Below are 72,089 nucleotides of genomic sequence, written 5' to 3'. Positions count from 1 at the left end.
CACGCTCGACCTTTTGGTCTCAGTGTTCCGAGGCCATATCTATTATATGCTAGGCTCGTCAAGTTTAACCTGAGTATTCCGCGTGTGCAACTGTTTTGCACCCGTTGTATTTGAACGTAGAGCCTATCACACCCGATCATCACGTGGTGTCTCAGCACGAAGAACTTTCGCAACGGTGCATACTCAGGGAGAATACTTATACCTTGATAATTTAGTGAGAGATCATCTTATAATGCTACCGTCAAACTACGCAAAATAAGATGTATAAAAGATAAACATCACATGCAATCAAAATATGTGACATGATATGGCCTTCATCATCTTGTGCCTTTGATCTCCATCTCCAAAGCATCATCATGATTTCCATCATCACCGGCATGACACCATGATCTCCATCATCTTGATCTATATCAATGTGTCGTCACATGGTCGTCTCGCCAATTATTGCTTTTGCAACTATTGCTATCGCATAGCGATAAAGTAAAGCAATTATTTGGCGCTTGCATCTTATGCAATAAAGACACAACCATAAAGCTTTTGCCAGTTGCCGATAACTTCAACAAAACATGATCATCTCATACAACAACTTATATCTCATCACGTCTTGACCATATCACATCACAACATGCCCTGCAAAAACAAGTTAGACGTCCTCTACTTTGTTGTTGCAAGTTTTACGTGGCTGCTACGGGCTGAGCAAGAACCGTTCTTACTTACGCATCAAAACCACAACGATAGTTCGTCAAGTTAGTGCTGTTCTAACCTTCTCAAGGACCGGGCGTAGCCACACTCGGTTCAACTAAAGTTGGAGAAACTGACACCCGCTAGTCACCTGTGTGCAAAGCATGGCGGTAAAACCAGTCTCGCGTAAGCGTACGCGTAATGTCGGTCCGGGCCGCTTCATCCAGCAATACCGCCGAACCAAAGTGTGACATGCTGGTAAGCAGTATGACTTGTATCGCCCACAACTCACTTGTGTTCTACTCGTGCATATGACATCTACGCATAAAACCAGGCTCGGATGCCACTGTTGGGGAAAGTAGTAATTTCAAAAAAATTCCTACGCACAAGCAAGATCATGGTGATGCATAGCAACGAGAGGGAGAGTGTTGTCCACGTACCCTCGTAGACCGAAAGCGGAAGCGTTAGCACAACACGGTTGATGTAGTCGTACGTCTTCACGATCCGACCGATCAAGTACCAAACGCACGGCACCTCCGAGTTCAGCACAAGTTGAGCCCGATGACGTCCCTCGAACTCCGATCCAGCCGAGTATTGAGGGAGAGTTTCGTCAGCACGACGGCATGGTGACGATGATGATGTTCTACCGACGCAGGGCTTCGCCTAAGCACCGCTACAGTATTATCGAGGTGGACTATGGTGGAGGGGGGCACCGCACACGGCTAAAAGATCAAACGATCAATTGTTGTGCCTCCAAGGGGTGCCCCCCTCCCCGTATATAAAGGAGTGGAGGAGGGGGAGGGCTGGCCCTCTCTATGGCGCGCCCTAGGAGGAGTCCTACTCCCACCGGGAGTAGGATTCCCCCCCTTCCAAGTAGTAGGAGTAGGAGTCAAGGAAAGGGAAGAGGGAAGAGAAGGAAGGAGGGGGCGCCGCCCCTCCCCCTAGTCCAATTCGGACTAGTCAATGGGGGGGGGTGCGACCTACCTCTCCCTCTCCCCTAAAGCCCAATAAGGCCCATATACTTCTTCCCCCGTATTCCCGTAACTCCCCGGTACTCCGAAAAATACCCGAACCACTCGGAACCTTTTCGATGTCCGAATATAGTCATCCAATATATCGATCTTTACGTCTCGACCATTTCGAGACTCCTCGTCATGTCCCCGATCTCATCCGGGACTCCAAACTACCTTCGGTACATCAAAACATATAAACTCATAATATAACTGTCATCGAAACGTTAAGCGTGCGGACCCTACGGGTTCGAGAACTATGTAGACATGACCGAGACACGTCTCCGGTCAATAACCAATAGCGGAACCTGGATGCTCATATTGGCTCCCACATATTCTATGAAGATCTTTATCGGTCAGACCGCATAACAACATACGTTGTTCCCTTTGTCATCGGTGTGTTACTTGCCCGAGATTCGATCGTGGGTATCTCAATACCTAGTTCAATCTCGTTACCGGCAAGTCTCTTTACTCGTTCCGTAATACATCATCCCTCAACTAACTCATTAGTTGCAATGCTTGCAAGGCTTAAGTGATGTGCATTACCGAGTGGGCCCAGAGATACCTCTCCGACAATCGGAGTGACAAATCCTAATCTCGAAATACGCCAACCCAACAAGTATCTTCGGAGACACCTGTAGAGCACCTTTATAATCACCCAGTTACGTTGTGACGTTTGGTAGCACACAAAGTGTTCCTCCGGTAAACGGGAGTTGCATAATCTCATAGTCATAGGAACATGTATAAGTCATGAAGAAAGCAATAGCAGAATACTAAACGATCAAGTGCTAAGCTAACGGAATGGGTCAAGTCAATCACATCATTCTCCTAATGACGTGATCCTGTTAATCAAATGACAACTCATGTCTATGGCTAGGAAACATAACCATCTTTGATCAACGAGCTAGTCAAGTAGAGGCATACTAGTGACACTCTTTTTGTCTATGTATTCACACAAGTATTATGTTTCCGGTTAATACAATTCTAGCATGAATAATAAACATTTATCATGAAATAAGGAAATAAATAATAACTTTATTATTGCCTCTAGGGCATATTTCCTTCAGTGACGCCGTCTTGGGCTCCACGGTGTCCTCCGTCTTGCCGTCCTGCTGGTCTTGGTCTCGTTGCACCGATAGGGAAACCTTTGCTTGATGTCTCGGTACTCCTCGCCTGCGCTTGCCCCCTTAGCACCAAAGGGGAAACAAGGACACTGTGCGCGCTGGCGCCCGCGTGGCGCCCGCCTGGTCTCGTTCTTCATGGCTCACGTCATGAGAACCTCGCAAGGTTTGCCTTGCCTTGATCTCTCCGCCCCTCGCGAGCCAGCCTGGTGAGGCCGCTCCCGAGGAGGTCTTGTGTCGTCCGCCTCGCGAGGCTTGGCCCCTCGCGAGGGTCTTGAAAGCTTGTTGGTGAAGATGGGCCGTATGGGCCCGCTCGCAGAGCCACGCCGTGGGCCGCAGGCAGGCAATCTGGGGACCCTCGTTCCCAGAACGCCGACAGTAGCCCCCGGACCCAAGGCGCGCTTGGGTTTGGCTTCGAGGCGAAGCTAAAGGGCAAGTGCGGAGCGCCGCGGGCCACAATAGCCTGCTGCCTTGGTCGACGCGTCGCGGTTGATTGGACGTGGGCGTCTCCGCTTCCCCACGCTGCCTCGGCAACTGCCCGACTTGACAAGTCCCTGCGACATGCAAGGAAAAACCATTATTACTTGTGATTGTGGGGGCGCTAATTAGCCTTCTCCTGCTATAAATGGGGAGGGGGGCAGAGCCCCCGTCGCCCATCTCCTCCATTCCGCTCGCTTCTCCCCCCCTTGCTCCAATGCTAGCAGCGACACCAATGGCGCCGTCGAAGAGGTTCTCCGCCGCGGAGAAGGGGAAGGCCCCTCGCGAAGGGCCCGGCTCTCCGATGCCCGAGCGTGGGCATGGCCGTCCCTGTAAGCACACCGCGACCCCCGTCGCGGCCCTCCGCGGCCGCGGCGGTGCTGCTTCGTGTGGCAGGGGTCGCTCCAGTCGCGGCAGCCCTGTTGATGAAGGGAGACGCACCGTGGTCGAACGCCTCCCCGGCCGCGCTTCCACTAGGCGGAGGTACTGACGGAGTTCGTTGTCTGGTCGGAGGACCCGGCCGGCAACTGGCTTCAGCTCCCACGCTTCTTCGTCGATGAGTTGCCGGCCTCTGGTCCAGGCGGGCTCTGGCTGCAGGCGGGCTCTGGCTGCAGGCGGACGGCTGCTGCAGCAGAGCTTCCTGGGTTGCGGTTGAGGTCTCCGTCGCAGGCAACATAGCCCTGGCTCGCGGCTGGCAGACGTTTTCCCGCGCGCACAACCTCGGTAGGTGGTGCACCCTTCACTTCAAGTACGACGGCGATGCGACCCTCTACGTGAGGGTGTTTGGGGAAGATGGTCACCGCTCCGGATGTTGCCCCGAGGTCAACAACGACGATGAGGTTCTCGGCCTTGGCGATGGTCGTGACGAGGATGCGGGCAAACCCGCCCTTGGCGTCGACCGCGTCTCGTCCAGCTACGATGGCTCTTCCCCTGGCGACAGCTCCAGCAGCGGTGGTTACGAGCAGCCGCCGCGCCCGCTTTGAAGGTGGCAGCGGGTCGTCTCGTCGTCGCGCCCCTGTGAAGCACGAGGAGGGCTCTGGCTGAGCTCGGGTCAGCACCAAGAGCTCGCCTTCGCGATCCACCATAGGGGCACGCGCCCCTTTTATCTTGTTCTTCCTTTCCTTCCTATATTAAGAAAGAAACCAGTATGGGGCCCCGGAGGGGCGTGCAACAAACTATGATTTCCCAGTTATTATGCTATGTTCATCGTCCCTATGTTGTGTCGCAACATCACAGTCTCCCCTCCACGAGGTGGTTGCTTCCTGGTGCCTGTCGAGGCCCCCTTGGCCTGGTAGGCGCTTAGAAACTGCTGAAAAAACTCGTTAGGAGGCTTAACGTTTTCCCGAGCCTTGGTCGCAGGCGCCGCTGGCCTTGACCCTGCGCTTTGTATCGCGGTACCCGTGGGGCATGGATTAAAAGAAATGCACCAGCTTGCGGGCTCGAACGAGGGTGGCTCGCGAAAGGCAGACAAAAGGCAGAACAAGAAAAACGCTCACGAGGGAAGGAAAAACGTTCACGAGGGCACCTGTCCAGCCCCCTCGCGAGGAATGCGAGAGAGAGTACAGGACAAGCCGAAAACGGAAACAGAGGCAGAAGGCAACGAAACCAAATCAGCCGAGAACACCAGAAGCAAACTTCAATTAAAGAGGGGCGAGCCAACTACGGAAAGCAAATGAAAAGCCGCGTCCGGCACCTAGTCTAGTCTTCAAGTCTTCTCACCAGCGCGGAGCTAAGTGATGCCACTAAGACGTGGGAGGGAGCCCCCGAGGCCCGAGGGCAGCACCCCTGAGACTCCGGGGCATGTACAGCCCCACTCATTATTATGTGAGAGTGTCATGAGCGGAGACCTTCACAGGCACTGGGCCTTCTTCACAGGCACTGGGCCTTTCTTCATGCGTAGAACTTTCAGAGGTGTTGGATGTTCTAGGCGTTCTGGATGGGTACCCCGTCCAGCGTCTCCAGGCGCGCGGCGCTAGGCCTGGAGACATGGACGACTTTGAACGGGCCCTCCCACATGCGTGAGAGCTTATGCAGCCCTTCCCTGGAGAGGACCCGCCTCAGGACGAGGTCACCCACCTCGAGTGTCCTGGGGAGGATGTTGCGGCAGTGGTACCACCGCAGCGCCTGCTGATACCTTGCCGCCCGTAGTGCAGCTTCGCGGCGGCGTTCCTCCCCCAGCATGAGGTCCATCCCCCGCATGGCATCCTGCTGCGTTTCATCAAACGCCAGGACCTGTGCGGAGCGATGCTTGACCTCATGAGGGAGGACCGCTTCTGCTCTGTAGACGAGGAAGAACAGGGTCTCGCGTGTTGACTTGGTGGCGGTGGTGCGCATGGACCACAACATGGACTGGAGCTCGTCATACCAGCCCCTGCCCCAGGCCTCGAGCTTCTTCTTGAAGGTCCTGGTCTTGAGGCCCCTCAGGACCTCTGCGTTGGCGCGTTTGGCCTGTCCATTGCTTCGGGGTGCGCCACCGAAGCGTAGCAGATCTGCGTTCCAAGGTTAGCACAATATGTCCTGAAGAGATTACTAGTGATCTGCGAACCGTTATCAGTGATGATGCGGTTGGGGACCCCAAAACGGCCCACGAGACCCTTGATGAACTTGACCACGGAGCCAGCTGGGATGGTGCGGACGACTTCTACCTCTTCCCACTTGGTGAACTTGTCGATGGCGACGTAGAGGTAGCGGTAGCCCCCGGGCGCTCGAGGGAACGGGCCCAAGATATCCAGCCCCAGACCACGACCGACCACGTGAGTGGGATGGTCTGGAGGCCCTGAGCCTGCTGATGAATCTGCTTGGTGTGGAACTGGCAGGCCTCGCAGGACTTCACCAGTTCAGTCGCGTCGTTGAGTGCTGTGGGCCAGTAGAATCCACTGCGAAACGCCTTGCCGACGAGGGTTCGCGACGATGAGTGGTGCCCGCAGTCCCCGCCGTGTATGTCGGCCAGCAGCTCTCTTCCTTGCTCCCTGGAGAAGCAACGTAGGGAAACGTCATTTGGTCGCTTCCTGTATAACTCACCGTCCTGGATGCAGTATGCCGTGGCTTGTCGGGCCACACGCTCCATGTCTTCCTCCTCTTCCGGCAGCGTCCCTTGCATCAGGTATTCCTTGAATTCCTTGATCCAGCATCCCTCCTGAGGTTTGATCGCCAAGAGCAAGCGCGCTCCCGAGGTCGGGCCGCAGGCCGGGGCTCCTGAGGCAGGTGGTTGAGGGAGCTCCTCGCGAGGCAGCGCTGTTCTTGAGAGCGGTGGCGTTGCTGATGGCTTGAAGAGCCGCTCCTCAAAGACGCCAGGCTCTTGGGGTAGCCGCTTGGATGCTCTTCTGGCGATGTCGTCAGCTTCCTTGTTGGTGCCACGGGGCACATGCTGTAACTCCACCCGAGAACTGCTTCTTCATCTTGCGCACCTCCGCGAGGTATGCCTCCATGTGCTCGTCCTTTGTCTCATAAACCTTGTTGGAGAAGTTGACGAGGAGCTGCGAGTCGCCCTTGATGGTGAGACGCCTCACCCCCAGGGCCACCGCAGCCCTGAGGCCAGCTATGAGGCCTTCGTACTCTGCTATATTGTTGGAGACCTTCTCGCCCTGCTGGAAGCAGAGCTGCACGGCGTAGTAGAGCTTGTCCTGGGTGGGCGAGATGAGCACCGCTCCAGCCCCCGCGCCCTGGCGTGAGAATGCACCGTCGAAGTACATGACCCAGCCGTCCGGCGCCTCACTTCCTGGAGATAGGGATTGGTCCTCACCGGCTTCGAGTTCTGGGGCGTCGGTCCATTCAGCCACAAAGTCTGCTAGTGCGGCCCCCTTGATGACCCTGGTTGTGCTGAACTCCAAGTCGAACGCTTGCAGCTCGATGTTCCATTCAGCGACTTGCCCGACAGCATTGGGGCTCCTGAGCACTCTTTCCAGCGGGTAAGCCGAGACGACCTTGATGGGGTGACCCTGGAAGTAGTGGCGCAACTTGCGCGAGGCCACCAAGAGCGTGAGTAGGATCTTCTGAGGCATGGGGTACCGTGCCCTCGCACCCCGCAGCACTGTGCTGACAAAGTACACCGGGTGCTCGATGAGGGCGGGAGAGCTGACGAGGTCTTCGGCTTCTGGGAGCTGAGGTGTCTCTACGAGGGCTTTGGCTTCAAGGGCTTGGTGGTCCGCTGAAGCAGCTGCTGCTTCAGGAGCTTCGCCTCGGTGTCGCGCCGCTTCGTCCGTCCTGGTGGTTCCCCTTGGCGGGTCCTTGATCTGGCGCTCTTCTCTGAGGGCCACCAGCGCTGCGTTGGCGGAGTGGGGTGTGGCGGACAGGTAGAGCACCAAGGGCTCGAGGGGCCGAGGTGCCATCATCACTGGCGGGCTGGTCAGATATCTCTTGAGGTCTTGAAGCGCTTGATTGGCTTTCGGAGTACACTCGAATGGGCCCTTTTTCTTCATCAGCTTGAAGAACGGCAGGGCGCACTTTCCCAGCTTAGAGAGAAAGCGGCCCAACGCAGTCACACGACCAGTAAGCTTCTGCATCTCCTTGAGGGTCTGCGGCGGGCTCATGTCTTCGATTGCCTTGACCTTCTCTGGGTTCGCCTCAATCCTTCTGTGGGATACGAGGAAACCCAACAGCTTGCCAGAAGGGACACCGAACACGCACTTCTCCGGGTTGAGCCGTAAGTTCACCTGGCGTAGGCTTGTGAAAGTCTCCTCCAGATCTTGGATCAAGGTTCTCGCCTCCCGAGACTTCACCACGATGTCGTCGATGTAGGCCTCCACGTTTCTCCCGAGCTGCCACCCCATGGCGATGTGCATCAGCCGCTGAAAGGTCGCGCCCACGTTGCGCGGTCTGAAAGGCATGCAGGTATAGTAGTACACCCCACACGGGGTCAGGAAGGCGGTCTTCTCCACATCTTCTACCGCCATCTTGATCTGGTGGTAGCCCGAGAACGCATCTAGGAAGCACAGCAAATCGCACTCTGCGGTGGAGTCGACGATTTGGTCGATGCGTGGAAGCGGGAACGGATCTTGGGGGCAGGCTTTGTTGAGGTTGGTGAAGTCGACACACATGCGCTCCTTCCCGCCTTTCTTCGGCACAACAACGGGGTTTGCCAGCCACTCGGGGTTCCGAACTTCGTGAATGGCGCCTGCCGCCTCCAGCTTGCGGGTTTCTTGGACGATGAAGGCCTGCTTCTCCGTGGACTGTCGCCTCGCCCGCTGCTTCACAGGGCGTACGTTGGGGCACACCCTTAAGTGATGCTGAATCACCTCTCTCGGGACCCCCACCAGCTGCTTCGGTTCCCATGCGAATATCTCCTTGTTTGCGCGCAAGAACTTCACCAACGCTTCCTCTTGGTCAGGGTCGAGGTCAGCACCTATGGTGAAGGTGGCTCCTGAGGACCCGTCCTCATCGACGGGCACCTTCTTGGTTTCCGCCTTGTCTTGGGTGAACAGCTGCTTCTTCTTGGTTGGTGCGGCTCCCTTGGCCTCGGGGGCGCCTGCGCCGCCGCGGTGGTCTTGAAAGCAAGCTTGAGCGCCAGCAGAGCCTCCTTGGTGTCCCCCTCAATGGTGAGGACGCCCTTGCTCCCAGGCATCTTCATGAGGTTGTAAGCCGGATGGGTTGCTGCCATAAACTGGGCCAGTGCTGGGTACCCGAGGATGGCGTTGTACGGGAGGCTGATGCGGGCGATGTCGAAGTCGACCAGCACGGTGCGGTAATTGTCACGCGTGCCGAAGGTGACAGCAAGGCGGATCTGCCCCAGGGAGCGGGCGGTGTCGCCGCCAACTCCCGAGAAGGGCTTGCTGAGGCGGAGCCGCTCGAGTGGTACGTGAAGGAGGCTGAAGGCTTCCACGGAGAGCATGTTGAGGCTGGCGCCGCCGTCGATGAGGGTCTTGGTGACAGCCACGTTGCAGATGGTGGGAGTGCAAAGCATTGGGAGCATACCTGAGCTGCTGTGGAAACGAGATGATTCCCTGAGTCGAAGGTGAGGTCGGCCTGAGGCGCGGCCCAGCCCGGCAGAGCCCCCGGGAGCTTGGAAGCGGCGCCGATCTGGCGTAAGAACGGCTTGAGGGTGGTCCGAGGGCGGTGCTTGCGAGCCGCCAAGGAGGGCCGCGACCGCGTGGGGTGCCGGTGCCGCGAAGCGCGCGACGAAGAGATCACGCAGCTCCTCCCAAGATGCCACTGTGGAACCGGGGAGGTTGAGCAGCCAGGCGCGCGGCACACCGGTCAGGGCCATGGGGAGCCAGTTGGCCATGACCTTGTCGTCGCCTCCGGCCTTAAGGATGGCTTCTTTGTAGGCTAGCAGGAAGGCCACCGGATCTGCCACGCCGTCATAGCGTGGCGGCATCTCCGGCTTGAACTTGGGCAGCCATTGCACCAGCCGCAAGGCGGGAACGAGGGCTCGGAGCCCCCTGACCCTATCGTCAGCATCGGTCGCCGGGGGAGGAAGCGCTGCGCTCGCCATGGGGGCGGAGCACGGCGTCGGCGTGGAGCAGATCGACGGAAGTAAAACTCCGGCGCACCCCTACCTGGCGCGCCAAATGTCGGATTTCGGGTTCCGGCAAAACCCTGAAGGTTCGAACTCTGGGGTGCGCGCGAAGATCTCTCCCTCATTGATCACGCCCTCACACGCTTCGCGATCTCTAGGCTAGCTCGACGAACTCACAACACAAGGGACACAAGATTTATACTGGTTCAGGCCACCGTTGTGGTGTAATACCCTACTCCAGTGTGTGGTGGTGGATTGCCTCTTGGGCTGAGGATGAATAGTACAAGGGGAAGAACAGCTTCCTGAGGAGAGGTGTTCTTGTGCTTGGTGAACTTGAGGGTGTGTGAGGATCGCTCTCGATGGGATCCCCCCTCCCTACTGTGGTGGCTAGTCCTATTTATAGAGGCCCTGGTCCTCTTCCCAAATATCGAGTGGGAAGGGATGCCACAACGGCCAATTTGAAAGGGGACAGCTAGTACAGCTTATCCTGACAAAAGTAGTCTTCGCCTGCCAAAGGCTCCGGTGGTGACGCCGTCTTGGGCTCCATGGTGACCTCCGCCTTGCCGTCCTACTGGTCTTGGTCTCGTTGCACCGATAGGGAAACCTTTTCTTGATGCCTCGGTACTCCTCGCCTGCGCTTGCCCCCTTAGCACCAAAGGGGAAACAAGGACACTGTGCGCGCTGGCGGCCGCTTGGCGCCCGCCGTCATGGCTCACGTCATGAGAACCTTGCGAGGTTTGCCTTTCCTTGATCTCTCCGCCCCTTGTGAGCCAGCCTGGTGAGGCCGCTCCTGAGGAGGTCTTGTGTCATCCGCCTCGCGAGGCTTGGCCCCTCGCGAGGGTCTTGAAAGCTTGTTGGTGAAGATGGGCCGTACGGGCCCGCTCGCAGAGCCACGCCGTGGGCCGCAGGCAGGCAAGTCTGGGGACCCCCGTTCCCAGAACACCGACACTTTCCTCTCCCTCCATCGAGTTTGCACTTTAGCATATGCAACCTAACGGTGTATGACACACAACAGTGCCGGCCGGTGTTTAGCAAAGTGTTTCAGTTTCAGTTGTGCAAGTTGTAGCCTCTAATTCTGAAATTTCCTGAACCCAGGGGTTGGTCATCAAGTAACAGATATGCAGCTACATCACAGTTCCAAGGTTCTCATGCGCCCTGGTCTCCAGAACGACCATGAACAACAGTTACATAGTTCATCCATCAGTCGCAACTAGCTATCTGAATTGTGCTACCTACAGCTATTTGAAGCTTCCATGGCTCCTAGCTTGGGTAAGCACCCCCATCCCCATGGCCATCTGCTTGGCAGAAAATAGCATGCACTGTTATTTAAGTCATTGATGTAGTGGCTTGCATGCATCATCCTTTTTAGGAGACTCGCTGAGATTCAACTTTAGGACACTGCCATTCTTTGAAGATGATACAAGTAATTGTTTCTATTTGGGTGTACCTATATATGTGTGTGTAACTGTGTACATTGCCACCTACACTTTTACAAGTGTCTGCACTCTGCCTATTTTCCATGCATATTTTGCAGTCAAATTTGATTACATAATTAGTAAGTTGTGTTTGTGAAGAGAGTTTAGGAAGAAACATTACCTTCATCAAACAATGGCCCTTCTGTTGATAATACAAGGTAATATGAATTTCTTTACAAAACTTCAGTCTTTTTTTAGTGCTTTCAGAAATGAACTTGCTACTTTGTTGTCTTGTAGTACCAATGGATCACTGGCAGCACAATACTTCACCACTAGCAATCCTAAACATTCGGATCCTTTCTCTACCAAAGAGAAGTTTATTCATGCCAAGGTGCTTGCGAGTTGTTCTTTTGCAATTGCTTCTCTGCACTTCTCCCATTATTAGCAAATAAGTGTTGAGGACAAAGTTGTCTCCAGATATCCTGATGGGAAACTGATTGGGTAAATGATTCATGGTAGTTTATAACTCGAACATTTCTTAGGCTAAATACAGTTGTTGCCCGTCACGATTAGTTGCCAGATGGTACTTGTGCGATCCACTGATCATTTTAAGCCCTTGCAAATATTTTTGTTGTTTATAGTTGCAACCTCAGAGTTCCAGAAAAATTGTCTGTAGGTTGTATCCACATTGACAAAGTTGCTTCAAGTGCTTTTATTTAGTTTCCGTGGTCTACAAACTACATCAGGATTGACTTGTTATCGCACAGACGATCGTCCAGATGATCGCGACGCCGAAGGTCGCCGAGGTGGAGGACCTCGACGCTACCTTCCGGGGGGGGGGGAGGAAGGATTCAGATCCACCGGCGTGTGAACTCCGAGCCTTGGTAGATAGATCTAGAGAAGTTGTTTGTTTAGGTTGGTGGTGAACACTAGGGAAGGTACCCAAGTTTCGATGATGGTCGTGTGCGTCTGATGTTAAATGGATTCTTGTGATCTCTTTCAGTTGAGATGGTTCTGTGACCTTAGTTTATTTTGCACAAGATGTGTCTCTAATTTCCATCCATTGAGTACTGCATCTATTTTTTATTTTTTTATTCCTAATTAGCTTGTAGTAGAGTGGGGGAAAAGGAGCACGCTACTAGTCCTAATTAGCTAGTAGTAGTGTGGGGGAAAAGTGCATGCTACTAGTACATAGGATAGTAGTAGCCTGGGTTACTAAAAAGCGCTATTGCTATCTTTAGTTACCAGTAGCGCTGGAACAAACAAGCGCTACTGCTAAAAAATAGCTGTAGCGCTGTAGCAGTAGCGCGTTTGCCAGCGCTACCGGTAGCAAAAAAACCAACGCTACTAGTAAGCATTTTCCTAGTAGTGGCTTCATCCCACAATACCGCTGAATCCAAATAAGACAAAGAAAGTAAGCAATTTGAACGTCAACACCCACAACTTCTTTGTGTTCACTCGTCCATATATATCTACGCATAGACCTAGCTCATGATGCCACTGATGGGGAACGAAACATGAAAATCAAAAAAATTTCCTATGAACATCCATGATCTAATCAACGAGATGCAAAGCAGAGAGAGGGGAGTGTGTATACATACCATTGTATACCGAAAGCGTTAGCGTTGTAACTTGGTTGATGTAGTCATACTCTTCACGATCCAATCGCGATTCCAATTTGATCTAGTGCCGAATGGACGACACCTCCGAGATTAGCACATGTTCAGCTCGATGGCATCCTCTCCTTCTTGATCTAGAAAGCGAGGGAGAGGAGGTACATGAGATCGGAACCAACATGGCGGTATGATGGTGGCAGTGGCGGCGGAATTCCGGCAGGGCTTCGCCAAGCGCGTACCGCAGAAACGTGGGAGGAGTTGGGAGAGGCAATGGGCAAGGGTGAAGGGGTGGCTGCCCCCATGCGCCCCCATTCTATATATAGGCTAGGGGCAGGGGAGGGCATCCAAAACCCTCCTAGGGACGGCCACATGGGAGAAATCCATTTATTGGAGATAACATCTTATCTCTAGATTCAACCCTTCAAATTTAGAGATAAGACCTTATCTCTAGATTTAAACGACATGTGCCATGGGGAATGATGCGGCCAACCCACGTGGGTTGTAGCCCCACCCCTTGGTCCATTTGGACCTTTCTCAGGTCATTGGGCCCCACGGTGGAACCCCCGGAACCTTCTAGAACCTTCCCGATACTCTACCGAAAATTCCTGAACTTTTCTGGAACCCTGAATATGACTTCCCATATATAAATCTTTGCCTCTAGACCATTCCAGAGCTCCTCGTGATATCCTGGATCCCATCCGGTACTGCGAACAACCTTTGGAGTTTCCGCTATTAATATCTCAATACTACCCTAGCACTATCAAACGTTAAGCATGTGACCCTACGGGTTCGGAACATGCAGACATGACCGAGACTCCTCTCCGGTCAGTAACCAATAGCGGGACTTGGATGCCCATATATATTCCTACATATTCAATGAAGATATTTATCGGTTGAACCACAATGTCAATAAAATCAATTAATCCCGTATGCAATTCCCTTTGTCTGGCGATATGTTACTTGCCCGAGATTTGATTGTCGGTATTCCATACCTAGTTCAATCTCGTTACTGGCAAGTCTCTTTACTCATTCCATAATGCATGATCTCGTGACTATACTCATTAGACACATGAAGCTTCTTATGATGTTGTATTACCGAGAGGGCCCAGAGATATCTCTCCGTTACACGGAGTGACAAATCCCAGTCTCGATCCATGCAACCCAATGGACACCTTTGGAGATACCTGTAGAGCACCTTTATGATTGCCCAGTTATGAAGTAACGTTTGATAGCACACAAGGCATTCCTCTGGTATCTGAGAGTGGCACGATCTCATGGTCTAAGGAACTGATACTTGACATGAAGAAAGCTATAGCAAATAACTAAACGATCTGATGCTAAGCTTATGGTTGGGTCTGTCCATCACATCATTCTCCTAATGATGTTATCCCGTTATAAAATGAAAACTCATGCCTATGGTTAGGAAACCTTAACCATCTTTGATCAACAAGCTAGTCTAGTAGAGGCTTACTAGGGACACGGTGTAGTTTATGTATTCACACATGTATTTAAGCTTTCGATCAATAAAATTCTAGCATGAATAATAAATATTTATCATGAAAGGGAAATATGATAATAACCATTTTATTATTGCCTCTAGGGCATATTTCCAACAATGTTGTGGAGGCTTGCACATGATTGTTTGCCATCGGGTGTCCAACTCCAACGCCGCCATATTCCGACGTCGGACCTGTGTTGTTTTTGTGGCAGGACTAAGCGAGCACACCCTTTTGTTATGTCAGTTTGCTCGGGAGGTCTGGGTGTAGGTGAAGCAATCCTTTGGTATTAAGATATGTCATTCGAAGTTTACTTCACCAAGGGAATGGCTATTCGACTTCCTCTCGCAGGCCAATGAACTGATGGCCACGGTGATGACTGTGACTATCTGGCACATCTAGGAGGCGCACAATTCATCTACGAATGATGAGGAGGAGCATCATGCACGTCATACAACCTTCAAGATGACGACTTATGTAGACCTGATTGTGTAACACCTCTTAAAACAGTTTCCTGGGCATAGACGTGAGACCCTTGCTTCAAGCACTTCATGGTCTCCGCCATCATTAGGTACCTTATATTTTGTGTCTGATGCTGCCATTTTTCCTAATCTAGGCAAGCTGGGTGCAGGTGTTGTCGCACTGAATCAAGACGGTCAGTGTGTTGTGGCATGCTGTGAATCTTTCTCTGGGACACCTGCTACAGAAATGGCTGAAGCCCTGGCCCTTCGTCGCACGGTGTATCTTGCACGGGATAAAGGTTGCAGCTCGATAATCTTCGCCTCAGACTGCTTCTCATTGGTGCAACGAATAAATTCTTTTATTCGTGCTCACTCTGTGGTTTGATCCATGGTGGCGGACATCAAGCATGCAACTTTGGACTTTTATTCTTCGATATTTAAGCATATTTTGATGGATTATGGGTGGGCTTAGGCCCATATAAGACAATAATCCCTGGTTAATCTCTAAGAACCATTAATGTGCACGGCAAGTGGTGGGAAGTGTGGGAAGTTTAGTAACATACTGCTACAGTAAGAAGAGTGAGACCTCTTTATAAGGGTTGCTCTACCACTTGCTATTGGGAGCTTGGGAATAGGAGTTGTACACGCGTGCTCCTCCTCCTCCACTGCCCGCCTCACCTCGCCTCATCACGACGCGCGCGCCGTGGGTTGCGGGAATGAGCCGAGCCGAAGCTTATTTTTTCTGGTTAGGAATGGTTAATTAATCTTGGATTAATTAATGAGTCGCTTACGCAAGTGCCACTGTCCGAGACGTTGGACCATGGGCTGTTCGCGGACTCGGTCATGGGCCTGAGCCCATGCCCATATACCCGACGACCTATATAAGAAGGTGCTGACTAGTGGAGTGAACTCTAACTCAGTTCACTCACTCCCTCTTGCACAATCCTAGCCGTCATCTACTGTTCCTCTCTCTGTGTTGTTTCCGGCGATCCCATCCCGACGACCGCGTGCACGGTTGGTCGGGAGAGCAGGTGCCTCCAGAACCGTGTCATCCGAGGTCCTTCCTGGGAGAATGGCAATAATATTTTTGGGAAGCGTCTCAACGCGACTGCTCCCGGTCCATCCCCTTCTCCGTTCGCCTCTGATTCCACTACTTCCCCTGCATCGACACCATGGTCGAAGACGCCGCCGCCAAGAAGAAGGCCACAGACGTCGAGGCTGCAGCCGCCGCCGCGTTGGCCTGGCCAACCGGAGTGTATGATCTATTCATTGCTCGTTTACTCGTACATGTGCTAGCCGTATATATGTTGTTCATAAATGTTTCAGTTCTATGTACTGTACGTGGTCACATGCTTAGGTACCAGTATGAGATGCATACCGTATTTGCCATGTTTACTGCCTACTTGTGGATTAGATTAGTCGGAAACGTGCTAATATTTCCAACAATCCAAAAACCTTATTTTAGGCATTTTTTGACTCATGGCTTCGCCGCTACATTGAAACCGGAAAAGTTTACCGGGACGCATTTTAAGCGTTGGCAGAAGAGTACTACCTTGTGGCTCACAGCAATGAACGTCTTCTGGGTTGGTGGTGTGTCTCCCACGATAACAATTGCTCTTGAACAGGAGAACACATTTAGGGAGGAAACCACCATCTTTGTGGGAACTGTTTTTACTGTGATCGGAGACAAGTTGGTTGACGCGTATCTCCATATGCGCGTTGCCAAGAATTTGTGGGATGCGCTGGAAAAAAGTTTGGCGCAACCGGTGGTAGAAGCGAGTTGTATGCTATGGAGTAGTTCCATGATTAAAAAATGGTTGATAACCGTTCTCTATTGGACCAGGCCCATGAGATACAATGCATCACTAAGGAGCTGGAGCTCCTGAAGTGTGAGTTACGGGACAAGTTTGTCGCAGGTTGCATTATTGCAAAACTCCCTCCTAGATGGAGTAACTTTGCTACTTCTCTCAAGCACTATAGACGTGAATTATCTATTGAGGATGTCATCGATCATCTAAGTGTTGAGCAGAAATCGAGAGCAAAGGACTCACACGTGGAAGGGGCAAAGGGTTCTTATAGCGCCAATGTGGTGTAGAATAATTCCTACAAGTTCAAGGGAAAGAACTCTGTCCAGCAGAATATTACCTTTAAGATGAAGGGTAAGAAGAAAGACAAAAAGAGAGATGGCGGCTTTACTTGTGGTTCAAAGGAACACTGGGCAAACAAGTGCCCAAACAAGTACAAGAAGCCAGGACAGGATTCCAAGTCTATCAATGTCACTCTGAGCAACAATGATGGGGCATCTAGGTATGGTAATCTGTTTACCGTACTTTCAGTTTGTCAGTCCACTGATTGGTGGGTTGACACCGGGGCCAATATTCATGTGTGTGCTGATGTGTCTTTATTTCCTTCTTACCAGGTCGCACGAGATTGTTCCGTCCTGATGGGGAACGGCTCGCATGCTTCTGTTCATGGTGTTGGCACGGTAGATCTGAAGTTTACTTGGGGAAAGATTGTGCAACTTAAGAATGTGCAGCATGTCCCCTCCATCAAGAAGAATCTCATTAGTGGATCCCTTCTATGTAAAGAAGGGTTTAAGTTAGTATTTGAGTCCATGAAAGTAGTCGTATCTCGGTATGGACTATTTGTTGGAAAAGGATATGATTGTGGTGGTTTGTTCCGCCTTTCCCTAGAGGATTTCTTTAATAAATCATGAATGAAATTCATTCTAATGTGAACGAATCTGAGGTTTGACATTCATTTCTTTGTCACATAAATTTTGGTTGTATGACACGGCTGGCTAAGATGGATTTAATTCCGAGTTTCACTTTAGCCAAAGGCTCTAAGTGCCATGCGTGTGTGCAAGCAAAGCAACCTCGTAAGCCTCACAAGCCTGCGAAGGAGAGACACCTGGCACCACTAGAGCTCATACATTCAAATCTCTATGAGATGAGTGGTGTGTTGACTAAAGGTGGAAAGAAATACTTCATGACTTTGATTGATGATTCCACTAGATTCTGCTATGTGTATTTGTGAAATACAAAGGATGAGGCTCTACACTACTTTAAAATCTATAATGCTGAAGTTGAGAACCAACTTGAGAAGAAAATAAAACGAGTCCGGTCTGATCGCGGTGGAGAGTACTTTTCAAGTGAGTTCGATTTATTCTGTGCAGAACATCGTATTATTCATCAGAGGACGCCTCCCTATTCACCCCAGTCAAACGGGGTTGCCGAACGGAAAAACCGTACTCTAGCAGATTTGGTTAACGACATGTTAGATACATCGGGTTTATCCAAGGCATGGTGCGGGAGGCTGTATTGACATCATGTCATGTCCTGAATAAAGCTTCCGCAAAGGATAATGAGGCTACTCCCTATGAGCAATGGAAAAAGAAATGAACTACACTCTCTTGCGCACTTGGGGTTGTTTGGCGAAAGTCAATGTGCCGAGCCCCAAAAAGCATAAGCTTGGTCCGAAGACCATGGACTGCATTAAATTGGGCTACGCTAAGAACAACGTTGGCTATTGATTTCTAGTAGTGAAATCTGAGGTACCTGACCAGAAGGTCGGTACAATTATAGAGTCTAAGGATGCTACATTCTTTGAGGATATTTTCCCCATGAGAGATATGCAAAGCACTTCTAGACTGGAATAAAATGAGACTCCTAAACCTTCCATTCCGATGGAATACTATGAACACAAAAGTGATGAAAGTTCCACGGAGGATTGATGCGGCTTGAACTACGTCGGTATTTCCCCAAAGAGGAAGGGATGATGTAGCACAGCTATGGTAGGTATTTCCCTCAGTGATGAGACCAAGGTTATCGAACCAGTAGGAGAACCACACAACACTACATGAACGGTATGTGCACACAAAGAACAAATAATTGCAACCCGACGTAAAAGAGGGGTTGTCAATCCCTCTCTGGTAAAAGATAGGTAAAAATTGTAGTAGATTGGATAAATAGATCTTGTGGGAACGCGCGATAAAATAAATAACAATAAATTGGAGCAAGGTACTTTTGGGTTTTTGGATTAATAGATCTGAAAATAAACGCGAACAAAAATAGATCTCAAAGGCAAATATGATAAAGAAGAGATCTGGGGGCCGTAGATTTCACTAGTGGCTTCTCTCAAGAAGAATAGCATATGGCGGGTAAACAAATTACTGTTGGGCAATTGATAGAATTTCAAATATTCATGACGATATCCAGGCAATGATCATTATATAGGCATCACGTCCAATATTAGTAGACCGACTCCTGCCTGCATCTACTACTATTACTCCACATATCGACCGCTATCCAGCATGCATCTAGTGTATTAAGTTCATGGAGAAACGGAGTAATGCAATAAGAACGATGACATGATGTAGACAAGATCAATTTATGTAGAAATAGACCCCATCTTCTTATCCTTAATAGAATTGATACATACGTGTCAGTTCCCCTTCTGTCACTCGGATCAAGCACCGTAAGATCGAACCCATCACAAAGCACCTCTTCGCATGGCAAGAAAAATTGATCTAGTTGGCCTAACTAAACCAAAGATTCGAAGAAGAAATATGAGGCTATAAGTAATCATGCATATAAGTGATCAAAAGACTCAAATAACTTCCACGGATAAAAACATAGATCTGATCATAAATTCAAAGTTCATCAGATCCCAACAAACACACCACAAAAAAGAGTTACATCAAATAGATCTCCAAGAGACCATTGTATTGAGAATCAAAAGAGAGAGAGGAAGCCATCTAGATACTAATTATGGACCCGTAGGTCTACAATGAACTATTCAGGCATCACCGGAGAGGCACCAATGAGCATGATGAACCCCTCCGTCATGGTGTCTAGATTGGATCTGGTGGTTCTAGAACTTGTGGCGGCTGGAATTGATTTTCATTGACTCCCTTAGGGTTTCTGGAATATTGGGGTATTTATAGAGCAAAGAGGCGGTGCGGGAGGCCACCGAGGTGAGCACAACCCACCAGGGCGCGCCTGGGCCCCTAGGCGCTCCTAGGTGGGTTGTGCTCCCTCGGGGCACCCCTCTGGTACTTCTTTGGCCCATCTGTGTCTTCTGGCCCAGAAAAATTCACCAAAAAGTTTTGCTGTGTTTGGACTCCGTTTGGTATTGATTTTCTGCGAAGTAAAAAACAAGCAAAAAACAGCAACTGGCACTAGGCACTATTTCAATAGGTTAGTCCCAAAAAATGATATAAGATTGCTATACAATGATTGTAAAACATCCAAGAATGATAATATAACAGTATGGAACAATAAAAAATTATAGATACATTAGAGACGTATCAGCATCCCCAAGCTTAATTCCTGCTCGTCCTCGAGTAGGTAAATGATAAAAATGGAATTTTTGATGTGGAATCTGCCTATCATGTTCATCAGATATTCTTTTCTTTGTAGCATGGACATTTGAACTTTTATATGATTCAAAGCAATAGTCTTGTTTTGACATGAAGATTTCAATACTCAAGCATATCAACAAGCAACCATGTCTTTCAAAATATCAACACTAAAGCAAGTTATCCCTAGCCCACTATGCTCAATCATTGATCCATTCACGAAACACACTCGCATATTAGCTACACCTAATGTTCAAGTACGATCATAGTGCCCCTTCGTTGGTGCTTTATAAGAGAAGATGCAGACTCAAAATAAAATGGCATAAAGTAAATAGAAAGGCCCTTCGCAGAGGGAAGTAGGGATTTGTGTAGAGGTGCCAGAGCATAAAGCGAAAAAGATAGAGATAAAAACATTTTGGGTGGCATGCTTTTCCTGTCAACGAAAACGATCGAGTAGTTCCCAATACTTTCCAAGCTAGATATATCATAGGCGGTTCCCAAACAGAAAATAAAGTTAATTCCTTTTTCCACCATACTTTCACATTCCACGGCTAACCGAATCCACGGGTGCCGTCCATACCAACACTTTCCAAGGAATTTATTATTTGACAATATAAAGTAGATTCATTTTTCATTTCAGGACTGGGCATCCCTAATACCTTTGCCGTACTCTCGTGCAATAACAAGTGAATAAACACTCATCTTGAGAATAACACATCTAGCATGGAAATATATCAGCCACCCCCTACCATTTCATGAGCGGTACGAGCACACAAAAAAGAAGTTTATTTTGAAAATTAGAGATGGCACATACAAATTTGCTTAGAACAGCAAAAGAATACCTCATATAGGTAGGTATAGTGGACTCGTATATCATAACTGGTTTAAGGATTTTGGATGCACAAGTAGTGATCATACTTAGTGCAAATGAAGGCTAGCAAAAAGATTGAGAAGCATCCAACCAAGAAACAAAAAATCTCATAAGCGAGCATTAAGAATAACTAGCACCGAATAATGCACCACAAGTAGGATGTAATTTCATTGCATACCTATTGACTTTCATGCTTGCATAGGAAATCACAAACCTTAACACCAATATTCTTACTAAAGCATAATTACTCATCAACATGACTCACATATTATATCATCATATCGCAAAACTATTACAAGTAATAAAGTTTATTTTGTCCAATGATCTTCATGAAAGTTTTTATTATACCCCTCTTGAATATCTATCACTTTGGGACTAGTTTCATATGTTGCTTTTGATAGCTCAAACAAATCTAAGTGAAGAACATGAGCATAAAAATTTCTTCTCTCAAAATAATTTAAGTGAAGCATGAGAGAATTTCTTAAAAAATTTACTAACTCTCGAATAAATCTAAGTGAAGCATGAGAGCATTTCTTCAAAAATACTAAAGCACACCATGCTCAAAAATATATAAGTGAAGCACTAGAGCAATTCCATAGCTCATAAAGATTTAAGTGAAGCATAGAGAGCAATTCTAGCAAGTCATAGCATAATTTTGGCCCTCTCAAATAGGTGTGTCCAACAAGGATTCAAGACTAGAAATAAAAAGCAAAACAAGCAAAGACTCATATCATACAAGACTCTCCAAGCAAAACTCATGATATGTGACGAATAAAAATATAACTCCAAGTAAAATACCGATGGTCGTTAGAAGAAAGAGGGGATGCCACTCGGGCATCCCCAAGCTTAGTGGCTTGCTTCTCTTTGGATAATAACTTGGGGTGCCATGGGCATCCCCAAGCTTAGGTTCTTCTTACTCCTTATTCCTTCATCCATCATGATCTCACCCAAAACTTGAAAACTTCAATCACACAAAACTCAGCAAAACCTTCATGAGATCCGTTAGTATCACCAAGCAAATAACTACTCTAAGTACAGTTGCAAACCCATTCATATTTTATTTTTGCATTATATCTACTGTATTCCAACTTTGCTATGGCTCAAACCCCCCGAAAGAGTCCATAGATTCATCAAAATAAGCACACAATGCAAAGAAAACAGAATCTGTCAAAAACAGAACAGTCGGTAGCAATCTGAAAACTTCGTATACTTCTATAACTCCAAAAATTATGAAACATTAGGACGATGTAGGAAATTTGTATATCAATCTTGTGTAAAAAATTCAGAAGCTTTCGTCGCTTCTGTGATTTTTGAAAATTATTTTACTGGACGCAAAAGTTTTTGTTTTCAAACAAGATCAAATGAACTATCACCCAACATGATCCCAAAGGCTTTGCTTGGCTCAAACACTAATTAAAACATAGAAAACTCAATCATAACAGTAGAATAACTGTGTAAACACTCAAGAACAGAAAGAAAAAGACAAAAATTAATTTTATTAATTGGGTTGCCTCCCAACAAGCGCTATCGTTTTACGCCCCTAGCTAGGCATAAAGCAATGGTGCTCACTGATACGTCTCCATCGTATCTACTTTTCCAAAATCTTTTGCCCTTGTTTTGGACTCTAACTTGCATGATTTGAATAGAACTAACTCGGACTGACGTTGTTTTCAGCAGAATTGCCATGGTGTTATTTTTGTGCAGAAATAAAAGTTCTCGGAATGACCTGAAACTTCACAGAGATAATTTTTGGAATTAATAAAAAATATTGGTGAAAGAATCAACCGAAGGGGGCCCACACCCAGGCCACAAGGGTGGGGGGCGCGCACTCTGTTGTTGTGGGCCCCCTGGACCTCCACCGACCTCAACTCCTACTCAATATATTCACGTTCGGGGAGAAAAAAATCAGAGAGAAGGATTCATCGCGTTTTATGATACGGAGCCGCCACCAAGCCCTGTTCTTCCTCGGGAGGACAGATCTGGAGTCCTTTTTGGGCTCCGGAGAGGGGAGTCCATCGCAATCGTCATCATCAACCATCCTCCATCACCAATTTCATGATGCTCACCACCGTGCGTGAGTAATTCCATCGTAGGCTTGCTGGACGGCGATGGGTTGGATGAGATTTATTATGTAATCGAGTTAGTTTTATTAGGGTTTGATCCCTAGTATCCACTATGTTCTAAGATTGATGTTGCTATGACTTTGCTATGCCTAATGCTTGTCATTAGGGCCCGAGTGCCATGATTTCAGATCTGAAGCGATTATATTTTCATGAATATATTTGTGTTCTTGATCCTATCTTCGAAGTTATAGTCACCTACTACATGTTATGATTCGGCAACCCCAGAGTGACAATAGTCGGGACACTTCCCGATGATGACCGTAGTTTGAGGAGTTCATGTATTCACTAAGTGCTAATGCTTTGGTTCAGTACTCTATTAAAAGGAGGTCTTAATATCCCTTAGTTTCCAATAGGACCCCGCTGCCATGGGAGGGTAGGACAAAAGATGTCATGCAAGTTCTTTTCCATAAGCATGTATGACTATATTTGGAATACATGCCTACATTATATTGATGAATTGGAGCTAGTTCTATGTTACCCTATGTTATAACCATTGCATGATGAATGCTGTCCGACATAATTATCCATCATTGAACCATTGCCTACGAGTTCGTTTCATACTGATCTTTGCTCCGTTACTTTTCCGTTGCCACTGTTACACTACAAAGCTGCTACTGTTACTCTTGCCATTGTTACCGTTACTTCCATACTACTTTGCTACTAAATATTTTGCTGTAGATATTAAGTCTTTCAGGTGTGGTTATTGACAACTCAGCTGCTAATACTTGAGAATATTCTTTGGCTCCCCTTGTGTCGAATCAATAAATTTGGGTTGAATACTGTACCCTCGAAAACTGTTGCGATCCCCTATACTTGTGGGTTATCAAGACCTTTTTCTGGCACCGTTGTCGGGGAGCATAGCTCTATTCTCTGAGTCACTTGAGATTTATATCTGTTGATCACTATGAGGAATTTGAAAGATCAAACAACCAAGATTTTTCCCTCAACTACGAGGGGAGGTAAGGAACTGCCATCTAGCTCTGCACTTGATTCTCCTTCTGTTTTGAGTAAACTTGCGACACCCGCACCTGCTATTGATTCTGATATGTTGCATGTTATTGATGATGCCAGTTCTACTACGCACGATGCTTATGATGAAACTACTTCTCTGCTTGATAATACTGTGCCACTAGGTGAATTTCTTGATGAACAACTTGCTAGGGTTAGAGAGAATGAAATTACTGAAACCGATGATATTATTGAAACTGAAGATTATGATTCTCCCCCTAGATATGGATTGCCTGTTGTACCCGAGGGTTATATTATGGATGAGGAAACTGCTAGAGACTTTCTTGCTTCTAATGATAGAGATGATCTTAAGAAACTGCTAGCTAAGATGAAAGAAAAATCCTTGAATGCTAGAATGAAGTATGATCCCAATTTTGCTACTTCCACTACAAAAAAATAGACTTCCGTGATGATACGTGTTTGTCACAGTAGGTCGCGTTTTCTGTCATGCATGTACATCCATGACGATTTTATGACAGAATCAAGATAGTCATACCTGTGCTGTCGTAGAAGTGTTCCCTGACATTACCAAAATTATCATCACGGAAGTGTCCACTTCCATGACGATAAATCGCGCATCACAGAAGTGCTTTCGTCAAGGGTGACCGACACGTGGCATCCACCGTAACGGAACGCTGTTAAGCTATCGGGTCGGGTTTTGGATCCGATAACCCGTTAATAGCCCCGACCAATGGGGATTTTCCACATGTAAAATCATCATTGGCTGGAGGAAATACGTGTCGGCTCATCGCTGGGACAGATGTCATCCACTCATTGGACAGAAGGTGCCTATTATACGTCGACACGTGGCACGGCCCAATAGAGGCCCATTCCTGTGAAAAGGCCGGCCCGTTTGACTTGGTCAAAAGGTGGCGGGCCGGCCCATGGAAAGCCTGTTAACGGCCTGTTCGCATATAGCCCATTTACAGCCCGCTAACCCAAGGCCCGTTACGCCCTATTTGAATTAGGCCCAGTAGCGTCATCTGGGCCATCCAATATGATTCCAGCCCGTTTTCACTTCTGGCCCATGTATGGCCCATGACGTCTTTCGGCCCATATGAGGCCCTATGTAACTCTTGGCCTATTAACGGCCCGTGGTGAAACTGGCCCGTAATGAACAGTGTATCACTTTACACCCATTAACGGCCCGTGGTGAAACTGGCCCGTAAAGAACACTGTATCACTTTATGCCCATTAACGGCCCGTTATTCCGTTGGGCCGTTTCCAGCCCATGTTATCTTTCGGCCTTCTCAGAGCCCATTTATTCTTGGGCTATTTTCCAGCATTCGTTTACTTACGGCCCGTTACTGTCATTTTCTGCTTGTGGGCCAAATTCAGCCCGTGGTTACAGTCGGCCCGTTTGTGGTTCGTTAATACGTTGGGCCGTTTTCATAGCGTCATCAAATACGGCCTACTAACAATGGCCCGTTATGGTCGGCCCATGAACGGACGATTCCAACTCTAGCCCGTATAAGGCCCATTGATGATACGGCCCGTAGAAGGCCCATTGTTTCTACGGCCCGTAGAAGGCCCATTGTTTCTACGGCCCGTAGAAGGCCCACTGTTTCTACGGCCCGTAGAAGGCCCACTATTTATACGGCCCGTAGAAGGCCCACTGTTTCTACGGCCCGGAAGAGGCCCAGTGTCACTACAGTAAATATTAGCCCATGGTTATTGTGGCCTAGTTTTAAAAAATAGGTTATTGCAGCCACTAGCAAACTGCAGAAAAAGAACTGCACTGACTACAAGCAAACAAATAAACAAGACAACAAGGAAATAAATAAGCAAGCAACTTACACTAGGCTATCACGGCTATTACACATATTACATCATCCGGGCATCAAAGTTCGCCACCAGTGCAAATATAGGGAACTCAGCAGCATATAAACGCTGCAACAAAACAAGTGCATAACTGAAACCGCTTCAGAAGAGCTCAAGAAACAATATCCTGGGTGCCCATAATGCTGGCAAGATGCTTAGCAAGCTTATTAAATTTCTCTTGTTTGGCGCTTAAGTCCTCCAGCGCTTGCTGTTGCACCAGAAATTATGCATCTGAATTCTGCAGGGACTTCCTCAGTCCTTTGGCTTCCAGTCGCATAACATCTGATAGATGTCTTTCAACTTGAAGTTGAGACTCAAGAAGCCGAACTGATTTAGGCAACGAGTTCGAAGAGCTGGTGCCAGCAGTGGTAGCCAGTAACTCGAACACTACATCAAGACAGGACTTTGGGGTTGTCTCAGTGTCTTCAATATAGTTTTTATCAGCTTTCTTGGAGACCAACATGGATGTCTCACTATCTTGAACCTTATCTGCATTACTTCCTTTACCATTACATAACAGGGTACTCTTCTCCAATATTTTATCCGCGTTCTAAAAGAGAAACAAACAAACACATCTCAGGTTTACAATGTAGTATATGAAACTCATTTTGGTAAACCAGTTCAGTAGTAAGGTGGACAGGATAACAGCATGAAACAAACATATATCTATGTAGTATGGTCACTGTATGGTCTATATCATTCTAGTTTATGTTGCCAAATCAAGATAGATACAGTTCGAATCATATCTATTTAAGACAAAGCAGCATAGACAAAATATAAGTGTGGGAAACTACACAGCAATAACAACACTTGTAATGTGCATGGCATGAGAACATAACTGTTTATTCAATTGAAACTGAAATCAACATAGAGCAAGTTACAACAACAAACAGCCAAACACGTAGAAGAAACAGGTTTAAAACATACCTGTTGCGCCATTGGAGTTTCAATTGCATCCTTCAAATTTGAAATTAGTTGGTATCAGTAAATACAGTGATGCAAGAGCAAAGTAGTATGAACCATAGCTACGGAACCTGACCTGAGAACAATTCTTCTTCTGCTTTAAGCATTGACTTCGGGTTCGGAGTGGTGGTCCTCGTGATTTGGGCACTGCAGTTGCCTTACTAACTACTCGTGTTTGGGTGCTCTGTGGTGGAGACGGTGCTGTGTCAACGGGAACTGGGTGTCTATCTGCTGGGGTTGGGGTTAGAAGGGGTGTAGTTGGTTCTCTGTCCAACTGGGTAGGGGTACAATCTGCACGAGTGTGGGTTATGTGTGGTGGGGCTGGTTCTTGGGCAAGTACAACCGTGGTTCTATCGGCATCGACAGGTAGCACGATCTTTTCTGAAGACCGTGTTTTTACTCCCACAGATACTGCCATCACTCCCTCCAATTGAAATGGCTGATAAACAAGAAAAGTAATTGAATGTACAGACATTGTAAGACAGACAGGTGCAATGGATAGTAGGGAAGAAAACAGGGCATGAAATAATTCACATTTATGTTGTCTAAGCAAACAGAATAGCAGGACATAATTTCACATATATGAAGGCTAATTAAACAGGATAGCATGACACAATTTCACATGTATGATGGCTAACTAAACAGGATAGAATGACATACTTCAAAATATGATGACTATGTAAACAGGATGACATGATATAACTATACAATGTGTCTATTAAAGTGGTTGGCATGCCATAAATCACAAACATGCCGTCGATGGAAACATGATGGCATCATATAATTCACGAATAGAATGACATAATTTAAAATATGATGACTATGTAAACAGGATGAGATGATATAACTATATTATGTCTTTAGAAAATGGGTTGGCATGCCATAATTCAGATACATGTTGTCTATGTAAACATCATGGCATGACATAATTCAAATATATGATTTATATACTAAGGAAGTGAGCAGAGGGCAATCGCATATATGATGTGTCAACTAAGGAGATGGCATTCAATATTGTGTATATGATGTAAAAACTAAGCATTGCAATACAACATATGCATTATATGAGTAATATAACCCTGCCAAGTTTGAGCATACACCTCAGGGGGATAATAGGACTAGTCATCTGCCTCTGAATCCTCCTCTGAAGAGCTATCTGTAACCAGCAAGATATCTGCTTCAGCAGGTAGCATTGTCTGCTCTGAAGACCTTGTTTTCACTCCAGATTTCTCCATCACCAATTCAAATGGCTGATGCACAGGAAGAGCAGTTGAATATACAAACATTGTCGACAAAAGCAATGAGAAATACAAAAAAGGACGGCATGATATAATTCACATATATGACGCTTGCCTAAACAGCATGGCATTGCATAATTCACATACATAATGCCTTGCAACAAGATAACATTGCATAATTCACATATATAATGTCTTGCAACAAGATGGCATTGCATAATTCACATATATGGTAATTAGACACTAAACATGTGGCATTCACACAAAGCATGTCTAAACTAAGCAAATGACATAGCAATGCAAGATACCATACGCATGATATGAGCAACATAACCCTGCCAAGTTAGGGCATGCACCTCGGGGGGGGGGGGAATATGATTGGTCATCTGTCTCTGAATCCTCCTCTGAGGAGCTATCGGTAACCAACAAGACATGCGCTTCGTCAGATAGCATTGTCTGCTCTGAAGACCTTGTTTCCACTCCAGATTTTTCCATGACCGTGCCGAATGGCTGATGCACAGGAAGAGTAATTGAATGTACTAAAATTGTTGACAAATTTAACACTTAAAAAAATGATGGCATGCTATAATTCACCTATAAGATGACTGGCTAACCAGGGTGGCATTGCAAAATTCACATATATGATGCCTGGCTAGACAAGATGGCATTGCATGATTCACATATACGATAAAGAAACTAAACAGATGGCATTGACACAAAGCATGTCTAAACTAAGCAGATGACATCTTTAATGTATACAGGAAGCAATGCAAGGCACCATATGCATGATATTACCAACATCAGCATGCCAAGTTAGAGCGAAGACCTCATGGGGTAAATAGGAGTGGTCTTCTCCTTCTGAATCCCCCTCAGAACAGTTATCTTCCTCTTGATTACGATCCGAAATGAGTGGAGGGGGGCTGCCTTTGCGCCCACCATGGAACGACGTCTGCATGAAATTTTGTTGCCACGCAAGGCTCGTCTCTTTTGCTCTACATGATCAGTTCCATTGTGTACAGTAACTAGCATGCATAGGAATAAAACATAGTGAGATTATGTAAGGAGTGCATGCACAAATCCAGAGTGATGGTAGAGAACTGTGGATAGACCCAAAACCAATGATAGCAGGCAGATAATAGCTTTAGTTAAAAAATACAGATAATGGCTCCTTTAATGTTTGTTTGCACCCAACATGAAACTCATAGTAGACACCGGAGATTAACCAGATAGTACTGATTGCTGCCCCAATACGTACCCCACAACCATTTAAAAACTCAAGTTTCAGCATTAGTTTGGACCTGACTCGGAGTCTAATAGGTGAACACGACGATAATGTAGCATGTCATCATATTAAGCGACGCATAACGTAAGCAGACACGGAAGAGTGCGACCTCTCTTGCGGACCCGTGTAGTCCTCAAGGTCATCTGCTCAGTTGATGATGGTAATGCAGTTGCCGTGGCTTCCGGCGGCGGGGAAGAAGATCTGAGGTGGTGAAAGACAGTCTGGAGAGCGGATCCCTGCTGTGGTGAACCCTTCCATCGTTGGAGCAGCTGAGCTGGGGTGGAACACAGCGCCGCAGGAGCAGGACAAACCACACAAGGTTTTGTTTGACAGATATCTGTAACAGAAGTAATTGAGTAAGGGCTTGTTTGAATTTGAGGATTCTAACAATGCAGGGATAGGAAATAGACAGGAATAGGATAGGAATGCACGTGCAAAACGGAGAATTTAAAAACACAGGATTTCTGCCAATCTGGGTGTTTGATTCACAACAATTGGAAGATCACAGGATGCAAAAAAGCATGGTGAGATTAAGTCAAACCACAAGAAAATGTACGGTTATAATACTATTATGCTACTATCTCTTAGTCTTGTGCTTGATGAATAGGAATATGAAAAGGAGAAGTGGAAATTAGAATTCCTACGGTTTTTCTTTCAAGGAGACACTAAAGGAACAAATCCTACAGTTTTCCTTTGCTCCATTCCTTTGCACCAAATTCATGAAAAGTAGTACCATAGGAAACTTTCCAATTCCGATGTTTTTCATTCACTTTTCCTTTCAGGCACTGGCGATTCTAGTAGGCAGGCTTGAGCAAGGAAAATCCTACACTAAAAAAATGTTTTTGTGCTACTTCTATTACTTTGGACCCAGGCCACTGCCATACTAGCTCAACTCCCAGGCCCATCGACAAATGCACAGCTCAAACGCGTAGAGATAAATAATGATGGCGTTCAAGAGAGTCCATCACGGATAGTTAAGTTGCCTGGTACCTCACTGCTTGTCATATAGTAGGATAAAATAATCGTATTTCCCGTTACTACGAGTGCTCAGTGGACAATATATATAACATGTAGAGTAAAAAAGAGATGCAACAAGTGTACAACCTCTTTGGCGAAGCCATGTCGATCTCAGCGTGATTGGGTTGGCCGGTGAGGATGCTCCGGCTGACTTGGCTGTCGGAGGAGGGGAAGAAGATCTTAGGCGTCTGGAGATGGAGCCCGAGGTACTGCTCCGCTGTGATGGAGGGTTTCGTGGTTGGAGCAGCTCCGGTGAGTTGTACGACGCCGCGGCTGAAGCAGGACAAGAGAGACAACGAACAATGTTAACCTGAGTGGAATTCTAATAGCATCTCCAATACATGATGTAAAATACATAACCACAAAGTGCTAGATGTAAAATACATCAGCCGCTCATCTCTGAACTTAACTGTCAAAACTGAATTTAACAGTCAAAACTGAACTTAACTGTCGAAACTGAACTTAATTGTCGAAACTGAATTTTGCTGTCGAAACTGAATTTTGCTGTCGAAACTGAACGCACTAGCAAGGTGAGGCTACACGTCGGTCGACTGACTTTTTCATCTCTGGTCAGTCAATTTTGCAGCCGTTGGATACAAAATCAAGGGCCCGCGGTTCATCTTCAACGTCCACCCCCCTGAGCCGCCAGCCACCACCGGCCAAACAGCAGCCCCCCGCCGCCCCGCCCGCCCCGAAAACACTCCCCACTGCCGGTCCGCCGCCGCCCCGGCCATCCCTCTAGGCCCCCCCCGTGCTGAGCTTTTTCTCCGGCGATCCCCACGCCACCGCCCCGCCAACGCCCTGCCACCGCCGGCGACCACCGCGCCCATCCTGAACCCTAAGATAGATAGTGGGGTACCTCTCCGGCGAGCCCCCCTCCCTGCTGCGGCTGGTTCTTCCTTCACCCCGGCGAGCCCCCCCACCCCCTGAAAATCGACTGACCCAAAAGTCGATTCAGTCGACTGAAGTGTAGCTAAATCAGAGCAGCATCGCAAGCAAGAGCAAGAGCGAGAGCAGCAGCGCGAGCAAGAGCAATAGCAAGAGCAGACCAGGCAAGGGACCGAGAGCAAGAGCAGAGCAGCAGCGCGAGCAAGAGCTAAAGCAGCTGCAACTCCTACTGATGTGGACGTCGCCGCCGAGGGAGCGACACCGTGGAGGAAGTGGCCGGCGATGCCGCCATGGATGGAGCCGCGCCGTGTCGGCTCGGGACCGAGCGCCGGCAGCACCGTGAGATCGAATCAAGAAGAAAATGCGGCGATTAGTGTACAACCTCTTTGGTGGCGCCGATTAGGCCGCAGCTTCATCCGAGGAAATGGTGATGATGATGCTCTTCCGGTGGTGCAGGTGAAGACGGCGGTGTGGGAATGGATGTGGCGCGAAAGACGAGGGGAACGTCGGGGCAGCTCCTTGGAGGTGGAGGACGGGGTGGCTGAACTGGCGGGACGATGAGATCGACGACGGATCCTCATCCGGTACAGTGGATGAGGGACGTCGAGGTGTTGCTGTGGACAACGTCGTCGGGGAAGAGGCTCCGGCTGGGTGGCGGACGGAGCAGGGTGCGGGGTTTCGTCTTGGGTTTTCGCGGCCTCGGTGTACGAATGGGTGGGCGAAACATGGCTTAGAGACGCGCTTGTCCGAAATGTGGGGTAAGTTACAAAAGTACCCCCACCAATTTGAGGCAATTCTTCCGGTTCAGGGGTACCACGGGCATTTCGCGTGTCGGGATTTCACAGGAGGTGGGAGTTTTCGCGCGCGTTGTAATTTCGGAATAGCAAGGCGCGGGTTGAGATGGAGGGAGTTGTCGGAGCACAAAGAGACAAAGATATATCTTAAATATTTCGGGCTAACAAGGCGCGGGCTGAAGAGGCGGGAGTTTCGCAGCACGATAGACAGAGACGCTAGCTTGAATTTTCGGCATAACAAGGCGCGGCTTGAAATTTCGGAAGAACAAGCTTAACGTGTACCCAAAAAAGACAATTTGCACCTCAACACGCACAACACACACACAAACACCATTTAGACTAGAGTAAGGTACACGTGCATTGCACGCATGAGATTTGGCAACCAAATTATGAATAAATACCACATTATAGCATGCAAGGTTTGAGTCATATATGCATGAGTAGATGTTCGTTTAATTCTTATAGTTCATTTCATTCAAAATCATCTAGTTTTTATAAGAAAGCTAATCTATTTTAAGATTCATGGAATTGTGCGTCATAAGACATAAAGTAAAAACAAATAATGGCAAATCATGTAGAAAAACATTTGGGCAATTCTGATACGGAAGATTCTAGAACAAATAAGAAGTGCTTGTGTTTTGATGTTTGTGCATTATGCTTAAGTTCAACCATGGAGTCTTCTAGATTATACATGTGGCAAAATCTGGTGGAATCTAGATGATATCCAACGGCCAGTAGTGCTCAAATTTGTCATCTTTGGACCATCGGATTCGCCTCATCCAACGACCATCTTTCAAAGTTAAAGTTACCCGCACACAATATAAAAAATATAAAATATAATATATATAGGGGTATAGATATAGATATGTGATGCGAAAGTCGCCCATCATCTCCAATTAGAATAGTGTGTCCATGCACGGATGCGACGTGGCCAAATGATGTCTACCATCGGTATCTCAAATTCAAATCAGTCTGACCTTGTTCAATGTGTATACATTACAACATGCTCGTTTCCAAACCACACCGCGTAGATCTCCGTTATATTCATGCATGCATGGGTTTCAAACATCAGGATCTCTTATTCAAATATTTGAATTCAACTTTACATTGATTATGACCTCACCTATTCTTTTACACCCACACAGTAGTCTTCTCTTTATAATTGTACCACTAACTTTCTCTCGTGCATGCATGCACACACACTACCAGTCGGCATTATCCGTCGCACGCATGCAATCTTTTTCTTCAGGTCGGTCTCCCATGAAGGCACACACCCACACACATCGCCCTCTCCATCATATCGGGCATTCTTTATATCTCACGCGTGCATGCGCAACGATCGATGTTCCTCTATGTATGTGTGTATATAGCTAGGTCTTTCATAGTTTTCCACACAAACCGATCAATCGATATATCCAGTGAGGTCTCACCCTCTTTCCCACGTCCACATCGATCAATCTATACCTCTCTATATAGGATTAACATATATAGCTAATACACCCACATTAATTATATATCCAACGTCCCCCTCTCATCATCCATGCCTTCTGCTTCATCTCTCAGACGCGTGCACAATGGCGAAGACATGGGGCAGTAAGGGCCCTGCCCCCCTCCCCCCTAACATCACTATTTATCGAGGCTAATATGAATGTGATCATTAGACAATTGCTGCTAAAAATGGTTTAAGTTCATGAATTGACCCTCCTCGTAAAGGATTAGCAATGCTTGGCCCCGTAGCTCATTTATTTTTCATGGCTCCGCCACTGCGCGCAACAGCGCACGTGTTCGCCCCCTCTCCCTAAATATCGTTCTCGCACTTGTGCATTCCTTCATAGTCTCCCTCCACTCGGCCCCTCGCACCATCTTCTAGCCCCCACCGGATTTTGCCACATGTACAATCTAGCAGACTCCATGGTTGAACTTAAGCATAATGCACAAACCTCAAAACAACAGTGGTTCTCTTTTGTTCTAGAATCTTCCGTATCATAACTGCCCAAACTTTTTTTCTAGTTGAATTGCCATTATTTGTTTTTACTTTATGCTTTACAACGCACAATTCCATGAATCATAAAATAGATTAAGGGCTTCTTTGATTCAAAGGATTCTCAAAGGAATTTTGGAGGATTCTAATCATTAGGAATTTTTCCTATCTTGGTTGTTTGATTCGTAGGATTGTAAACCATAGGAAATTTTTCATATGATTCATTTGCACTAGATTTCATAGGAAACATCCCATCTACTGAAACCTCTTTGAAAGAATTTTGCGTTTTTTCGCACAATCACACACTCGTACAATCCTGTAGGATTCAAGACGACATTCCACCATAATCCCATGTTTTTCCTATTCCCGCGTTCTTAGCTTTTTTATAAAAACTAATTGATTTTGAATGAGATGAACTATAAGAATTAAACGAAGGGCTACATCAGGCATATATGACTCAGAGCTTACATGCTATAGTGTGGTATTTATTCATAATTTGGTTGCAAAATCTGATGCGTGCAATGCACGTGTACCTTACTAGTACTTCGAGTATGTGCAAAACACGTAAATTAGAATACCAATGGCATGCTACACAGTGTCTCTCTTACAATTCATGAAGCCACGTGGCACATGTGGAGGCGTTGTCACGACCTCCTTGCGTGGATTGATCACAGTGATGTGCTGCTAGTTCCAGAAGAATGTACTCGTCCTCCCTGAGCCATACTGGCGGTACATGCACGAAGCGAAGATGTGCACGCACGCCACGCACGCACTCATTCCCTCGCACGCACACGCGGGTACACGGGCGGACGCAATTTTGTACCAAGATCTACCCCATGTGATAATTTGACGCGTGTAAAGTCGTTCACTTCATTGATGGTCAATTAATACAGCGCATGCAAATTGAGTGGACGTGAGGGCGGAAGAAAGACATTATTACTCCACTGCGCGCATGCGAGTAGTTAAATCGTGGGTTGCTAGTAGTACTTCCATTGGTCTCCTTCGTATTTTGTGCCAATTTTTGATAGTAACATAATATTTACACATTTGAGCAGTGTAGTACTTGAAATTTATGTTCCGCTAAACTCATCGGGAGCCATTTCGGGCCTCGAAACTAAAACCGTCAATTAATCTTTACCTTGTTCCCATCACATTCGAAAGCCTGCTCACACCTACTAGTACGTACCAAACCTGAACGTGTTCCCACTATGCAGGTATTAGAACTAGTGCTAGTACTTGGGTTATAAAAAGGGGAACTACCTAACCGAAAATTACTCTACCTTTCCTCCTCATAAGTGCTTCTTCTTCGTCCGTCGTTGCCATGACCGGTGAGTAGAGCTCTAGGTCGAGAACTACTTGTAACAAGGGAGCAGCAACCAAGGCTGCGGAAAAAAAAGAGGGCTCGCCGCCACGCAGAGACCTCGAAAGATCTCTCACGGGCAGGCGATGGCTCCCAGGAGCGCCCTAACCGCGGAGGCGAACATGCTGAGCCGGCGGAGCTGGAGTCGTTATCCCTCGACAGCATGCCCGATCAGCTCAATAAGCAGAAGGAGTTCATCCAAGGCTTGATGGAGTTGCTGAAGGAGAGCCTCGATGACATGCCCGCTGAGCTCAATTAGCAGGGGGAGTTGACCCCCGGCTTGGTGATGCTGCTGAAGAAGAGCATTGCCTCGGAGAAGAAGGCGACCGGCGAAATCCTGCGACTTCAGGAGGACAAGGCGAAGCTCTGCCACGAGATCGACCTGTTGAAGGAGAAGAACGCCGGCTAGAAGAAGCTGCATGAGAATAGTAGTTCCTCGATGAAGATGCTGCAGGCCCTCGTCATGGAATAGAAGGAGGAGTTGGCGAAGCTCTGCATCGAGCACCCGGCTGCTGTCAAGGTACGTAATGCGGCCGTGGAACAGATGATGAAGGCTCGCGTCGAGAAATCCCACGTCATGGACAGAATGAAGAAGATGGCGGAGGAGACGCGCAAGGAGATGGAGGTCGTGGAGGCGATGAAGAAGCAGTTACGACTCCACGGCGAATTAGATCATTTGGGGTGATAATCTTCCTTCTTCTTTTGCTCCTGTGTTTCATCTTTTGCTTTGGGTGTTTCGCCGCACGTGTCACGTTCTCTGCGAGGCATGAATAGAACAATGGTTTTTTTAGGGAATGAATAGAACAATGCTAACAATGAGATGACTAGCAAATTAGATCATTTTTTATCACCATATGGCACTGGGCTGCCGTGTTTCGTGCTCCTCCGTCGCAGTACTACTCCAGTGGAAAACTTGAGTATACCGCACGGTTCTTTGCTCCTCGTCGATCAGGTCGTTCGCGCATTTATACGAGCAGTCAAATCACAAGGCCCCGCCTTCCAGCAGTAATGAGCCGTCAAATCACAAAGGCCCTCGCCTCTCGTGAAACCGACCAAGCTAGACTGCCCCGCCCTCTAGCCTTTTAAAAAATGTATACTTTTGTACAGCAGTAGTATCGATGGATTGCGCCATGGAGCAAAACTTGAAATTAAAAAAAAGGTGGTACATATAGAGAGCGCTCGTCGCCAAATTATGCATATAGTACTATTAAAAAGGCTAGTCACAATAATGGTGTCCAGCACAACCCACCCCTCAAATAAAACTAAGAGGGTGCTTGGATACGTTTTAGTCCCATGACTAAAAGTAGTGGGACTAAAATATGCTAGCCTCACCCATGCTTGGATCCAAATACTAAAAAGGCTAAAATCAAGTTAATGAGCATTTATTATCCTCCAAACCCTCCAATCCAGAACTCGTCTGTGTTAAAGGAGAGGAGTTAAATGAGTAGAGAGAGGACTAATCCACATTTTAGTAGGGGTACCCCTGACTAAAAAAATTTAGTCTCAAGACTAGTTTTAGCCCCTCTTTAGTCAGGGGTGCTTGGAACTTTAGCCTCTTAAAGAGACAATTTTTAGTCAGACTAAAATAAGTCCCTTGGATCCAAGCACCCTCTAAGCATCCTGGAATTCTTTGACAAAACTAAGCACCCTGAAATTCTTTGACAACTAAACTGCTGGCTATATGATGTTGGCCATATATATTGTACGTATATAATGTGAAGAAACGAGTGGTAGTACTATACCAACTAAAAGATGAAATGTAAGAAATACTAGTATGTACGTACTGAAGAGTTAAAGTAACGAGAAGAAACATAACATAGTTCTGCTGGGGCCTCAGCACAACACACCCCTCAAATTAAATTAAGCACACCTGAAATTAAAATTTGCAACTATTCCGGTAGACACTGCATTAGAACCACCATGAGCAACGACACTGCCACCTTACTCGGAGTCCTTGTCCACGTCCTCGACTTCGTCCTTGTCCCTCTTCCTCTTGGCCGATACTTCTTTGCTTGAACCGCACACTTGGCTGTTGCTCTTCATCCAACCCTTGTAGATATTGAAGCAAAGGTAGCCATCCATTGCAGCGTAGTGGATGTGGTCTATATCTAGTACATTCCGCTGCCATGCATGACGATGAAACGTGTATGGAGGTTTCTCCAGTTTACCGTACGAAGGATGAACCATGGCTCCTGCCAGGGTCAGCATTGAAGGCTGACGAGAGGACACCAGCCGATTCTTCTGGAGGTCGAAGGTGTTGCCTACAACGAGGCCTATCCGACGCAGGACTTCTTTGTCGTTACCAAAGTCTACAGTAACGAATTTGACTTGGTTGCTCTCGAGGAAGTCCTTAAAATCCTGGCACTCAACGTCGACATGGCATATGTGGTAGACCAAGCATAAGTCATGCACGCAAACCTGGATCACGGCGGGCTTCTTCCTCTCTTTGTCCTTTAGATCCTTCTCTCGTCCCAGGACTGTGGTGTACTCAACATCTAGCCCAGCGATCCACTCATCATCTGAGTCTGCGAACATGCTTCTGAAGCGAGAAAGGCATCCTTTCACCGTCGCGGAAGAACGGGTGTAGATGACGTCGAACTCATCGCCGGTGATGGTTCTAACCTTGTACTCACCGCCGATCGGGGAGATTTGGGACGCCATGGATTTGGGAGGAGGGTTAGGATTAGTGGAACTGCCGTAATGTGAATGGACGGGACGACTAGGAGCGAACCGCCATAGTATTGAAGGATGTGCGGGGACGAGTAGGAGCGAACTGCCAGCGTGCGAACGGCAGGGTAGTGGCTTTCCATTCTCCCATGATACGGGCTTCCGAGAGCCCATGGATCTGAGATCGAACGGTTGCATGGCGTGATTCTAGACCTATGGGTGAATATCCTATCCTGGAGGGTTATTCTGCAAATTTTCAGCAACTTAGCATGCGACCGTTTGATCTCAGATCCAAGGGCTGCCAGCAGCCCGTATCGTGGTCGCGCCTACCACAACCGTCACGTCGCTCGTGCGGTCGCGCCCTTGGAGATTTAACACGGTGCGTTAGGCTATCTGATGTTGGCATGTCATACATAGTCATCACGTAGTCACTCATACTACAACAAGGTTTTGGCTATAAGGTTGGCTATAAGTGTATTTTTTACTTCTCTCTATCTCTTTCTTCGTACTCCCTCCGTCCCATAATATAAGAACGTTTTTGACACTAGTGTAGTGCCAAAAATGTTCTTATATTATGGGACACAGGGAGTACTAGTATTTATTGCATTTGCAAAGGAGTGACCTCTTCCAATGAAATGGTGTTGCTAAGTTTGCTTCATTTAATTAGCTATAGACTCAAAATTGTCTTTTCACCTAGGTACACGCGCTTAGCACCGTTTCTTCCTTGGGTCACCAAACTAGTCTCTCTCTCTTCTTGATTAACTTGCCACATCAGACTTTATGCCTATGTGGCAAGCTTAAGCACCTGTAGGAGCAAGTAAAAGTATGTACAATAGTGCGCTTTACATGGCATTTTTGCATATGTGGAGGAAAGAGAGGCAAGGAAAAAGTGGAGAAGTGGGCTCTCATGCAAGAGCCAGCCTCTACTACATGGTGGAGCATTGGGAGAGGCACCTGTATGGAGGTGGTCAGGAATCGGGAGAGTCACGCCGGTCGTAGCGCCGCAGTTAAAATGATAATGGCAAGTCAAATCACGGGGCCCCACCTGTCCAGCAGTAACTCGCTGTCAAATCACACAGCCCTACATTTGCAGCAGCCTACTCCCTCGTCTTCTCGCGTCTCTGTGGAACCGACTAGGCGGAACTGCCCCGTCGCCTACCGCGCAGGAAAAGCCCCGCCCTCAACTTTTAAATAGTATACAATATACTAATTTTGTATCCATGGATTGCGCCCGCGCCATGGAGCAAAGCGTCTACACATGTACGGAGTATACAGCACGCCCGTCGCGTTCGCGTCGCACCCCAGACGGTCGGTCGGTCTGGCACGCTGCTCTCCGAATGGAACGCGCGTCATATTGCGTTTGCACACACATGTGGGACGGCAATTGAGAACCGACCATAGGCACACTCCCCAGCCCCGCAAGTCAGGTGACTTAATAGAAGAGGGAGACGAGCGATAGTACTAGAGAAGTGTTGTACTATGTTGGTGCCTGGAAGATCCCTGCAAGACACGGAAGATCAGTTCGTCCATGCATGTGACCAGACTCCAGCAGACACGCCTGGATTGGCTATCGTCTACATATCGTGCGGGCTGTCTTGTACATGGCTATAGTTGTGGTGAGAAATCTAAAAAAAGGTTTCTTGTCATCTCGCAAAATTAGGTGTCATGTGCTTCGGATCACTGCGAGGGTTAAACAGCGACAACTGAGTTGGGCTAGTCATTGGAGGCACATGCATGAACAGTGACTACTCGGCTGCCATCTAGGTCAAGCCGGCTATGTTAATTAGGACATCTATCGACGGACCCCTTTTCTACAAGTTTATCTTTAATTTGAGCTTTGTTCCTCATCTAGTTTGTCCGTCGGGATTCATGTTGTCTCCTTTGGGTAGTGAGGTTATGATTTCTTGTCATGTGGCATTTTTTCATGTTATATGTTATAATCCGGCGCTTCAGATTAAAATGACGATAACTGCGCCTCCGGGCCACATGTGTGAAGACTTCTCGACAGTCATTGACGAGGTCAAGCCGGCTCCGGTAGACAAAAGAAAACTAGTACTACTCCACTATATAGGCAGGAGCCTCCGCGCTTGCTTGCTAGTGTTGCTCTCTTCACACTGTGTCGGCCTCTCCAGATCTAAACACGACAGCGGTGGCCACACACTCTCTCTCTCTCTGCTCACCGCTGGTCACAGATCCAGCCGGATCCTCTCCGCCGGGGAAGGTGAGAAGGTGCAACGTGTTGGGAATATGCCCTAGAGGCAATAATAAAATGGTTATTATTGTATTTCCTTGTTCATGATAATTGTCTGTTGTTCATGCTATAATTGTATTAACTGCAAACCGTAATACATGTGTGAATACATAGACCACAACATGTCCCTAGTAAGCCTCTAGTTGACTAGCTCATTGATCAATAGATGGTTACGGATTCCTGACCATGGACATTGGATGTCATTGATAACGGGATCACATCATTAGGAGAATGATGTGATGGACAGGACCCAATCCTAAGCATAGCACAAGATCGTGTAGTTCATTTGCTAGAGCTTTTCTAATGTCAAGTATCATTTCCTTAGACCATGAGATTGTGCAACTCCCGGATACCGTAGGAATGCTTTGGGTGTACCAAACGTCACAACGTAACTGGGTGGCTATAAAGGTGCACTACAGGTATCTCCGAAAGTGTCTGTTGGGTTGGCACGAATCGAGACTGGGATTTGTCACTCCGTATGACGGAGAGGTATCTCTGGGCCCACTCGGTAATGCATCATCATAATGAGCTCAATGTGACCAAGTGTTTGGTCACGGGATCATGCATTACGGTACGAGTAAAGTGACTTGCCGGTAACGAGATTGAACAAGGTATTGGGATACCGACGATCGAATCTCGGGCAAGTAACGTACCGATTGACAAAGGGAATTGTATACGGGATTGATTGAATCCTCGACATCGTGGTTCATCCGATGAGATCATCGTGGAACATGTGGGAGCCAACATGGGTATCCAGATCCCGCTGTTGGTTATTGACCGGAGAGTCGTCTCGGTCATGTCTGCATGTCTCCCGAACTCGTAGGGTCTACACACTTAAGGTTCGGTGACGCTAGGGTTGTAGAGATATTAGTATGCGGAAATCCGAAAGTCGTTCGGAGTCCCGGATGAGATCCTGGACGTCACAAGGAGTTCCGGAATGGTCCGGAGGTAAAGATCTATATATGGGAAGTCCTATTTTGGCCACCGGAAAATGTTCGAGATTTTTCTGTATTGTACCGGGAAGGTTCTAGAAGGTTCCGAAGTGGGGCCCACCTGCATGGGGGGACCCACATGAACGTGGGTAGTGGGGGCAAGGCCCCACACCCCTGGTCAAGGCACACCAAGATCCCACCTTAGAAGGAATAAGATCATATCCCGAAGGGATAAGATCAAGATCCCTAAAAAAGGGGGATAACAATTTGTGGGGAAGGGAAATGATGGGATTTCTTTCCCCCACCTTTGCCAACGCCCCAATGGACTTGGAGGGCAAGAAACCAGCCCCCTCCACCCTATATATAGTGGGGAGGCGCATGGGAGCAGCACCCCAAGCCCTGGCGCCTCCCTCCCTCCCGTGACACCTCTTCCTCCCCGCTTGCGCTTGGCAAAGCCCTGCCGGGATCCTGCTACTTCCACCACCACGCCGTCGTGCTGCTGGATCTCCATCAACTTCTCCTCCCCCCTTGCTGTATCAAGAAGGAGGAGACGTCCCTGCTCCGTACATGTGTTGAACGCGGAGGTGCCGTCCGTTCGGCGCTAGGATCATCGGTGATTTGGATCACGACGAGTACGACTCCATCAACCCTGTTCTCTTGAACGCTTCCGCTCGCGATCTACAAGGGTATGTAGATGCACTCCTCCCCTCTCGTTGCTAGCATCTCCTAAATTGATCTTGGTGACACGTAGGAAAATTTTGAATTTCTGCTACGTTCCACAACACAACGTTCACGCGGTCGTCCTCGGCGACGGCTCTTACCCACTGCTGGGCGCGTGCCGATCAGCCTACCTTTCCGTTCTCTCCCAAGCACCGCTGGCGAGAGAGGGCCTCCGACCCCTTCTTCCTCTCTGCCATAGTGTGGGCAGATCCGGCCTCCCGCCGCCCACCTAGTGACATCCCGGCGACCATCAGGTATAACTTCCTTCGAAACCGGCCTTGCTCTACTTCCCGAGCTCCTGACGTTGCTGCATTTGTATCTTTTACTATTTCTCAAGCCCCCTCGTAGATAGGATCGATCGGCTGTTCAAAAACCACCTATTTTTTACGTTTAAGAGGTAAAACTAGTTCATGCACTCGAATCTAGTACTACTTGGTTCAAACAAGGAAGAAAGGGGGTGGGGGTGGGGGAGGATTTGTTACCTGAATCTAGGACTTGGTCGAAAGAGGAAATAATGGGGGCGAAAAGTAGCAGAGACTGGCTATCCAACTGGTCTCTAGGTCTAATAAGGAAATAAAGGGAAACGCAGTACAAACTCAATATAAACCCGATCTATTGGTTGAAAAAGGAAAGAAAGTGGGGACTAGGGGACAAGTCAACAGAGTAAGTCCAGCACTAGATTTGCTAGCCTCACACAGTATAAGGTGGCTGTCGGGTGGTAGGTGCGACATATGCCAACGGGTGGCTTATCATTGTGGGAGCCAGTAAGACATCGTCGGTGCCTGGAAACGGGATGAGGCGAAGACATGCACGCCGGCGAATCTTACCCAGGTTCGGGGCTCTCTGTGGAGATAACACCCCTTGTCCTGCTCTGCGGGGTCTCCGCATGATCACTAAATCAACACGAGTGGCTACAAATGCTTCTTGAGCTGTTTGGCTAGAGGAAGAAGAAGGGCAAGCCTAGCTCTCCTTTTCTCTCTATGTGGTGTGTGAAACTATGTGAGATCAACCCTTTGCATGGTTGTCCCGGGGGGTTTATATAGGCCTACCCCCCAGGGGTACAATGGTAATCCGGCTGGGCGCGGATCCCAGCCGTCAGTGTCTGTGCTCGCCGGCTTCTCCGCCGGTCGTTGGGGCCCGCCGACTGGTGGGTCCCGCCGGCTGCCGGCCTCTTGGCCGACAGGCCGGCCCCACCACTTGGGGGCCTTGTCGGCGGCCGGTTACTGTTGCCTCGCCTCCGATGACGAGGGCTTTGTCGAGGTAAGCGTGGCTACAGTGCCGCCGCCTTGCGGGCTCTCACTGTAGCCTCACCTCGTCTTGTCTCCTTAATGATGCACATGTTTCGAGGGAGGGAGGTAGCCGGCTATTGGGAGCCGGCTACGCCCCAGGCCGACTAGGGGAGGCCGTGCCGCCTTCGAGCGTCTCTCTGGCTAAAGGGGCCCGCCGCCCGCGGGCCGTACTGGCGCCCGTCGTGGGTGACGTGGAGGTCAACATGGCTACAGTGCCGCGCCGGATGGGGGATGGCTGACCCGTACAGCGCCCTGCGGCCATGCCTGTTCCGGGATTCGGGGTTAGTGGGCTGTACTACGGCCACGCCCCGTCTTATCACCGTTATGTGGATGCAGTCTTGGTGGGTGCAGTCTTGGCCGGCTTCTGGGAGTCGGCTCTCTTCATGGCCGGCTTCTGGGAGTCGGTCCTCTTGGGGCCGGCTTCCTGGAGTCGGCCATCTCGTAGCTTTCTTCCGGAAGGTTTTTGAGGCCAGGTCGCCTTCTGGTAGTCGGCCCTGGGGATAGCCGGTCGGAGGAAGGCGGCCCCATGCTTTGGATACTTGAAGGCTCGAATGGCCTGATAATTTTTCGAAGAGCCAGGGGGAGTCGGTTAGGCTACCCGTGGCCATTTACTCTGACAGTAGTCCCCGAAGTTGGTTGGGCTTCGTGGCTGAGAGGAGGTCGAGAAGCTCGGTCAGCTTCTTATCTTGACGAGCCAGCTGCTGGGAGCCGGCTTCGGTTGGGCGCGCCGTCTTGGCGGAATTTCTAAAGTCGGAAGGCGGGAGTCAGTCGGCGCGCGCGCCGGGCTGCGGGCTAGCCACCCGCCGCCCGCGAACCACGTGGCATCCTCCGGTTGAAAAAAGCCTGCCAACCCACGCACACGACAGTACGTCGCCACAAGCCGGGGGCCCACCACTCCTACGCCTAGGCCCAGGCGCGGATTCTCTGTGGCCCAAAGCTGCCCGCACGCCTTCCGGCGGCGGTTTCCGCACGCCGTTAGGGCGCAATAATCGCGGGACGTGGGGGAGTGGGCGCAGTTAATCCCACGTCCCCCCACGCCTCGCCTCCTCGGCTTCGCCTCACGAGGCTATAAGTAGGGGGAGGAGGGGAAGTGGCAGACCTCGCACGCTCCTCTCCTCTCCGCCATCTTCTTCCTCCTCCTTTCCATCATAGCAGCGCCTCGCCGCCGCGCTGTCCCACCATCCTTCACTCTGCCCCGCAGCTTTGCCGCCGCAGGGCTGTGCTTTCTCCGTCGCCGCACCCTCTCTCGCCAGCTTCTCGCCGTCATGCAGTACGGCGGGGACTGGGACGGCTCCAACGTCCATATGGACCACATCGACTTCCTCCGCAAGATGCGGCGGTTGCCCGGCAGGGACCAGGTGCGGGTCCGTCTCGCGCCGGAGAAGGAGATCACGCCGGCGCCGGAGGAAGGCGAGCGGGTAATCTTTCGCTCGCACTTCCTGCGCGGCCTCGGTCTGCCCGCGAGCGCTTTCTTCCGCTCCTTTCTCGAGTTCTATCAACTCCAGCTGTACCACCTTACTCCGAACACAGTGTTGCTGTTGTCCGCCTTCGTCACTCTGTGCGAAGTTTTGCTTGGCGTTCTCCTCACCCTCGAGCTTTGGGGGGAATTCTTCCAAACCAAGCTCGGCACTCGCATGCAGGGCGTGCCGGCTCAGAGCAGCGCCTTCATCGCGATGCGGAGGCCGGCAGCCGACAACCCCTTCCCCGTCATCACGCTGATCCAGTCGGTGAAGCGCTGGCAGAAGTCGTACTTCTACGTGAAGAACGTCGCCCCGCAAGGCGACTACGTCAACTTGCCGGCTTACGTAGCCGGCCCGCCGGCTGGGAGGCAGCCCCAGTGGTCCTATCGGGCCGTGACGCTGTCGCCGGCTGGAGCCACGGCCGTCGCCCGACTCCGGGTAATGATCCAGTCGGAGGGCCTGACTGGGTCCGACTTGCTGGCCGCCTTCGTCGCGCGCCGGGTGCTTCCGCTTCAGATGAGCGGCCAACTCGATCCGAGTCGGATGTGCACCAAAGATATGCCGCACGACGAGGTGGCTCATATGGTGAATTATCTTGCAAACTGCAAGCTCTCCGCAGAGTGGCGGTTTGGCAAGGAGCCGTACTCCCGTGCTCATCCCCCGCCTACGGTATGTTCTCTTTATCCTTTCTTCTCTTAGTTTTGTCGCCGAGTTTTTCTTGGCCGACTCTGACCAGTCGACACGTCTTGGCAGAGCCCTCTCCTTCGACCTGCGGCCGGGTCGGGGGCGGATCGCCGATTTCTCCCCAACCGGGCGGAGCATGACTTGGAGGACCACGACTTGGGGGCGGCCGCCATGGATGACAACACCGAGGCGGGAGGCGGCGAAGCAGGCGGCTCCGGGCTTGGAGCTAGCTTCCACGACTGGCCGGATGACGACGAGGCGGAAATCGTCCCACGCCGCCAGCCGGCGTCCGGCCATGGCGCGGGTTCCTCCGCCGCGCCGCCTGCTCGAGGCGGCGGGCAGAAGCGTCGGGCCGCGTCGGGCTTGTTCGGCAGGTGGCCGAAGAAGCCCAAGGGCGGGGCGGCGGCAACCAGGCGGGATGAGGCGGCCGTGAAGGCGGCCCGCTTCCGCAAGGTGGTGAAGCAGCCGCAGACGGTGTCAGCGTAAGTGTATATTCTTTTGCATACTCTTTCTTCTTTTCTTGTCAATTTTTGAATCCTTGTCTTTTCTCAAAAATCAGGGCTCCGCTTTCTCTTGAGCGGGTTGCTGCCGCCTCCATGGTTGGATCGCTGGGAGGATCCGGGAGCACCCGCCGTGTGGACCCCCGCGCCGAGCTTCAGGCGGCGACGGAGCGAAATGCGCGGCAGGAGCGGGAGGCGGAGGAGCTGAGGGCGGCTGCCGCCAAGGCGGCACAGGAGGAGGAGGAGTCGGCAAAGGCGCGTGCCGACGCTGCGGCCAAGGCCCAGGCGGAGGCTGTGGCCGCGGCAACAGCGGAGGGGGCCTTGCTTGTCACCCCTCCATGTGTCGCGGCGCCCGAGGTCCCGGAGCCCCCGCCGGAGGAAGCCGGCGGCGACCTGCCGGGGTTGGAGAGGGAGGACGACGTCGTCGTCCTAGAGAGGGAGGCGGCACCGTCCTCGCCAACTGGGGCGGCCCAAGGCAGCCGGCCTAATGTGCCGCCTGCGCAATCGGCTGGGGGCGAGCCGGCTGCGAGGACGAACCTGGTGGTCCAGTCACCGTCGCGCCAGCGCGCGGGGAGGGCCACTTCAGCTCCGGACCCGCAGAAGGCCGCGGGCTCCAGCTCATCGGCCCAGGACGTGGAGGCGGCCAGCGCCAGCTCGGGGTGGACGCCGGGTGGAGGAACGGCCGTGGTGAATGTGGCGGTGCAAGAAGTCCGGAACCGGCTTCAGTCCCAGGCCGTAGTGCTGAGGCAATACAATGACGAGTTCCTCGCGACGCGGGCGGCCATTCGGGTAAGTCTTCCCGTTTTTGCGTTTTGACCTTGGTTTCTTCCGTGGGGGCGCGTCAGCGCACCCACTGGGTGTAGTCCCCGAGTTCCGAGTCGGCTGCTGAGCAGGCGGCTTGGAACTTCTTAGCGGGCTTTGTTTGCTATCTTGTTCTCATTTGCTTTTCCGTCTGTCTTGCAGGACTACCACAACCTCCGCGCGGCTGCCTTCAACTCCTAGGCTCGGGAGCTGACCCAGAAGAATGCTAATCTATCTGAGAGCCGGGGTAAGTTCTTCATCTTTTATCTCATGTGGGGGCGCGTCAGCGCACCCACTGGGTGTAGTCCCCGAGATTCGGGCCGACTGCTGAGCAGTCGGGTCGGATCTTTCTTGACGACTTCTTTCTTATTGCTTCTTTCTTCTCTGCCATGTCTGCAGCGGCCAACGCCAGACTGAGGGAGCAGCTGGGTGGGACTCAGGCCACCCTTCGTGCTAAGGAAGCCGAGTTTGACGCCTTGGCCCAGGAGCGTGACCGCCTAGCCAAGAAGCTAGCCGACCAGGAGGAGAGCCACAAGGCGGCCCTGAAGGCGGTGCAGGATAGCGAGGCCGCCCTCCAAGCCGAATATGAGACGGAGGCGGCGAGCTGGGCCGAGGCGAGGTAGTCGTTGATCAATGGCTACGGCTAGATCGAAGACTTGTTTGACGGTAGGCCGTCCTCTCCTTCGTCCCTTGCTTGCCGCTTGCCGTTTGGTTCACTTTCTGACTTGGTATTTTTCTCTTCCTTCTCTTTCTTTCTTGTGCAGAGTACTTCCCTGGCTACTCTACTGCCGCCAACCAGGTCGTCGAGGCCCACCGCGAGGCGCAAAGGCAGGCTGGCGCCAAGATCACGCCGAACGCTCGCGGTCGCTTGAGGAACAACTCCTGGCGATTCAAGCCCGCCTCCAGCTGGCCCACCGCATGCTCCGCCGGCTTCAGCGTGTTGGGGCACAGGTGCTGGCCGCTCTCTGGCCCGGCGAGGTGATTCCCCGCACCACCCGTCGGACTGCCGACTGGCTGGAGGTGGCGGCCGGCCGCTTCGATGCCTGGAAGGCTTCTGCGGCTCGGTCAGGCGCCAGGCGGGCGCTGAAGTTCGTCAAGGCCTGTTATCCTGAGCTGAGCTTGGACCAGCTGGCCACCTGGCGGCAGGAGGCCGACACGGAGTTGGAGCCGGTGCGGCCGGCTATCATCCAGCGAGCCTCGGCGATCGCCGACTACACCGACACCAGCGCCTTTGCTCCTAAGGTGGATGACAACGGCGTTGCCCAGCCGGAGGAGTGGTTCGGGCTGAACCCGGCAGATGGCGAGGACTCGGCGGAGGAGATCGACTCCAGCGACGAGGGCGAGGAGGAGGAGGGTGAAGACGACGCACTAGATGGTGGAGCAGCCGGTCAGCCTCAGCTTGACCATGCCTCCAGCAACAAGGTGCGTGCGAGCGCACCGCCTGCAGCCGGCGATGATCAAGCCGAGACTCGCCAGCCGGCCACTCCTCCAGCCGGCGCTGCCATCTCCACCGACCAGGCCGACTCCCCTGTTGTGCCCTTAGTCTAATCTGCTGCCTCTACTTTCCTGTTTTATTACTCTTGGAACAGTATTTTGTTAAGTTTGCACAGTTCCACCCACTGGGGGTGTATTCGAACTATATTGACTGCATGCCTGTTGAAGGCCTTATGTGTAAATATAATCATGCATGTGTTTGGCTTTCCATTGTTCTTTGCTTTTCATCCTTCGGCTGTTTCCTTTGCCACCCTCCCTTGGTTGCCGCCTTCCCAGCCGGACAGCTGGTCTGCAGTCTGTGGCTGGAGAAGTGCTTGGCCGGTTGGGAGGGCAAGTACTCTAGCTTTGTTGGATTGTAGCAAAGTGACTTGGAAGCCGGTCAGCCGGCTGTTTTGACAGCCGGTAGGCGTGGTTGGAGGCCGGCTTGTGTTATATAAGTTCGTTAGTCCTTAGCCGTTTTTCGTGTGGGCATCCTTTCTGCCTTTGGCTCTTGCTAGTCGTACAATCGGTTCTTCGAGCTACGACTTACAACAAGAGAGGGCTCGGGTGCTGGCACACTACTTGTCTGACTTCAGGTAGAACTTTTAATATAACTTAAGGCGGCCAGTCCCCGGGCCGACTAGTCGAACTCGGTGCCAGATAGAAAATCAAATGTAATAGTACATTCATGGGTATGACACTCGTCATTCATAGATAAAGGAAGGCAGTCCCCGAGTGCGCCTCGGGGGGCCCGTTGTCTCGTACTTAATACAAAAAGGTAGCATGATACATACTGCTTTTAACTGTAAAATCTTCTCAGGAGATTGGCGTTCCATGGTCGTTCCGACTCCTTGCCGGAATCATCCCTCTTGCGTGCTCTTGGCTTCTGTGCGTCAATTAGGTAGTAGGAGTCGTTGCCTAGGGCCTTGCTGATGACAAAAGGGCCTTCCCAAGGGGCCGAGAGCTTGTGCTGGCCGGCTGTTCGCTGGATCAGCCGGAGCACAAGATCGCCCTCTTGGAAGGATCTTGGCTTGACCTTTCGGTTGTGGTAACGGCGCAAACCCTGCTGGTAGATGGCGGACCGGCTGAGTGCTAACAGCCGGCCTTCTTCCAGCAGGTCGACGCCGTCTTCTCGCGCTTCCTTGGCCTCCGCCTCCGTGTACATGGTGACCCGAGGCGAGTCGAACTCGATGTCAGTTGGGATGATAGCCTCGGCACCATATACAAGGAAGAACGGAGTGAAGCCGGTTGACTTGTTTGGGGTAGTACACAGACTCCAGAGGACAGCCGGCAGCTCATCGAGCCAGCAACCGGCCGAACGCTCCAGTGGTACGACCAGTCGGGGCTTGATGCCGGAGAGGATGAGGCCGTTTTCTCGCTCGACCTGGCCGTTTGACTGCGGGTGGGCAACGGACGCTAAGTCCAGTCGGATGCCCTGTGTCGCGCAGAAACGTGCCAGTGCTCCCTTGGCAAAATTTGTGCCGTTGTCGGTGATGATGCTGTGTGGTACACCATACCGAGTTGTGATGTCTGCGATGAATGTCACGGCAGTCGGCCCGTTCAGCTTCTTGATCGGCTTCGCTTCAATCCACTTAGTAAATTTGTCCACGGCGACAAGCAGATGTGTCATGCCGCCGCGGGCTGTCTTGAATGGGCCCACCATGTCCAGCCCCCAAACGGCAAAGGGCCAGGTGAGGGGGATGGTCTTGAGTGCAGAAGCCGGTAGGTGTTGCTTGGAACTGAAGACTTGGCATCCTTTGCAGCATTTGAGTAATTCCTTGGCATCTTCCAAAGCAGTCGGCCAGAAGAAACCATGGCGGAAAGCTTTGGCGACAAGTGATCTTGAGGCTGCGTGGTGGCCGCATTCGCCTTGGTGGATATCCTTGAGGATTGCTATGCCCTTCTCTGGCTCGACGCAGCGCTGGAAGACTCCAGTGACGCTACGCTTGATAAGTTCTCTGTTTATTATTGCGTATGCTCCGGCTCGGCGTTGCACTAGTCTTGCCGAGATCTCATCAGTCGGCAGCTCTTTGTTGACTAGGAAGTTGAGGATGGGCTGGGCCCATGATGGAGCTGTGACTTCTTCTATTGTCAGTACCGCCACTGTGACCCGGGTGGGTTGGTTGGGTGGTGGAGAGTTGGAGTCGGCCACCGCCTCTTGTGTCGCTGCAGTCCCCGGGCCGGGTTCTGAAGTCCCCGAGCCGGGTGCGACTACGGCAGTCCCCGGGCCGCTTGTCGAAGTCCCAGAGCCGCCTGCTGGGTTCCTCCAGTCGGATCCGGCTGCATCAGGGGCGGGCGGTACGAAGATAGAGTCTGATTCTGGAGACGGCTTGATAGACGGTTTGAGGAGGCGCTGGAGAGAGACACCGGTTGGTATAGCCTGTCGGGTGGAGCCGATCCGTGCCAGGGCATCTGCTTGGTCGTTGTCAGCCCGTGGCACGTGGAGGAACTCGCACCCTTCAAAGTATCCACTGATCTGCTGGACGAGGAATCGATAGCTCGCCATGTTTGCGTCCTTGGCGTCCCAGTCGCCAGATGACTGCTGGACCACCAAGTCCGAGTCGCCATAACACAGGATCCGGCGTATGCCGAGCTCTTGGCTAGCCGGAGCCCGTGTATGAGCGCCTCATACTCAGCCACATTGTTGGAGGCGGCAAAATGGATTTGCAATGTGTATCTGAGCTTGTCGCCTTTGGGAGAGGTGAGGACGATGCCGGCTCCCAAGACGGTGCACATCTTGGACCCGTCGAAGTGCATCCGCCAATGAGTGGAGTCGGGAGCCGGCGGTAGGTACTGGGTCTCGGCCCAGTCGACAAGGAAGTCCGCCAATGCTTGGGACTTGATGGCGGTGCGGGGCTGGTAGAAGATCGTGTAAGGAGCCAGCGCAATGGCCCACTTAGCCACCCGGCCGGATGCATCCCGGCTGCCTATGATCTCGGCAAGCGGGGCGGTGCATACGACCGTGATGGGATGCTCTTGAAAGTAGGGCTTCAGCTTCTTGGCGGCAAAGTACACTCCATAGCACATCTTCTGGTAGTGCGGGTAGTTTTGCTTTGAGGTGGACAGTACTTCGCTTAAATAATATACCGGCCTCTGGACTAACTGGACTCGGCCTTCTTCTGGGCGCTGGACCATGATGACTGTGCTTATCACTCGGCTAGTCGCAGCAATGTAGAGGAGCATGGGCTCCTTCTCAGTCGTCCCCGCCAGGACAGGTGGAGTGGTCAGCATCTTCTTCAATTCATGGAAGGCTTGGTCTGCTTGGTCGTTCCACTCGAAATGGGTGGATTTCTTCATAAGTCGGTACAGGGGGAGAGCCTTCTCTCCTAGCCGGCTGATGAAGCGGTTTAGGGAGGCCAGGCACCCGGTGAACTTCTGAACATCTCGCAACTTGGTGGGAATCTCCATTCTCTCAATGGCCTTGATCTTCACAGGGTTGCACTCAATGCCGCGTTCGGAGACCAAAAAGCCTAGAAGCTGGCCGGCTGGTACTCCGAACACGCATTTCTCGGGGTTGAGCTTGATCTGGAGTCGGCGCAAGTTGGCAAATGTTTCTTTGAGGTCTTCCAGCAGGGTGCCGTGCTTCTCCGTCTTCACCACAATATCGCCTACGTAGACGTGGGCATTTCTGCCGAGTTGCTTGAGGAGGCATTTCTGCATGCAATGATGAAAAGTGGCACCAGCATTCCTCAAGCCGAATGTCATAGTCAGGTAATAGAAAGCTCCGAATGGTGTGATGAAGGCGGTCTTCAGGCGGTCAGCTGGGTCCAACTTGATCTGGTGGTATCCTGAGTAGGCATCCAAGAAACTCAACAGCTCGCATCCGGCTGTGGAGTCTATCACTTGATCAATCCGTGGTAGGGCAAACGGATCTTTGGGGCAGGCTTTGTTGAGGCTAGTGTAGTCTATACACATACGCCATTTGTTGTTCTTCTTCAACACCAAGACCGGGTTGGCAAGCCACTCTGGGAAAAACACTTCCATAATGAAGCCGGCGGCCAGGAGCCAGGCTATCTCTTCTCCTATGATTCTTCTCTTCTCCTCCGACAGTCGGCGGAGAGGCTACTTGACTGGTTTCGCGTCCGCTCGGACGTGTAGCTTGTGCTCGGCGAAATCCTTCGGAACACCCGGCATGTCCTTTGGGGACCATGCAAAGATGTCTCGATTCTCACGGAGGAAGTCGACGAGCTCGCCTTCCTATTTACTGTCCAGGTTTGCACCAATGACAGCAAACCTCTCCGGGTTCTCCGGGTCCAGAGGTATCTTCTTCGTCTCCTTGGCCGGCTGGAAGGAGCCCTGAGCATCATATTCCTTGGGGTTGGGGGACAGGGCCGGCTGCTTGCCGGCCATGGCCACAACTCGCTCCAGCATCTTCTTCCCTTCAGCAACCACGAGGGACTCGGCCAGTCGGCTGCTGGCTGCAACGCACTCGATGGACTTCTTGTAGTCTCCGGCTACAGTGATGATCCCCTTCGAGCTCGGCATCTTCATCTTGAGGTAGGCGTAGTGGGGCACAGCCATGAACTTGGCCAGGGCAGGTCGGCCAAGCAGGGCGTGGTAAGGGCTCTCTAGGTCCACCACTTCAAACCAGATCGCTTCTCGGTGAAAGTGATCCTTGTCTCCGAAGAGAACATCCATCTTGATCTTGCCGATTGGGGAACAGGATAGGCCGGGTACGATGCCATGGAACACGGTCCGGCTTGGCATGAGCTGCTTCGCCTTGAGGTTCAACTTCTCCATGGTGTCGCGGTACAGTATGTTGATACTGCTTCCGCCATCAATCAGCACACGGGAGAATCGGGCACCTCGCCTCTCCGTCGCGAGGGTGACGTCCAACACCAATGCGTAGGAGCCAGGAGACGGCATCACCTCTGGGTGATCGGCCCGGCTCCAGCTGATAGGCCTTTCAGACCAATGCATGAACTCGGGGTTGCTGGAGGCGACTGCGTTGACCTCTTGGTGCTGTCGGCGCCGGCTGCGCTTGTCTTCAACCTGGCTCGTGAAGACGACGTAGGCGGCGTGCTCATCTGGGAACTCATACTGAATGGCTCCAACTGCTGGTCGAGCAGCCGGCTGCTGGGGGCTGGAGGCGGCGGGCCGGGAGGCGGAGGCGGCACCAGCCCCTCGCCCTTGGAGATCCGCGTGAGCCAATGGCACTTCTGGGTCGTGTGGTTGGACGGCTTCGCGCCGCTGGGGAATTTGCAGGGGGCATCGAGAGTCTGCTCGTAGGAGAAAGCCGGCCGGCCGCCCTTCTTCTTGGGTGCGGGCCTCTCTTCGGGCTGCTCGTCTTCGACAGTTGACACCTGCTGACTGGTGGAAGGTGGCATAGGGGCCTTGCGCTTGTGGTCGTTCTGGTAGGGGCGTCGGTTGGAGTCGCCAGCCGGCGTCTTGGGAGCCGGAGCGAGCACCTTTCCAGAGGCGTCCACTCGGAGCTCGGTCTTCATCGAGGAGTCGGCCATGACGTACTTGTCTGCTATGACCAGCAGCTCGTCGAGGGTAGTCGGCTCGTCGCAGAGGAGTCGGTGCTTGAGTAGGGTGCCCTCTCGGCACCCGGCGGTGAAGTATTCTATGGCTTGAACCTCATGCACCCCTTCGCAGGAGTTGCGGAGCTCGGCCCACCGCGTGAGGTAGTCGCGAGTCGATTCGCTGGGCCCTTGGACGCACAAGGAGAGCTGGCGGGGCTTGGGAGGCCGCTTGTACGTGCTGGTGAAGTTGCGGACGAAGACTTCCATGAAGTCCAGCCAGCTGTTGACGCTGTAGGGCTTGAGGCTGTTCAGCCAGGTGCGTGCCGTGCCTTGAAGCATGAGAGGAACGTACTTCACGGCTACGCGCCTATTGCCGTTCGCTATGCTGACAGCGGTAGAGTAGTCGATCAGCCAATCTTCCAGCTTCACGGAGCCGTTGTACTTGGGCGTGTCTCTGGGGAGCGAGAACCCTTTGGGGAAGGGCTCGTCGCGGATGCGGGGGCCAAAGCAAGGTGGGCCGACATCGTCTTCTTCTTCTAACGCCAGGGATCGCGCTAGGCGGTCGATCCAGTGGCGGGCATCATTCTCGCCGACTCCTTCGTGGTGGCCTAGTCGGCCACCGAGAGTCGGATGCGTGACAGGCGGCGGGGTGGGATATCTCTCCCCACGAGGCGGGGGAGGAGGCGGATTGCCTTGGCATTCCACCGCTCGGGGGCGGCCTTCTGCGCCGCGCTCAATGGTGATTCGAATCCGGCTGCGGCTAGCAGCCGGCTCCTTGTCTTTCCTCGCGCGGGCGCCGCTTGCAGTTGGCGACCGGGATGTCGAGGCGTGGGGCAGGACTCTCAGCGCGGGCATCGGCTTCATGCCGTTCTGCGGCCGCGTTGATCAGCTGCTGGATGCGCCTTGTCATGTAGGGGAGCTAATCAGCCCCCAGCCCATTCAGCTCTTCTGCGGCCGCCTGAGCGGCACGCAGGTTCTCGAGCGGCGTGGCATAGACTGGGCGGTCTGCCCCCAGCATGCTGGCGATGGCTGCGCCACGCTTCTTGACGAGGCCGGCTCGGCCCGCCATGAGGTGGCGTACCAAAGGCGGCGCGGTCGACTTCGCGCTGGTGAGCCTCAGTGAGGCGTCTCATGGAGGCTGTCTTCTGGCCCTCCGCGATGAGGGCGAGGCGGCGTGCCTCCAGAGTCTCGGCGTCGGCCGGGATGGGGACGGACAAGTCGTGCCACGCCGCTTGTAGGGCGTCGTGGGCGTTCTCGCCCGAGTCGGCGCCGTGGCTGATGACCAGCACCTCAGTGACAGCGCTGATGCCACTGTCGGCTCGAGGGAGAGGGTCGTCGAAGATCAACGCTGTCAGGACCCCGATTCCAAGTCACACCGATCTAGCCTGTAACACCTCATATCACATTGCGGCCTCACGCACGGTACTCCCACGGGTGTCGCCTTACCATGGCCCGGGACCGTTTGCGCCTTTTGGCTCACGTATATGACAATGTCGCTAGCATCCATATGACAGAGAACCCGGGCCGACATGGCTAGTCGTGAACCCAAAGCGGCACTAACGTATGGGGACAGGCATACATGAATCAACATCGAACATGTCGGTCAGCAGCGTGTGAATCCGGGCTGAAGCACTGGGCTAACAGGACTCCGGGAACCCGGGCTGTAGCAGGCTAGGCAGGACTCCGGATGTCACCGTGTGACATTTCCCCAAAGGGACAGACACAGGAACGATATGACTCACATGCCGGCCAGTCAAGTGTCCAGAGCAGTAGTGCTGGGCTAGCAGGACTCCGGTGAACCGGGCTGTAGCGGACTACTATGGCTCAAGGAGGCACCAGACTACATTTCCCCATAAGAGAGGCTGCTAAAGATAGACAACTAGATTGTCGGATCCCACACATACCAAGCATTTCAAACATACACACAATATGCTCGATATGCGCGAATACAACATGGCATCACAACAAAACTCTACAACTCAAGTACTTTATTTAAGGGGCTCCGGAGAGCCTTACATAACTTGTTCATACAGATAGGGGTCGCATGACCCAACACTCAAGTCATACAATCATACAAGCACATGCGGAAGCAAACTGTCTGGGTACAGACTCTAGAAGAAAGAAGGCTTGACGAAGCCTGTCTATCTACATAGGCCCTTCACAAGCCTAGATCACCACCTGGGTGGCGCGTCACTCATCGTCGTCGAGTTCTACGTAGAACCCGTCAGAAGGGGCGGTGTTGTCGTCTGAAAACAGTAATTAAAGCAACATGAGTACAAAGGTACTCAGCAAGTCTTACAACAGATCCTACTATACATGCTCATTCTCAAGGAGGTAGTGGGGTTATTGCAGCAAGCCAGCTTTGACTCTTGGCTAAGCTATCCTACGGTACACCACTTGTGAAATAGTTTTCGCACACGAGTCCACTAATCACCATCTCAATACTCCACCGTGGATCCTCCCTCGTCATGCAACGAGAGGGCCATCCGCGGTACTCACACTTATCTTGAGGCTTTTAGTAGTATCCATTTACTTGTCTATGAACTGCATAAGCGACCAAGTAGTCCTTTACCGCGGACGCGGCTATTCGAATAGTTTCATACCCTGCAGGGGTGTACTTCGTCACACACGCTCCCACCACTTATCGTCGCTACACGACGTGTACTCGGCAACCTTCAAGCGGAAGCCCAACGTGGGTGTCGGCCACAGCCTACCTAAACACTCGAGTCTCTAGTCCAGGTTTATCGCCTATTCGGGTTCCATCCGCAGGGAGTCCGGCCGAGGTTTCCACATACGGCCCCGAACGATGTGTGCAGGGTTCCCGGTCACCAAACGGGCGACTCGGTACACCGGGCCACGAGCCTACCGCATCACAGCCCACCCCTTGGTCAGCGCTGTCCACGGCCTCCAGCTTACTACAAACACCAGAAACTACGTGCAACTCCTGGACAGAGGACAAGGGTGAACAAGAAGCCGAGGGGGTCCATTGGTTTCGGGCCCAATGTGTGGTAGTAGCTGAATCTTAAATCACGCATACAGATCTCAGTTCTTAGGGACGGTCTCAATGAAACAACCCACCATGTACTCCTACATGGCCTCCCATCGATACCTTTACCAAATCGTATTCCACACTTCACTCTCATTACCGACACACGCACTTTCACTCTAGTTCATCACCCTGATGAGCCAGACCTGACACAACTCTAAGCGTAGCAAGCATAGCATTGTAGGAACACAACATGGCTATATCAACTCCTACACATGCTAGTGGGTTTCATCTAGTTACTGTGGCAATGACAGGTCATGCAAAGGAAAGTGGGTTCAACTACCGCAACACACAGCAGTTTGAATCGCGTTGTCTTAATGCAGTAAACGAGAGCAGAAGCGAGAAGATGGGTTTGTATCGAAATGATCAATGGTTGCTTGCCTGACAGAGTGGTGGTGGGATACTGCCCTTCAGTTGGATACCCGTGAATATCCTCGGAGGCAGGACCTACCACAATGAACACATCGAAGCACAATCAACATCAAGCAAGTGCAACAATATGATGCATGCATGGGACATGGCAAAATGGATGTATTGGGCTAATGCAACTAAGGCCAGAAGGGTTTGGACTAATTTGAATCAAAGATTCAAATTCCAAGTTCATAAATGGCCCATATTAGTGCTTTATCTTGTTCTGTATAAAACAGTAGGTTAACTTGCTTAATCATGCATGAAACCAGTACAGATGGATAGAGTGGATTTTTCTGATCATTTTTCATATATAAATCTTTTCATTCTGAGCTATAGATTATTTTCTATGATTTCTTGAAGTTTGTGATAATTTCTGGAATTTCCAATATAAGAATAATTCCAGTAAAAGCTTTACTGCGTCAGCCTGACGTCAGTGTGACGTCAGCAGGTCAACGGGGTCGTCCAGGTCAATCCTGACGTGTGGGTCCCCTGTGTCAGTGTCACTGTTAGGTAATTAGTTAATTAGGATTAGTTTTAACTCTAACTCAGATTAGTTAGCAGGCGGGCCCCACTCGTCAGTGACCCTGGGGGGGTTAAACCGTGGTCAAACCACATTGACTCGCCGGCGTTTAGCCGCCGGCGACGTCCAGACGCGGCGGTGGAGTGCGGGATCCCCCTCCGGCGACCAAAAGGACGGCGGAGAGTACCTATGTGTAGCTGGGGGCGAACCGCGTCGACTGGTGGTGGTAGTGGAGCTCGGGGTCGCCGGAATCGACGCCGGCGACGAGCCGTGTGGCTGCCGGAGTACGGGCGTGGTTGAAACCGTAGCTAGAGAGCACGGCGAGGGACATGCGATGGCGCTACGGGTTCCTGGCGTTGCGGTGAAGCTAATGGCTACGGTGGTGTGGCCGTTGGATGGCCGGAGCCTTGTCGGCGACGAGCTCGTGCGGCGGCGCGTTCGGGTGAACTTCGTGCGGTGGCTGCAGAGCTCGAGAGAGAGAGAGGAGAGGATGGAAAGGTGGCCATGCTCACGGCGGTTGCGACGGAGCAGACAGCGAGGTCGGAGACGAGCTGTAGCAGTGGCGACGGCGGAGGGGATCTCCGACGGTGAGCGGCGAAGGCGAGGTCGGTGACGGAGCTTCGGGGCAAACGAGCGCTCGGGGCTCGGCTTGCTCGAAGGAGTGGGTGACGGCGGTGCTGTAGGACACGTTAGTACGGTGCGAGGTCGATGGTGGCCGCGGTTACTCCGGTGAGGTGGCTGCGGCGGCGTCGGCCATGGTAGGGAGAAGGCGAGGGAGAGGCGATGGGGGAGAATGGCAATGTCCAGGGGCTCGGGGCGCGTCGAGGGAGGTCGGCCAGCTCATCCGCGGCGGGGCGGCAAGCTGCTGGCGCCGTGGCGAGCTCACGCTCGCCGGCGTCACCTCTCTGCCTGCTCTGGCGAGAGCAGGCAGCTGACTGGCGCGGGCCAGCACAGTGCTGGGCCGCCAGGTGGGCTGCCAGGTAAGTTTTCTGCCTTCTGTTCTTTTCTCTTTTTTTATTTATTTCTGTGCTGTGTTTTGAAATAGTAAAAATACTATTTCATTTGGAAAAATCCTGAAAATATTCTGAGGCACCTTTGAGATTATTCCCAACAGCCTAAAATACCTTCAAGATTATTTGGACATTTAAAAATATTTATAGCATTTAAAATGCCCAAATGCAAATACTTATGGCTTGTGCAAAAATCCAAGATGGCCTCCAAAAATATGAAACCATTTTTGGCAGAGGTTTTAGCCAAGACCAAAGGTGGTGAACATTTATGGAGGGCATTTCAGGTTCATTGGAAAAAAATTTAGTAAACCCTAGTTGTTCCAGGGGGGGTGCTGGGGGTTTTCTGGCATTCCCATTTCAGGTTTCTGTGAAATATAGACATGATGCAACACTCTGATGCATGAACTAACTAGGATGTGACAACTCACCCCCACTCAAAAGAATCTCGTCCCGAGATTTAGGATCCGTTGGGAAGAAGGTGGGGTACTCAAGTCGAAGACGATCCTCCCTTTCCCAAGTAGCTTCTTCCTCGGAATGGTGTGACCATTGAACTTTGAGAAACTTGATGTTTCGGCGTCGAGTGGTACGCTCGGCTTGATCAAGGATTCGAACGGGATACTCCCGATATGTGAGATTATCTTGGAGATCAAGCGTTTCGTGGTCCACTCCACGGATAGGATCCGAGAAGCAACGCATGAGTTGGGAAACGTGGAAGACGTCATGAACCTTGGAAAGATGCGGAGGAAGTTCCAATTGGTAGGCAACTTCTCCTCGCTTGGCAAGAATGCGAAAGGGTCCAATGTAACGAGGAGCCAATTTGCCTTTGATACCGAATCGATGGGTTCCCTTTAAAGGAGTCACCCGAAGGTAAGCCTTCTCGTCAAGCTCAAAAGTCATAGCCTTATGTTTGCGATCATAATGGCTCTTTTGGCGAGATTGGGCTGCTTTCAATTTCTCACGAATAATGCGAACCTGCTCTTCTGCTTCCTGAATCATATCCGGGCCAAAGAGTTGTCTTTCCCCGGTCTCTGACCAGTTAAGAGGCGTTCGACATTTTCGTCCATAGAGAACCTCGAAAGGGGCTTTGCCCAAACTAGCTTGGTAACTATTGTTATAAGCGAACTCGGTGAATGGAAGGCATTTCTCCCAATCCATGCCGAAGGAGATGACAGAAGCTCGGAGCATATCCTCCAGAATTTGATTAACTCGTTCTACCTGACCACTTGATTGAGGGTGAAAGGCGGTGCTAAAAGAGAGACGAGTTCCCATAGCATTTTGGAAACTTTCCCAAAATTGAGAGGTGAAGAGACTTCCACGGTCTGAGTTAATTTCCAATGGAACACCATGCAGAGACACTATTCGGGAGATGTACAAGTCTGCTAGCTGGCTAGCGGTTATACTCTCACGAACAGGTAGGAAGTGGGCTACTTTGGAAAGACGATCGACAACAACGAAGATAGCATTGTTTCCCCTCTTGGTCCTGGGGAACCCAGTAATGAAATCCATACCGATTTTATCCCATTTCCATTCAGGAATAGCCAGAGGCTGAAGGGTGCCAGCAGGTCGCTGATGCTCTGCTTTAACACGTCGGCAGACGTCGCAATTAGCAATGAATTGAGCAATTTCTCTCTTCATCCTAGTCCACCAAAACCTCTGGCGTAGGTCTTGATACATTTTAGTACTACCGGGATGAATGGTGAGAGGAGATTCATGAGCTTCTTTAAGGATCAATCGCCTCAGGTTGCGCACCTTAGGAACCACTAGGCGGTCTCCAAAGAACACGACACCTTGGTCATCAACGGAGAAACAATCCGCAACTCCTTTCTTGATGTTTCTCTTAATGCGGGAGATTCCCGGATCTACCTTCTGAGCTTTAATGATCTGATCCGTAAGGGTAGGTTTCGCCACCAGGGTGGATAGAAATCCTTGAGGAACAATGTGAAGGTTAAGCTTATAGAATTCCTCGTGGAGAAGTGGTTGGCTTTGTTGTAACATCAAGTTGTTACAATAGGATTTACGGCTTAGCGCATCAGCCATGACGTTGGCTTTGCCCGGGGTGTAAGTTATTTCTAAGTCGTAGTCTGAGATCAACTCGACCCAACGTCTTTGCCTGAGATTCAAATCCGGTTGGGTGAAAATGTATTTCAGACTCTGATGGTCGGTGAAAATCTCGCAACGGTTACCGAGAAGGTAATGTCGCCATGTTTTGAGAGCATGGACTACGGCTGCAAGCTCTAGATCATGTGTGGGATAATTATCCTCATGTGGACGCAACTGTCGGGAAGCGTAGGCAATCACATGACGGTCTTGCATGAGTATGCAACCTAGTCCTTGTCGCGAGGCGTCGCAATAAATAACAAAGTCTTTAGAAAAATCTGGTGGTACGAGTACGGGGGCAGACGTCAGGCGTCTTTTCAGTTCCTGAAAGCTGAACTCGCACTGTGGGGTCCACTCGAACTTCTTATCTTTCTTGAGGAGTTCGGTTAGAGGTTTAGCAACCTTGGAGAAATTCTCGACGAAGCGACGGCAGTAGCTCGCTAAGCCAAGGAAACTCCGAACTTGCTTGACCGTTTCAGGGGGAGTCCGGTCAAGGATGGCTTGAACTCGTTCGGGATTGACAGCAATACCTTTACCAGAGATCACGTGGCCTAGGTAGGTCACTTCTGGCAACCAAAATTCGCACTTGGAGAACTTGGCATAAAGGCGATGCTCTCTGAGTTTTTCTAACACAAGTCTAAGATGTTCGGCATGCTCTTCCTCGTTCTTCGAGTAGATAAGGATATCATCGAGGTAAACCACGACGAACTTGTCTAAGTACTCCATGAAGATCGAGTTCATCAAGCGAGAAAAGGTGGCTGGAGCATTGGTTAACCCGAAGGACATGACTGTATACTCGTATTGGCCATAACGAGTAACAAAGGCCGTTTTAGGGATGTCCCCGTTCCTGATTTTGATTTGATGGTAGCCCAACCTCAAATCCATTTTAGAAAGGACTGAGGATCCAGCGAGCTGATCATACAGGTCGTTGATCCTGGGAAGCGGATACTTGTTCTTGATGGTTACTAGGTTGACGGGTCGGTAATCTACAACCATCCGATCCGTACCATCCTTCTTCTTGACGAAGAGGACGGGGCAAGCCCACGGAGAAGAACTGGGACGGATGAAACCCTTTTTCAAGGACTCATCGAGTTGTTTCTTAAGCTCGGCTAGCTCTAGGGGTGCCATCTTATAGGGTCTTCTGGAGATTGGGACGGTTCCTGGAACAAGGTCTATCACAAACTCAACATCCCTGTCAGGTGGAATACCTGGCAGTTCTTCAGGGAAGACATCCGGAAAGTCACGGACTACCGGCACATCTTCGAGGTCTGGAAGAGGGTTGGCATTTAATGAGTAGAGCTGACGCTTAGACACTCGGGTCAAAACATTGACTGTCTTGCCCGACGGATGGGTGAGTTGAACAGTTCTAGTGGAGCAATCAATCTTAGCATAATGAGCTGACATCCAGTCCATACCCAAGATGATGTTTATGTCCGAGGACTTGAGAGCTATTAGTGATGCAAGGAAGACCAGTCTGTCAACAAGAATTTCATTTCCATGGCTTATCTTAGAGGTTTGCCATCTAGAACCAGGAGTTTGAATTTCCATGGAAGTAGGCATGTCACTGAATGTGGTGTTGTGTAATCGAGCATAGCTCTCAGAGATAAATGAATGAGATGCTCCAGTATCGAAAAGAACAGTTGCCGGATGGCAATTAACAAGGAGCGTACCAAGGACGACGTTGGGATCCTCATGAGTTCCTTCAGCAGAGACATAGTTGACATGGCCACGTGCAGTGGTGGCTGGCTTGGCGTAGAAAGTCTTTCCTGCTGGCTTACCACGGCCAACGGACTGTCCAGGTTGATTGAGGTTATTTCGGGGGCACTCGCGCTGATAGTGACCCGTTTCTCCACACTTGAAGCATGTCACAATATTGGGGCGTGGAGCAGCATTAGCAGCGGGGCCACCATAAACCTTGGGCGGTGCATGCTGCTGGTTGGGGTGAGGCGCCTCGAAGGATGGCCTCAGAGTGAACCTGGGTGGCAGAGCAGTATTTGGAATCCAGACCCGGCGCTTCTGGGATCCGGAGCCAGATGAGGAACCAAAGTCACGAGAGTGCTTGCGTGCAGCGTCATAGTCAGTTTGTCCTGTCTCGGCACTGATGGCCTTATTGACCAACTTCTGGAAAGAGGTGCACTCATGCAGACGGAGATCACGGCGAAGCTCGGGGCTAAGTCCCTTGCGGAACCTTGCCCGCTTCTTGGCGTCGGTGGATACCTCTTCAGGAGCATAGCGTGCTAGATTTCCAAACTCACGGCTGTAAGCATCCACGGTCAGTCTGCCTTGGGTGAAGTTGCAGAATTCTTCCCGCTTACGATCTATGAGACCCTCCGGAATGTGATGCTCACGGAAAGCCTCACTGAATTCAGCCCAAGTAGTGATTTGGCCAGCTGGGCGCATAGCCTCAAAGTTCTCCCACCAAAGGCTAGCAGGGCCTTCGAGGTGATAGGCAGCGTAGGTAACCTTATCAGCTTCGGCTACGTTAGCAGAACGTAGCTTATGGGTGATGCTGCGAAGCCAATCATCCGCATCAAGGGGCTCGACGGAGTGGTTGAACTTCGGTGGGTACAGCTTGATAAAGTCATTGATGGACACCAGGTCGTCCCTCTGGTGACGTGCAGTATTCTGCTCAATTCGCTCTAGCAAGCGGTTAGTCTCACGCTTGTTTCTTTCTGCCTCCAGCATAACTTCGGCCAGTGAAGGCGGTTGGGGCAGATCCTCCGCCCTGGCTGCATTGGCTTCATCCTGCGCCTGGACAGCAGGGTTGTTGCGGGTGTTAACCATCCTAGGAGGAACAAAACAACGGTTTAGACGGGGATGGCTAAATCTTGATAGGGAAATGCGGAATGTAATGGATAACACGGAATGCAGAGATGACCATCAGTATGACATGGTAACATGGCAACATACATATACCAACGGTCATACACGCCATACATAGTTTAGTACAAGCCCAGGCCAAGGTACAGCTACGATGAAGGACGATACATCTCATCAGAGGCATTCCAAGCTCCTATACATTATTTTTCTACACCTCCGAAACGTGATACACACCAAGTCGTATCCCACAAGACACGCAGGACTGTGGAGATTACAACTGTTACAATACTAGTAGAGCTACTACCAACTCAGACGTCTCCGTAGTAATCCTCATAGAAGTCACCGCCATGTCCTGGGAGCTGAACATGATCATCCGGAAACAGTCGGTCCTGTGGAGCCTGCGGTCCATAGGGACTCGGGTGTGGCCTTGGTCCAACAAACGGTGGCAGACGGGGTCCACGAGGAGGGGTGATGCCTCCTACATCAAGCCATTCCATACATTCTGGCAGGCCAGATCGCACGGGATATATGTCCCTCATGTCCATGAACCCAGCTTGCACGGCAGGTGCAAACCGTGTCAGTGTGGCCCAGTGATCAGCACGAGCATTAAAGAGCTCCATTCGCAAGGCACGATTCTCACGGTCCTTGTCCTCAAGCATCTCGGTGGTGGTACGGAGTAGTGAGCCCTCATGGGTAGAATCACAGTAAGTGGCCTGATAGTACCCCTGTGCCCCAGGGAGTGCTGCTGGCATATAGCAGAAGTCGGTGTTCTGAAGCAAGGCAGTTCTGGCTCGCATGATAGTCATCATTGAGTAAGCTGCGTCCTGCATAGACATCTCGATAGTAACCCCAAGTCCATAAGAGCAATGGAGGGGTTCAGTGGCTCCAGGGTAGGATGGGAAGATCCTGACTGTGCAAAGACACTGACTTTGATTAAAGTCTCGGAACTGCTCCTCGACGGTATACTCGGGATACCAACGATAGCCTGTCTCAACCATCACTCGGACCAACATGGCCGTGTGACCAGGTACGCCGATGCACCGGGTCAGACGAACCACTTGGTTATGGGAACGGGTGGCCATCTGAAAGCACGAAATAATACAAGGCATTAGTATTTCTAGGAGAATTTGGACATCATAACGGTTGTAAATGCTCGGGAAAAAGGATTTGAGACATTCGCAACAGTTTGCAATACCACTCAACAACATCATGTCAAGGTTCTGGTTCAACCGACAACATACTAGGGTAGTAGAAACTGAACCGAAGCATGGAACCAACAATCCTATAAGTTACTACGGATTAGTAACACGTGAACCTGATAGAGAGGAGAGAGCCTAGTCCTTAACCCGCGTAGAATGAGAAGAGTATGACTCAGATCAGAGGGCATGAGGTAAAGGAGTAAAAGCACCTTACGTTCCCTCCCACAATCAATTCCCCTACACATAACTAAAGCATTTCTAGACTCGACATCGGCCAGTTTGGCTTATCGCACCTACAGGCAGTCCGGCTCTGATGCCAACGCTGTCAGGACCCCGATTCCAAGTCACACCGATCTAGCCTGTAACACCTCATATCACATTGCGGCCTCACGCACGGTACTCCCACGGGTGTCGCCTTACCATGGCCCGGGACCGTTTGCGCCTTTTGGCTCACGTATATGACAATGTCGCTAGCAACCATATGACAGAGAACCCGGGCCGACATGGCTAGTCGTGAACCCAAAGCGGCACTAATGTATGGGGACAGGCATACATGAATCAACATCGAACATGTCGGTCAGCAGCGTGTGAATCCGGGCTGAAGCACTGGGCTAACAGGACTCCGGGAACCCGGGCTGTAGCAGGCTAGGCAGGACTCCGGATGTCACCGTGTGACATTTCCCCGAAGGGACAGACACAGGAACGATATGACTCACATGCCGGCCAGTCAAGTGTCCAGAGCAGTAGTGCTGGGCTAGCAGGACTCCGGTGAACCGGGCTGTAGCGGACTACTATGGCTCAAGGAGGCACCAGACTACATTTCCCCATAAGAGAGGCTGCTAAAGATAGACAACTAGATTGTCGGATCCCACACATACCAAGCATTTCAAACATACACACAATATGCTCGATATGCGCGAATACAACATGGCATCACAACAAAACTCTACAACTCAAGTACTTTATTTAAGGGGCTCCGGAGAGCCTTACATAACTTGTTCATACAGATAGGGGTCGCATGACCCAACACTCAAGTCATACAATCATACAAGCACATGCGGAAGCAAACTGTCTGGGTACAGACTCTAGAAGAAAGAAGGCTTGACGAAGCCTGTCTATCTACATAGGCCCTTCACAAGCCTAGATCACCACCTGGGTGGCGCGTCACTCATCGTCGTCGAGTTCTACGTAGAACCCGTCAGAAGGGGCGGTGTTGTCGTCTGAAAACAGTAATTAAAGCAACATGAGTACAAAGGTACTCAGCAAGTCTTACAACAGATCCTACTATACATGCTCATTCTCAAGGAGGTAGTGGGGTTATTGCAGCAAGCCAGCTTTGACTCTTGGCTAAGCTATCCTACGGTACACCACTTGTGAAATAGTTTTCGCACACGAGTCCACTAATCACCATCTCAATACTCCACCGTGGATCCTCCCTCGTCATGCAACGAGAGGGCCATCCGCGGTACTCACACTTATCTTGAGGCTTTTAGTAGTATCCATTTACTTGTCTATGAACTGCATAAGCGACCAAGTAGTCCTTTACCGCGGACGCGGCTATTCGAATAGTTTCATACCCTGCAGGGGTGTACTTCGTCACACACGCTCCCACCACTTATCGTCGCTACACGACGTGTACTCGGCAACCTTCAAGCGGAAGCCCAACGTGGGTGTCGGCCACAGCCTACCTAAACACTCGAGTCTCTAGTCCAGGTTTATCGCCTATTCGGGTTCCATCCGCAGGGAGTCCGGCCGAGGTTTCCACATACGGCCCCGAACGATGTGTGCAGGGTTCCCGGTCACCAAACGGGCGACTCGGTACACCGGGCCACGAGCCTACCGCATCACAGCCCACCCCTTGGTCAGCGCTGTCCACGGACTCCAGCTTACTACAAACACCAGAAACTACGTGCAACTCCTGGACAGAGGACAAGGGTGAACAAGAAGCCGAGGGGGCCCATTGGTTTCGGGCCCAATGTGTGGTAGTAGCTGAATCTTAAATCACGCATACAGATCTCAGTTCTTAGGGACGGTCTCAATGAAACAACCCACCATGTACTCCTACATGGCCTCCCATCGATACCTTTACCAAATCGTATTCCACACTTCACTCTCATTACCGACACACGCACTTTCACTCTAGTTCATCACCCTGATGAGCTAGACCTGACACAACTCTAAGCGTAGCAAGCATAGCATTGTAGGAACACAACATGGCTCAATCAACTCCTACACATGCTAGTGGGTTTCATCTAGTTACTGTGGCAATGACAGGTCATGCAAAGGAAAGTGGGTTCAACTACCGCAACACACAGCAGTTTGAATCGCGTTGTCTTAATGCAGTAAACGAGAGCAGAAGCGAGAAGATGGGTTTGTATCGAAATGATCAATGGGTTGCTTGCCTGACAGAGTGGTGGTGGGATACTGCCCTTCAGTTGGATACCCGTGAATATCCTCGGAGGCAGGACCTACCACAATGAACACATCGAAGCACAATCAACATCAAGCAAGTGCAACAATATGATGCATGCATGGGACATGGCAAAATGGATGTATTGGGCTAATGCAACTAAGGCCAGAAGGGTTTGGACTAATTTGAATCAAAGATTCAAATTCCAAGTTCATAAATGGCCCATATTAGTGCTTTATCTTGTTCTGTATAAAACAGTAGGTTAACTTGCTTAATCATGCATGAAACCAGTACAGATGGATAGAGTGGATTTTTCTGATCATTTTTCATATATAAATCTTTTCATTCTGAGCTATAGATTATTTTCTATGATTTCTTGAAGTTTGTGATAATTTCTGGAATTTCCAATATAAGAATAATTCCAGTAAAAGCTTTACTGCGTCAGCCTGACGTCAGTGTGACGTCAGCAGGTCAACGGGGTCGTCCAGGTCAATCCTGACGTGTGGGTCCCCAGTGTCAGTGTCACTGTTAGGTAATTAGTTAATTAGGATTAGTTTTAACTCTAACTCAGATTAGTTAGCAGGCGGGCCCCACTCGTCAGTGACCCTGGGGGGGTTAAACCGTGGTCAAACCACGTTGACTCGCCGGCGTTTAGCCGCCGGCGACGTCCAGACGCGGCGGTGGAGTGCGGGATCCCCCTCCGGCGACCAAAAGGACGGCGGAGAGTACCTATGTGTAGCTGGGGGCGAACCGCGTCGACTGGTGGTGGTAGTGGAGCTCGGGGTCGCCGGAATCGACGCCGGCGACGAGCCGTGTGGCTGCCGGAGTACGGGCGTGGTTGAAACCGTAGCTAGAGAGCACGGCGAGGGACATGCGATGGCGCTACGGGTTCCTGGCGTTGCGGTGAAGCTAATGGCTACGGTGGTGTGGCCGTTGGATGGCCGGAGCCTTGTCGGCGACGAGCTCGTGCGGCGGCGCGTTCGGGTGAACTTCGTGCGGTGGCTACAGAGCTCGAGAGAGAGAGAGGAGAGGATGGAAAGGTGGCCATGCTCACGGCGGTTGCGACGGAGCAGACGGCGAGGTCGGAGACGAGCTGTAGCAGTGGCGACGGCGGAGGGGATCTCCGACGGTGAGCGGCGAAGGCGAGGTCGGTGACGGAGCTTCGGGGCAAACGAGCGCTCGGGGCTCGGCTTGCTCGAAGGAGTGGGTGACGGCGGTGCTGTAGGACACGTTAGTACGGTGCGAGGTCGATGGTGGCCGCGGTTACTCCGGTGAGGTGGCTGCGGCGGCGTCGGCCATGGTAGGGAGAAGGCGAGGGAGAGGCGATGGGGGAGAATGGCAATGTCCAGGGGCTCGGGGCGCGTCGAGGGAGGTCGGCCAGCTCATCCGCGGCGGGGCGGCAAGCTGCTGGCGCCGTGGCGAGCTCACGCTCGCCGGCGTCACCTCTCTGCCTGCTCTGGCGAGAGCAGGCAGCTGACTGGCGCGGGCCAGCACAGTGCTGGGCCGCCAGGTGGGCTGCCAGGTAAGTTTTCTGCCTTCTGTTCTTTTCTCTTTTTTTATTTATTTCTGTGCTGTGTTTTGAAATAGTAAAAATACTATTTCATTTGGAAAAATCCTGAAAATATTCTGAGGCACCTTTGAGATTATTCCCAACAGCCTAAAAATACCTTCAAGATTATTTGGACATTTAAAAATATTTATAGCATTTAAAATGCCCAAATGCAAATACTTATGGCTTGTGCAAAAATCCAAGATGGCCTCCAAAAATATGAAACCATTTTTGGCAGAGGTTTTAGCCAAGACCAAAGGTGGTGAACATTTATGGAGGGCATTTCAGGTTCATTGGAAAAAAATTTAGTAAACCCTAGTTGTTCCAGGGGGGGTGCTGGGGGTTTTCTGGCATTCCCATTTCAGGTTTCTGTGAAATATAGACATGATGCAACACTCTGATGCATGAACTAACTAGGATGTGACAACCACGTCGGTGGGGAAGGCGTCAAGCGATGCCGTGTCGGAGTCGACGAGCATCGGGTCGGTGGAGCCGACCGACTCCAGGTCCACAGCAAGCTCGCTGGAGACGTCAAGCTGGTCGAGGAGGCTGACGAGGCAGCTCTCGGGGTAGTCTGTGCCTGCGTCGGACGCAGGCTCGCCGGAGATGCGAGTCTCGCCAAGAAGGTCGGCGAGGCAGCTCGCCGCGCAGGCGTCGCCGACGCCTTGCAGCACGTCAGGGCAAGCGCCATCGGGCGTAGCAGGCTGGCTACGCTCGCGGGGGAGAAAAAGGGTTCCCGTCTAGAACAGGTCTCCGGAGGACGGTGCACCTGGCCCCACGGTGGGCGCCAAATGTCGGGTGGTCGGTGCGACATATGCCAACGGGTGGCTTATCATTGTGGGAGCCAGTAAGACATCGCCGGTGCGTGGAAACGGGATGAGGCGAAGACATGCACGCCGGCGAATCTTACCCAGGTTCGGGGCTCTCCGTGGAGATAACACCCTTAGTCCTGCTCTGCGGGGTCTCCGCATGATCACTAAATCAACACGAGTAGCTACAAATGCTCCTTGAGCTGTTTGGCTAGAGGAAGAAGAAGGGCAAGGCTAGCTCTCCTTTTCTCTCTATGTGGTGTGTGAAACTATGTGAGATCAACCCTTTGCATGGGTGTCCCGGGGGGTTTATATAGGCCTACCCCCCAGGGGTACAATGGTAATCCGGCTGGGCGCGGGTCCCAGCCGTCAGTGTCTGTGCTCGCCGGCTTCTCCGCCGGCCATTGGGGCCCGCCGACTGGTGGGTCCCGCCGGCTGCCGGCCTCTTGGCCGACAGGCCGACCCCACCGCTTGGGGGCCTTGTCGGCGGCTGGTTACTGTTGCCTCGCCTCTGACGATGAGGGGCTTTGTCGAGGTAAGCGTGGCTACAGTGCCGCCGCCTTGCGGGCTCTCACTGTAGCCTCACCTCGTCTTGTCTCCTTAATGATGCACATGTTTTGAGGGAGGGAGATAGCCGGCTATTGGGAGCCGGCTACGCCCCAGGCCGACTAGGGGAGGCCGGGCCGCCTTCAAGCGTTTCTCTGGCTAAAGGGGCCTGCCGCCCGCGGGCCATACTGGCACCCGTCGTGGGTGACGTTGAGGTCAACATGGCTACAATGCCGCGCCGGACGGGGGATGGCTAACCCGTACGGCGCCCTGCGGCCATGCCTGTTCCGGGATTCGGGGGTAGTGGGCTGTACTGCGGCCACGCCCCGTCTTATCACCGTTATGTGGATGCAGTCTTGGTGGGTGCAGTCTTGGCCGGCTTCTGGGAGTCGGCTCTCTTCATGGCCGGCTTCTGGGAGTCGGTCCTCTTGGGGCCGGCTTCCTAGAGTCGGCCATCTCATAGCTTTCTTCGGGAAGGTTTTTGAGGCCGGGTTGCCTTCTGGTAGTCGGCCCTGGGGATAGCCGGTCGGAGGAAGGCGGCCCCATGCTCTGGATACTTGAAGGCTCCAATGGCCTGATAATTTTTCGAAGAGCCAGGGGGAGTCGGTTAGGCTACCCGTGGCCATTTACTCCGACAGTGGCTATACCGAACAAAAATGGGACCAACCCAGATATCCTGTTCTGATGTTTGTTGCCCCGAGCCACTCTTATGTAATGCCACTGGTAAAATGTAGCAGTCGCACTGTTAAAAGTAAGGACACGTTAAACCAATGTTGTTTCTAATGTAATGCCTCCAGTAATATGAATCAATGGCACTTCTTTACATGTCCTGCTAAAATTTCCCATTAAGATAAGTTGGTTCTTTTCGTTAGAAATGCAACTGTCCTGGTCCGCCTACTCTCCCGTGCCCAAAGTGATGTCGTATTTAACGGTTGTCATAGTTAATCCTAATGCCCACACTAATATCTAGCAATGCCAGTGCTTTAGAAATTGCTACTGTCCTTGTAGGATTGCCATTCAGATAAGGAACATGCTTCTTTTCATTTGATGCATGTTTCATCACTTGTTAGTCACCCTCCTTTCCACCTTTTTTGTGCAAACAGAGATATACATTTCACGCTCGATCTTAGTTGAACTGCACAAATGATATCCAAATTATAGTTGAGCATTCCAGGAGCTTCACAACCAACCTTGATGTTGCTCAATTTTATTGCAACTAATGAAGAAGAAGCTCTGTGGGTTTCGTTTTCTGATGGAAATGGAACCGGGGCTGCAGCCCTTTTCTTAAAAAAATTGAAGAAGAAGCTGCTAGCTCACGGGACATTGCTTCATTTTAGGTGAATTGCACCAAAAGGTCCCATGAATTGAATCATCCATGTTGGTGACTGAAAGAGCCAGCTTCAGCATCCCAGTCTAAGCACCCCCGGCCTCCATCCTTGCGACGCACTGTACACCTTGTTTGCCACCTGCTCGACCCTAGTGTCACTGATAAAATGAAGGAATAATACAGTTAAAATAGAGCGAGTGTCATCTCTATCATTTCATTTCCAATGTAGATAAAGAAAGTGCTTCTCTTTGTTAATGTATGTTTCATCAACTAGTCCCGTTGTTAATGTTCAAGCGTTTCTGCAAACTGGGGTGCTTATTTTTAGTTGATATGTACAAAAATAGAGATTTGAATGTCTCAAGGCGCCTCCTTGTACTACCGCTGTACACTGATGTTCAACACTGGCAGAAGGTGTATCTGGGAGACTTGGGACGATGTCCAGTATGAGGCGTACCGTATGAGGCGTCGCAGGGCCCATCTCGCCCTCGCAGCATGGCATACTATGATACTATCGCAATATTTTCTTCTATTTATTTTGTGTGTTTCATCAACTAGTGCCACTATAATGTAATCACGCTTTTTCATTATCTGTGCAAACAAGGTTATTCAGCTGCATTTTGGTGGAACTGCACAAATGTACATATGGAACCGGCATATATGCAGAGTG

Source organism: Triticum aestivum, chromosome 3D, assembly GCF_018294505.1.
Source record: "Triticum aestivum cultivar Chinese Spring chromosome 3D, IWGSC CS RefSeq v2.1, whole genome shotgun sequence".
Taxonomy (NCBI): Eukaryota; Viridiplantae; Streptophyta; class Magnoliopsida; order Poales; family Poaceae; genus Triticum; species Triticum aestivum.
Note: the sequence above shows the minus strand (reverse complement) of the source record.